The 71,578-nt window shown below is 37.3% G+C and overlaps 6 protein-coding genes and 1 long non-coding RNA gene across 10 annotated transcripts; 2 read left to right on the top strand and 5 right to left on the bottom strand.

Annotated features, from left to right (window-relative positions):
- The first annotated feature begins 755 nt into the window (after positions 1-755).
- LOC137734439 (LOB domain-containing protein 33-like) lies at positions 756-1,867 on the top strand. Its single transcript, XM_068473706.2, has 2 exons — positions 756-1,076; positions 1,171-1,867. Exons 1-2 carry the CDS (start codon positions 798-800, stop codon positions 1,552-1,554), a joined length of 663 nt encoding a protein of 220 aa, XP_068329807.1. The 5' UTR covers positions 756-797; the 3' UTR covers positions 1,555-1,867.
- A 14,437-nt stretch (positions 1,868-16,304) lies between these two features.
- On the bottom strand, positions 16,305-17,132 carry LOC148695943 (uncharacterized). The gene is made up of 2 exons (XR_015964090.1): positions 16,985-17,132; positions 16,305-16,891 (listed from the first exon to the last, which is right to left on the bottom strand). It is a non-coding gene; the product is annotated as an uncharacterized LOC148695943 (long non-coding RNA).
- A 5,618-nt stretch (positions 17,133-22,750) lies between these two features.
- LOC137735108 (AT-hook motif nuclear-localized protein 15) lies at positions 22,751-25,330 on the bottom strand. 2 transcript variants are annotated; one of them, XR_015964091.1, is made up of 2 exons: positions 22,969-24,957; positions 22,751-22,803 (listed from the first exon to the last, which is right to left on the bottom strand). XR_015964091.1 is itself a non-coding variant. In XM_068474485.2 (2 exons), the coding sequence occupies exon 2, from the start codon at positions 24,026-24,028 to the stop codon at positions 23,093-23,095; it is 936 nt and encodes a 311-aa protein (XP_068330586.1). In that variant the 5' UTR covers positions 24,029-24,940; positions 25,078-25,330; the 3' UTR covers positions 22,751-23,092. The 2 variants fall into 2 exon arrangements, 1 of the variants encoding a protein (XP_068330586.1); XM_068474485.2 differs by adding an exon at positions 25,078-25,330 and having other exon boundaries at positions 22,751-24,940.
- Positions 25,331-31,867: 6,537 nt separating this feature from the next.
- Positions 31,868-37,388, bottom strand: LOC137734920 (ARF guanine-nucleotide exchange factor GNOM-like). 3 transcript variants are annotated; one of them, XM_068474247.2, is made up of 3 exons: positions 37,186-37,356; positions 35,970-36,850; positions 31,868-35,817 (listed from the first exon to the last, which is right to left on the bottom strand). In XM_068474247.2, the coding sequence occupies exons 2-3, from the start codon at positions 36,702-36,704 to the stop codon at positions 32,140-32,142; spliced, it is 4,413 nt and encodes a 1,470-aa protein (XP_068330348.1). In that variant the 5' UTR covers positions 36,705-36,850; positions 37,186-37,356; the 3' UTR covers positions 31,868-32,139. The 3 variants fall into 3 exon arrangements, with proteins under 3 accessions (XP_068330348.1, XP_068330350.1, XP_068330349.1); XM_068474249.2 differs by having other exon boundaries at positions 35,970-36,940; XM_068474248.2 differs by having other exon boundaries at positions 35,970-37,388.
- Positions 37,389-38,273: 885 nt separating this feature from the next.
- LOC137733782 (ARF guanine-nucleotide exchange factor GNOM-like) lies at positions 38,274-44,354 on the bottom strand. The gene is made up of 4 exons (XM_068472965.2): positions 44,152-44,354; positions 43,908-44,030; positions 42,472-43,299; positions 38,274-42,326 (listed from the first exon to the last, which is right to left on the bottom strand). The coding sequence occupies exons 3-4, from the start codon at positions 43,204-43,206 to the stop codon at positions 38,652-38,654; spliced, it is 4,410 nt and encodes a 1,469-aa protein (XP_068329066.1). The 5' UTR covers positions 43,207-43,299; positions 43,908-44,030; positions 44,152-44,354; the 3' UTR covers positions 38,274-38,651.
- A 1,424-nt stretch (positions 44,355-45,778) lies between these two features.
- Positions 45,779-48,858, top strand: LOC137734039 (Tetratricopeptide repeat (TPR)-like superfamily protein). Its single transcript, XM_068473293.2, has 8 exons — positions 45,779-46,065; positions 46,186-46,314; positions 46,415-46,510; positions 46,601-46,673; positions 46,803-46,864; positions 47,859-47,940; positions 48,299-48,359; positions 48,443-48,858. The coding sequence occupies exons 1-8, from the start codon at positions 45,940-45,942 to the stop codon at positions 48,492-48,494; spliced, it is 681 nt and encodes a 226-aa protein (XP_068329394.1). The 5' UTR covers positions 45,779-45,939; the 3' UTR covers positions 48,495-48,858.
- Positions 48,859-49,420: 562 nt separating this feature from the next.
- LOC137735537 (uncharacterized) lies at positions 49,421-54,935 on the bottom strand. The gene is made up of 3 exons (XM_068474965.2): positions 53,696-54,935; positions 50,525-51,061; positions 49,421-49,999 (listed from the first exon to the last, which is right to left on the bottom strand). The coding sequence occupies exons 1-3, from the start codon at positions 54,527-54,529 to the stop codon at positions 49,880-49,882; spliced, it is 1,491 nt and encodes a 496-aa protein (XP_068331066.1). The 5' UTR covers positions 54,530-54,935; the 3' UTR covers positions 49,421-49,879.
- Between the last annotated feature and the right edge of the window lie 16,643 nt (positions 54,936-71,578).

Raw genomic sequence — 71,578 nt, forward strand, 5'->3', positions numbered from 1 at the left:
AGAATTCCATGGCCATCTACTACTAATGAACTTTTAGTAGAGTAAAATAGTTTAATTACATTAATGAAGGTTGTAGAAAAGTAGTTCAATTTGATATTTGCAACCCTGAAATTCTGACTAATAATGGCTTCTTTTATCTTTTACAATTCGATATTCTAAACTATTCTAATTTACATTGAAAAAGATTAACGCGACAGCAAGGAAGTGAAGATCCACTACTCTAGCCAACTGTTAGAACCCACATTTGCTACAGAAACAAGATTAACTAAGGTTATCTCTATGGATCGAACCCTTTTAAGTTTAAAAAGTTTCTTACCCTTTCTCATGCTTTACCTAATTAAGTTTATTTTGGGCAAGATATACTTTACATATACGGGAAAGAAATGTATGGCTATTGTACTTGTCTCTACTAGATATTCAAGAATAATGTACTCATTAGAGCTATATATGATTCTCATTTTCCAACTTATGATGATAACGATTAGGTCTTCCATCAAGTATATTGGACTCATTCTTGAAGATTCTTTAAGAATAAGGACCCTTAATTTAGAGGCATTAATTAATCAGGAAATGCATACCCAATTTGAGATTGATGATGTACCCCATAAAGGAGACCCAAAAGAACAATACCTTTCACTAAAGTGAGGATGTCCTCTTTAGAAAACAAAAGGAATACTTGACCCTTCCAAGTGATGGCTATAAAGACAATCTAAACTTTGGATAAGAACCAGTCAATTTATAGTACCACCTGAAAAAAACCCTTGTCATCACAGGTTTAGTACTAAAAGCTTAGGACTATGACAGGATTAGGTTTTTCATGTGGAGCATGCAAATTCCTACGGCGAAAATGCACAAGCGAATGCGTGTTCGCTCCTTACTTCTGCTATGACCAGGCTGCAGACCACTTTGCAGCAGTGCACAAAGTGTTTGGTGCAAGCAATGTGTCCAAGATGCTACTACACTTACCGGTACAAAATCGAAGTGATGCTGCCATCACCATGTCTTACGAAGCTCTAGCTCGAATGCACGATCCTGTGTATGGATGTGTCTCACAAATCTTTGCACTCCAGCAACAGGTTTCCATGCTGCTAATTTACTCCAAACTTCTCATTTACACCTGTCAATACATAATTTTGTGCGCGCCATTGATCCATCAACCTTTCCTTGCAGGTCGCATACTTACAAGAGGAGATCGAAACTCTTGGGAACCAAATGGTTAATTTTGCAACTTGCCATCCAAGTAATAGCAGCAACACATTCACTGATCAGTTGCAAGTACTTTCACAAAATGGTGCTGTTGATACACAACATATCCAGAACCAGTTACCAGAACTACCAATATTTCCACACATAGGAAATGCAGCTTCCAACCAAGGGTTTAATAGTGAGATGGATATAGAGATGCCTCCTGTACATGAATGGGAAGAAGTGAAGTTATTTAGTGATCACTCTACACCTGATCCTTTAAAAAGATTTCTTGAAGGCATGGAGCAAGACATGTTGGGAAACAATGCATGGTCAAATGAGCTGCTACAAGGGATTTATATTAATTAGCTCTCAGAAAAATGCAGGAGGTAGTTCAATACGAGCGTAGGTTGACAGGAGAAAAACTTATCTGCAACTAGAGATTTATTCCTTTGTCTCTATCTCTCACAATCACGTGAGTGTGAGATAAAAAGCAAGCGGATAAATCCTCGTGTTGGTGCTAGAATTCCGTATAGGAAAAGGCAAATGTTCTACTAGTTTGTTTCTTCTCCTTTGGTTTTTGTTAATCGATTCAGGTTCTGAGTCGTTGAACCTTCTTAGCTTGAATATGTAAAAATATCCTGGTATTGCATCAGTTATGCGTGGCTACCCTATTTTTACCTTTTCCAAGATCATATTCAGCATGAAACCTTTATTATGTTTTACAATACCCACGCCAAACTTTTGTAGTCAGTTGAGAGTGAGTATCATTCAGACTCTGATTACGGGAGTGTTGAAAGTTGATTTCAACTAACTAATTAAAGCACTTTTTATAGTGTTTGACAAAAATAAATCTAAGTGCTTTATGAAATTAGGTGTTTTGAGGCCCTTGAGGAAGTACTAAGATGTTAATGTTTATGAAATTAAGAGCACTTCCATCCGTTTTACTATTGTCCAGGTAGGTAATGGCAGTTCAATGATGTTACTGTTCATTGTAAAAAATATATAATTGTTTTTGTGCAATTCTATATGTTTGTCATTGCCATGGCGAAAAGTAATTGCCTTGGTGCACAATAAAGTTATTTAATAATTAGCGAACATGTTAGATTATTTTTTGTTTTGGAATGAGAAAGATGGTTGGGTATTTATAAAAAAAAAAAATATATATTATATATGATGTTGTCATATTTAAAATAAGAGTATGATTATGTAAATCCTAGTGTATCTAGGAATATCTTTAAATATTCCTTTTAGTAGTTAATATCCTATTAGAGTTGTTATCCTAAAAGGGTAAGGATTTAACCTATCCTACTACTATAAATAAGGCACAATGGGGTGATAATACAACACACATCACAATTAAATCTCTCTCTTTCTCTCTTATTGCAGTCGGCCTCCATCTCTCTATTCCCTAGAATAGTTCAGTCAAATAGGTCTACAACACGTTATCAGCACGTTTTTGCCAAAAGCTAAGGAACTGAAGGATCGTAGGAGGAGGCTCTCTTCTACAAAATTCAAAGCCTTTTATTTGCTTTCTGTCAATCAGGTACGCTTAAAATAAAGGAAGATATTTGAAACACGAAGCATGAAAACATTCCCCATGATGCATGAACCCCTCTATATTTATATTTTCCTTCCGATATATATATCGTATATGTTTCATATATTTGTCAATATATATATATATATGTATGTTTCATGCATTACGTAATTATATTACTATGTGGAATCTGAGAGTCAAAGCATATAAATAAATTAGAAGCAATTTAGGGTTTTCAAACCCTAGTTACGTCGGGAAAAAAAAAAACAATTATGGAAAACTCTACTGCACGGCCACCACACCACCACCGTGGCACCGCCGCTACCACTGCATTAGCCTGCAGCCTAGTCGCGTGGAGCACACCACCAGGACGATGTCGTTTTGACGTCTGACCCATGGTTGCAACCCGTTGGGCTTGCCGCGAGCAAAGACAACCTGACCTCCTTGGCCTGGGTTTGGTTCGGATTGGGTTTGCAGCACCAGCCCACCTACTAACACACCCCGTAGCCATTTGCTGGGCTCTACCCTCGCACCCATGACCCATTACCAGCAACCCGTGTGTTGCTGGGCCTGGTCCTGCATCTTTGGCCCACTTGCAGCAAGCTTGTTTCACTTGCTGGGCTTTGCCTATGCCTCGACCCACTTGCTAGTAACCTTATGCTACTAGGCTTGACTTACCCTAACCCAAAAACCAGAAACCCAGCTTCGGCTGGGCTTCCCCGCACCAACCTGCAAGCCAGCTTTGGGCTGGGCTTGATCCTTGCATGGTTTTTAGGCCCAAACGAGCAACTTTTGCTACTGGGCTCACCCAGATCCCTGGGCCTGAGGCCTGTAGTCCTCCCCGTGGCCCTATGGCCTGCAACCATGCTGCAGGGCCATCCCTATATCGCAACCAGCCCATTTTTGGTTGGGCCGCATTACCTTTTTTGACCCAACGCCAATTTTAGGGACATGTCAAACTTGAACAAACTCGATTTCACTGCTTTGGAAGTATCTAGAAGAAACTACCTGAAATAGGTATAAGATGTGAAGCTTTATCTTACTACAAAGGCTATTAGAGCCACCATCGAGGCACATACCGACGACAAATTTGTTAACGAAGCTCAGAAAGCTACTGCAATGATCTTCATTCGAAGACACATCCATGATGCACTGCAGACCGAGTACCTCCCTAAGGAAGACCCACGCATCCTCTGGCTTGCTCTAGCTGACCGTTTCGATCACTAGAAATACATTTACTTGCTTGAAGCAGGACACGATGGTAGCATCTAAGCTTCCAAGACTTTAAGTCCATGAATGAATACAACTCTGAAGTTTGTAGAATCCGATCACTGCTTAAGTTTTGTAAAGTGGACTTAATCGAATCAAATCTCCTGAAGAATACCTATTCGACCTTCGATGCCACCAATATTGTCCTGCAACAACAATATATGGCACATAAGTTCACCAATTTTTTGGATTTGATCTCTATTTTACTTCTCGTTGAAAAATAGAACCAGCTTTTGATGAAAAATCATCAAGCTCAACCCACTAGCTCTAACGCCGTGCCTAAATTGCATGCAACCAATTCTAGCAGCCACAAACGATGCAAAAATCGTTGTGGCCGTGCTAATGGGTGGCAAGCCCCACCACGGGCCCAAGGTCAACAGAGCCAAGGCCCACCCAAGGGAGGAAATTTGATCTAGAAACGCCAACACATTGCCCCTAAGGCCCCAAACTTTAAGAACAAGAGAAAAGTTACCGTTCAATCAGCTTCTACTAAAATGGATATGTGCTACCGTTGTGGATCAAATGATCATTTCACGAGTATGTAGAGATACCCCCTAGGCCATTGCCAAGTAATATTCCAATCATGAGTCTAACTTTGCGCATGTGGATCATCCCAAAGATGCTACTACAATCTTGGAGATATCAAATTTTCAGGAGGCATCAGCTCTTATGGACAAATAAGTTTTTATTCTTCTAGACATGCTTTTAGGGTGTTTTACCCCTAGTGGCCGAACCCACTAGGAGTGGCCCATAATTTCTTGGTTTATGATTTAATTTTTGGACAATTTTTCTAAGTATTTGGAATAATTTATTTGGTTTTGGTTTGTTTTGAATTATGGAATATTGTTTTATGGATATTATTTCTCGAATTGATTAATTGAATGAATGGAATTATATTTATGCATGTGAGCAATTCAATCAATTTATTTCTAGGTACGTCTAATGGGGAAGTTAATTGTCTGGCTAATAGTGCTACCACGCACACCATATTGTGTGAGCAACATTATTTTACTAACTTTGTACCTAAGAACACACATCTGACAACTCTCCCAGGCTTATCCAACCTAATTGAAGGATACAGAAAGGCTCGTATCATGTTGTCCAATGGTACCGTCTGAACCATTAAAGAAGCCCTCTATTCTCCACATTCCAGAAGAACGTTGCTGATTTTTAGAGATATTCGAGATGATCAATATCATGTTGAAACAACTGAAGACAATGGTTCTGAATTTCTTTGTATCACTTCTTATGAGTATGGCCAAAAGCGTATTCACGAGAAGTTGGAATATCTCCCGAGGAGGTTGTACATAACAACCATTCGAGGCATAAAAGCCCACCATGTGGCGGGCCCTGTGCCTGAGTTCCAGAGCACTTTACTATTTTGGCATGACCGTATGGGACATCACGAACATGACATGATGCGCCGTATCCTCAAATCATCACATGGACATCATTTACCTCCTTACGTTGGATTCCCACCATGCAAAACATGTTCTTTAGGGAAGTTGGATACTCAACCCTCAATTACAAAGATTATTCACAACCATCCTAAGTTTCTTCAGAGGTTTCAAGGGGATATTTGTGGACCTATCCAACCAACATGCGAACCATTTAGATACTTTATGGTGTTAGTTGATGCATCAACACGATGGTCACATGTTTGCTTGTTGTCCACACATAACGCTGCATTTGTGAAACTCCTAGCACAAATTAATTAGCTAAAGGTTCACCACCCTTATTATCTGATCAAGTCGATTCGACTGGATAACGCTGGAGAGTTTACGTCACAAACATTTGACGATTATTGCATGTTAGTAGGGATTGAAGCAGAACATCATGTACCCCATGTTCACACCCAAAGCAGCCTGGCAAAAACTTTCATAAAACATCTTCAATTGATAGCTCAGACTTTGGTTATGCAAACCAAACTGCCGATATTTGCTTGGGGCTATGAAATATTGTACGCAACTATGCTGGTCCGCCTAAGGCCCACAACTACCCAACCTCATTCACCGTTACAATTGGTTACTAGATACAAGCCTGATGTCTCGCATTTATGTGTGTTTGGTGCGCAGTCTATGTGCTAATAATGCAACTACGTACCAAAAGGGGTCCTTGGAGAAAAATGGGAATCCATGTCAGTTATGATTTGCCATCAATTATTCGTTATTTAGAGCCCTTGACAGGAGATCTCTTTACCACACGTTTTGCGGATTGTCACTTTGATGAAATAGTTTTCCCGTCGTTAGAGGGAGATAAGCATGCTAACGTTCCTGGAGAACGCCACGAATTGTCGTGGTATGCTCCTACTATATCTCATCTAGATCCTCACACTGCCCAGTCTTAAACTAAAGTGTGACGATTTATAGATCTTCAGATTGCTCAGAGTATGCCAGATGCTTTTACTGACCTAATTAAGGTGACAATATCACATATACCTGCTGCAAACGTACCTGCAAGGATAGACGTACCTTGTGTACGTCGTAACACTACCTGGGAAAGCCGAACCGTCCCTGAAGGTGGAAATGCTGCAACTTCCACGCGGCCTAGTACATTGGCGGCTAGCCAATCATTTGCTCCTACCCTTAAGCATGGCAGACCCCTTGGTTCAAAGGATTCACAACCCCAGAAGAGGAAATCAGCACCAATTAGTGACCCTAGTTTGAATCAGACCATCGCTCACCCATATGTTCCAATGCATGGGGTTATTCTAGATTACAATGATGCCTTAGATGAGACAACCCGACCTCCCGAGAATCGCGACCCACTACGCAGTATTGGATAAGGTTTGGAATCGGAATGAGATGATCGTCGATGATGCATTTACATACACAGTAGCTACTAACATCATGCTTAGCGATGACATTGAACCAAGTTCCGTTGATGAATGTCGATGTCAAATAGATTGGTTAAACTAAAAACAAGCAATCCAGGTTGAACTCGATTCACTTGCGGAACGTAAGGTGTTTGGACTTATAGCTCCTACTCCATCACATGTGAAGCATATGGGCTACAAATGGGTTTTCGTAAGGAAGTGTAATGAGAATAATGAAATAGTGTGATACAAAGCAGGCCTTGTAGCGCAAGGCTTCTCTCAGTGCCTTAGGATTAATTATGAGAATACGTATTCCCCTTAATGGACATCATAACGTTTCACTACCTAATCAGTTTGGTAGTTTCTGAAAAAACTGAATATGCAGCTTATGGACGTGGTAACCGCGTATCTCTATGGGTATCTAGATTCAGAAATCTACATGAAAGTTCCAGAATGACTTCCATTGACTGATTCAAATAGTTCTAGACCACGAAACACTCTCTATTAGATTGAGGAGATCACTTTACGGATTGAAACAATCCGGCCGGATGTGGTATAACCATCTGAGTGAATATAACAAGTCAGGGTTATGTGAACAACGAATTATGCCCATGCGTGTTCATAAAGAAGTCACATTCTGGATTTGCGATTGTTGCAGTTTATGTCAACGACATGAACCTCATCAAAATTCCTGCAGAGCCTAAGGAAATTACCGTTCACTTGAAATCAAAATTTAAGATAAAGGATCTTGAGAAAACTTAATATTGCCTCATCCTGGAGATCGAGCATTGTTCGAATGCAATCCTAATGCATCAATTGAACTACACCCAAAAGGTGTTGTGATGTTTTAATGAAGATAAAGCAAAGTCTTCGAGTACTCCTTTAGTCGTTTAAACTCTAGATGCTAAACGAGATCCCTTCCGTCCAAATGAGGATGAGGATGAGATTTTGGAACCCAAAGTTCCATACCTAAGTGCAATTGGGGCTTTATTGTACTTGGCTCAATGCACTAGACCCGACATCTCTTTCCCTGCTAATTTATTGGCTAGATACAACAATGCGCCCACACCCAGACACTAGAATGGTGTTAAAGACATTTTCCGCTACCTCAAGGGTACAATGGATTTGGGCTTGTTCTACACCCACAAATCCTCGAGAAGTGCCACCCTCTCAGTTCTTGGGTTGATTCTGATTACGCAGATGCTGGATATCTGTCTGACCCATATAGGGCAGTTCTCAAACATGTTATGTCTTTACCATTGGAGACACTGCTATATCTTGAAGGTCATATGTCTTTACCATTGGAGACACTGATATATCTTGAAGGTCTACCAAGAAAACGCTAGTTACGACTTCTTCGAACCATGCTGAGATTATTGCCCTGCATGAAGTATCGTGTGAATGTTTTTGGTTGAGAGCAATCATGGAACATATTCAAAACACTAGTGGTATTACTTCTGTCATTGACCTCCTACGACAATCTTTGAAGACAATGCAGCATGTATCAAGCAGTTAAAGAATGGATACATCAAGGGAGACAACAACAAGCACATATCGCCGAAGTTCTTTTATTTTCACCAGCAACAATAGCATTAGAACACTGAAGTCAAGCAAATCCGTTCGCAGGACAACCTAGCCGTTCTCTTCACCAAGTCATTGCCCAAGTCTACTTTTCAGAAGCTCGTCCAAGGAATCAATATGCGTAAATTATCTGAGTTGAATTGCTTATAGTTCTCTTATTTAGAAGTTATATCTAACTCAGGAGGAATATCCATAAGCATACTCATTTGATCTTAATGTACTATTTTTCCTACGATTATGAGCATTTTTCCCATTGGGTTTTTGCTACCTAACGAGGTCTTGATGAGGCACCCATCATGAGATGATCATACTCCGTTGAGTTCATTACTTTCGTCCTCTTTGACGTTTTTTTTAGACATTATGCATACTTCTCACTTTTCTCCTTAGTCTATGGGTTTTCACCTACCTTGAGTTTTACCATAGCAAGAATTTGTGAGTTTTACTACCAATGCATACTTTATTTAGATTTGAGACTCGCATTTGCCCGTTGTACCGCCGACTTCATCAACTATTCTACCTTATCTACTGAAGATCTGATGCGATGTTTTGTTTAAGTATTTACACACTCAAGGAGGAGTGTTGCAATCATATTTAAAATAGGAATATGATTGTATAAATCCTAGTGTATCTAGGGATATCTTTGAATATTCCCTTTAGTAGTTAATATCCTATTAGAGTTGTAATCCTAAAAGTGTAAAGATTTAACCTATCCTACTACTATAAATAAATGCACAATGGGGTGATACAACACACACCTCACAATTAAATCTATGTTTCTCTCTTATTGCCGCCGACCTCCCTCTCTCTATTCTCTAGAATAGTTCAATCAAATAGGCCTACAACAATATAATATTTTTGTATTGTTATAAATAGTGTTCTCATTAACTTTTCAAATTGTTTACAATTTTTTTTTTAATTTTATAAATTGCATATTATAGAATCGTTCGATCTCCTGACCGTTGAAGATTAAACAACAGAGGACAAGTCACATGGAAAAGCTTTTGCTGCTTTGTTGTATTAAAGCCATGCGGGCCCCACGATAACAAAAGTTATTGGCTTCACTTTCTCTTCAGTGCTAAACAAAAATAAAAATAAAAATAATAAATAAATAAAAAGCCAACAAGATCCTCTTCGGATCATTTTGGTGAAATTCCTGAGGATCCGGGAATCATGTATGTTCATCGTACATCGTGCGGTCAGTTTTTGTCAAGTACTATTTGTGTTTAATTTTAAATAAAAATATTTAAAATAATTTCTGATCACACGATGTACGATAAACGGACAGGATTGACAGATCCCCGGGATCCTCACAAAGAGAATCCAACAAGGATCCGGATTAAAAATAACTAAATAAATAAAAAACATGGTTGACATCACAACGATGTTAGCATCGCCAATTGATACAACCACAAACAACCATCAATTGGGTAAGCAGTCGAGATCTATGAGTCCCACGAATTACCCCCCATTTTTGCAATTGGTAGAACATTTTTTGTCCGACAATATTTGTGCGTGCATCGCTGGAAGTGCTTTAATTAGTGATTTCATAATAGTAATTCCACCTGTTGGAGGAGGGTAAGGGCAATGATATGTAATTGTCAATATGAAAAGTAATTACATTTGTGCAACTCCACCTGTTAGGCAAAAGTAAAGGTAATTACTATTTACAAATATATATTTTTTGCTTTTTTATGCCTTTTAGTGTGTTTAAGTATGAACTATGTAAGTTTGTTATTTGAAAATAAAACTTCATGTTTAACTCCAATAATTTAATTTCAAATACAAAACAAAACATAGCATTATAACAAGCATAATTAATTAAAAATAAAAGGCGAATCCTAGCGTACTAATATAACCAAATACAATATTAAAACAATATTATTCTCAATAGCCTACAACCTAGGGCATCCAACGTTAGATATTGTGCTTTGAATTTACTCGAAGAATTGTGCGTGAATCTTCTTCCACATTTGTCGCATACTCACCTCATTTCTCGTGATTAGGTTATGAGCAACACGCACCCAAGCCTCAAGCAAAGAAACGTCTTCCCTGATAGTGAAAATATTATTTTTTTTCTTTCTATTTTTCCCATTTTCTACTGTTAGATTGATCCTAACCGTTGATTTCCTTACTCATTTGAAAATTAGACGCACCAGGTCGTGCCACGTGACATACCGATCATATTTTCAATTTCTTTTACCGTTGAAAACCCAACGGTCCAGACCATTAGGCCTTTGAAAAATCAACGGTTGTGGCCAAACCTTGCAAAGAGCCATTGGGCTCTGATTTAAAGAAAAGGTTTGAGACCTGCTTTTTGGTAGCTAACGCCATGCTGACATTACCCTAAGCCAGCAGACGCAAAGCCTGGCAAAGAAGGACGGGCATTCAAAACGGCTTGATGGAGCCTAACACTTGTGAAAAGAGGTACTAGGTGGAATATCCTGCAAATAAAAATTTAACTTTACACAGTAAACTAGTCAAATGAGCTAGTCAACTAGCTACAAGTTAGTTAGTGATATAAAGTGCAGTTGCAAGAACAAAACTTAATTGACCAATACGTTCAACTAATCATAGTTTGTCCAGATTAGTTTCACAACAATAATTCATACGCTTGAACACATTTACAAATCAATTCATTATGCAAACATCAATGACAAAGCAATTATGAATTAAAGTATGTCAGATTGACTAGTCAAGCTCACTAGTCAACTAAGTACAGATTCATCAGTTAATCAACGCAATTCTACAAATCAAGCTTAGTTCACTACAAGTTATCCTAGTCAACAACAATTCAGTTCATTGCTTATAATATGCAATGTAAACTTAGTTTGACACTATCAAATAACAATTCATAGGATGCATGAAACATATGCAAGAAAATAAGATATGTGGACAAGCTTAAAAGACAACAAACACAATAAATTTTTGGCCAGAAAAACTCACATCTGGGTTTAAAAAACTGGGGACTCTCCACTGAGTCCAATCCACTAGTATAACCAAGGTTCATACAAAGACCATACAAACTCAATTCCTAGATCCATATCTACGGAGCAGTTTTACCTTTGTGCCACATTGCCTTACATGAGATGGATTTCTTCAGTCTTCACGAAGTGGCAGCTCCTTTTGAGCTCTTCACCTTGTGGCACCAAAATAGTGTTGTCTCCAATCTTCACAAGATGACAGCTCTTCTTGAACTCTTCACCTCGTGGCACGGAGAACAACACACAAACTATGGGTTAAAAAATTGGGGACTTTCCACTGAGTCCAATCTACTAGTATAATCAAGGTTCATACAAAGACCACACAAGCTCAATTTCTAGATCCCTATCTACGAAGCAGTTTTATCTTTGTGCAACATTGCCTTACACGAGGTGGATTCCTTCGGTCTTCACTAAATGGCAACTCCTCCTGAGCTCTTCAATTTGTGGCACCGAAATAGTGTTGTCTCTAGTCTTTACAAGGTGGCAGCTCATCCTGAACTTTTTACCTTGTGGCACTGAGACCAACACACAAACTATGCATGTGATGATATGGAAATGATATGCAGATCTAAGTTCGAATGTCTAGTCAGTTTCACCAGTCAAACACTTGAAAGATGAAATTGACACGAATCCAAAAAAGATGTCAATTTGAATATTTGAAACTTGAAATTTTGACCTAAAAACAAAGATCAAAATCACAATTACAATCTACCCTGATATGCAATGATGTAGGTATTTAGTGCATGAATGTGATTTTGTGGCTAAGGTTTTCAAGTAAGAATAAAGAGGCAACTCCAAGCTAAAAATAACTCTTTCATGAAAATTTAAAACTCCTAGCCAAAACAAATGAGCATATAAAACGAATTTAAGAAAGCAATTTTAAGGTTTTTTAATCAAAATGGTCCTTGAGATTTTCATAACACATAACTTTAGTCCGTAAGATTTAAAATCAATAGAAGTTGTCTCTGAGATTGTCCATCATCCATTATTTTGGTCATTCCATTAAAAAACTCCGTTAAGTGGTCCCTGAGCTTTTTAATGGAATGACTAAAATGATGGTTGGTGAACAATCTCAGGGATCAAAGTTATGTGTTATGCAAATCTCAAGGATCAAAATTATATGTTATGCAAATCTCAGGGACCAAAGTTATGTGTTATACCCTCAACTTAACAGAGTTTTTTAACAGAATGACCAAAATAATGGATGGTGAACAATCTCAAAGACCATTTCTATTGATTTTAAATCTCAACGACCAAAGTTATGTATTATGCAAATCTTAGGGACCATTTTAACTAAAAACCCCAATTTTAAAGATAGATTTATAAATATTCGATGAAGAACATTACCTATAAAATATGTTTGATGCTCCTAGGAGATCTAGGATGAAGATGAAAAGAAGGCTCTAAAAAACTTTTCCAATCTCAAACCCCAAAAACCAAATGAACCCTAGCATGATCGTTATAAAGAGAGGCATGGATATTTCAAATAAAGGGAGCAAGCCAAGTCCATAAACAATCAGGAAAGATCTAAGGTTAAAAATCACTCTCGGGAAAAAGTGTCAGTTGACTTATGTGGGTTGTCTTAAAGTATGTGTCCAGCAAACTGGAAAGCAGCGAGATATTTTGACAAGACAAAACCATTAGACAAAATGAACTGGAAATATTAGCATGAAATGCACATGTATGAACAAACCTTTAATGTGAGAAGTTAAGCTCTTGAGATGAATATTTCTAGCAGTATGATCCCAAAAGAAGCATTTTAACCCTAAAACTATGTAGAACATGTGTGGTACAATTTAGAAGAATTAAAAAGGAAAGCCAAACAATAATTATAAGAACAAGTGAAATTTATCATGGATAAAAAGCTTGCAAGATATGAACACAACTAAAATTTTTCTCTCCCATTTTGTCATGGTAAGACAAAGTTAAGGCAGAATATCACAATTCGCCCTCCATTATTTGGACCGTTGTAGGAATTTTGGTGGGTTTGGCGCATTAGAATTGCCCTTGCTTTTGCCTTTCTTGGACCGCTGAAATGCTCTAAAACGCAAACGCACGTGAATATGTGGAAAGCCCTTAAATTTTTATTGAATGTTTTTTGTTTTTCATTTCTATCAAAAATGTCATTGTCTGGATAAGACAATAAACATAAAATTTAGACAACAATTAGAAGGAATTCCTAAGTACTTTTACAAGGGAATTACTGATAATTTCGGAAGCAACTTTTATCCCATATTTTTTTTAGTAAATTGTATCAATAGTCCTTCAACTTTAATTAAATTAGGGCAATGGTCTCTCAACTAAAAATTCATTACAATTGGTCTATTAACTCAGCAAAACGTGTAATTATAGTCATTTTCGTCAACTCCATCAGAATTTTGTCAAAATGAGTTATGTTGGAAGGATCATTGCTACAATTGGCTTAAAGTTGAGGGACCATTGCTCCAATTGTGCTAAATTTTAGGTACAATTTCTCCAGTTGGATTAAAGTTAAGAGATCATTGATACAAATTTTCTTATTTGATTTTTCATATTTGCCCCTTGATTTAGCCTCACATGTATGACACGTGGCTTATTTTGACAGAGTTGACAAAAAGACCATAGTTGCACATTTTGATGAGTTGATGGATCAATGGTAATAGATTTTTAGTTAAGAGAGCATTGTTTCAATTGAAGCATAGTGGATGGACCCATATTACAATTTACTCTACCCTATTTTTTTTATACAAATAATATGATAAGTTACATTAAAATCATCTAAACTGCAAGAATGAGAGAGTTTAAATTCAAAACACGACGCAATGAATTTAAGAGGAAAATCTTACCCATCAAAGCAATCCACTATTTGCTACCTTTTAAATGTGTTGATAATTACATCTAATACAAAAGTTAGATGATGCTTTAATTTTATAGTAAGTCCTTTTTGAGTCCCCATTAGTACGATCTCATCAAATGAAACAGAACTCTTTGGGTAAAAAAGACACATTCCTTTTTTTTTTTTGGAAAGTAAACTTGGAGGAGAAGACATCACTATAGGTTGTTTGTCGTTTATTCTGTCTCTGGGCGAGGATAGGGTTTGCCCATTTACAAGTTAATGATCTCTTCTTGGAAGAATCCGTGTTTATAAATTGAATAATGCTTGTGTTCCCTTACGGAAGAACTTACTTGTTCCCTCACCTATGATTATAATTTGAATCATTCATTCTCTTTATCATCATCTAAAAATTAGATATGCAAAAAATTATTCAATTTAGAGATCGTTTAGCCATCTATTTGTGTCACCAATCAATGATTTTTATAACAGGTAGCCAGCATTGTCATAATGAATTGTTCATTTGTTTGATGCACATGAATAACTAAACGATCTCCAAATTGAAGGAATTTTCTCATATATGATCTTTAGATAATAATAAAGAGAATGAATAGTTTGGATTATTATGTTCGTCCGGTGAAGATACGTTAATCATATATGGGGAACTAGGAACACGAGCATTATTCATTCTAATTCTCCTTTATTCAAACTGCAATTCATCATTGAGAAAATAACAAATTTATATACAAAATGCCTCAATCATACCAACACGTAATACCTAGGAGTGTGCTAAACTATTAGCAAAGGTGGAAACTACAACATTGATTTTCCCATCTACAATTTCCACCAATAGGAATATTCTTCTTCAGTTGTAAATTATAAGCGAGATATTTTAGATTTAAATCTTGTGAATAGTAAATAAGTGAATAAGCGTCTTTGTTTACATTCCTTCTGACTTACTTGGCTTGTAAATCAACCTCAAAACCAAGGTTTCCCTTAGTACTCATGATTGTATTGGATTTTCATTAGGAGATTGAATGAGATGGGATAGCACTAGATTGGATAGGACAATTTTAATAAGGAAAATTTTATTTGAACCCATGTAACCTCTTTCTACACCCAATTTATTATCTACACCCATATTAATTTTTATTAAAGAATTAATATGTCTTTAAACCCAGAGTTATTACCTAAACTATCATCCCAAACCCAGTTCAAAATGTAAAATGATCTTTACACCCATTTATAGCATTTCCCATGGCTACAAATGCAACCTCCTTCATGTTTCCATGGTCGCCATCCTCGACACATACGCATACGCATACACATGCTCTCTCTCTCTCTCTCTCTCTCTCTCTCTCTCTCTCTCTCTCTCTCTCTCTCTCTCATCACCAACACCAAGTAGTCATAGTAGTTGTGCATCAAATTCAAGTTGTTAAGTGTTTGATGCTTCAGGGATGTTCAGTCTATAGACGGAGTTTTCAAGAAATGGGTTGTGTAATGGCGTGAAGAACGAGCATGTAAGACCGAGATGGTGGCCAAGAGGTCCAACAGTACCAATGGTTGTTGGAAGCAGTAATGATGAAGCCCAAGTGGGTGTTTCAAATTTTTTTTTTTCAAGGAAGGGGGGGGGGAGGGGGTGTGTGGAGCGGCTTTATCTCGAAATGGACTTGGGTACCTTCGGAACAAGGTTTGCGTTGATCGACATACAAAGGACTATTCATGCTGAATGAAAGAGAGAGTGCCCTTTGTTTTTTTTGCTTTGAAAAGTTCCACAAACACCAAGTTTTCAATTATGTGTTATACGATGCTCGAAGAAATCTCACCTCTGCAGCCTCAAAGTGCACTGAAAGCTTGCAGTTGGAAACTAACATTTTTCTTTCACCTTGTCTGGTTGCAACTCCTTATCAACAGCTAATGTTGCACAACCGATAGAAGCACTTTCCTCGGACTGAAAAAAACTTGTTTTTCTCTATAAAAATTATAGGATTTTAGCCGAAATGAACATAAGATAAACAAGAAATCATGGTGGAGTTTAATTATAATGTGTGGGATTATTGATAAATTTTGGTTTTATTATTAATTTCATATTATACTTGATGGTAATTATAGAATGGGATTAAAAAAAACAATTAACATCTATAATTTAAGTTGAGGGTAGAAAGAGATTACATGAGTTTAAATAAAATTTTCCTTCTAATAACCATACAATGTTAATATTTTGCATAACATAAGATTAAAGAGGTGTCTTCATTGAACAATATCATTTGAAGTTGCGTTTTGATACCCTCGGTCCGGTCTTCAAGTGCTAGGTCCTAGGTCGGTGTCCAGCTTAGTTAGGAGGTCTTGGGTCCGAAATTTGAGTCCAGAGTAATAAGATTGAGCCGTAAGTGCTAAACATAAGATTACATTAAAGATAATCCAATACTGCTGCTTATGGCCACCAAATGGTTTCCGACTTACATAAATGAGTGCAACACCATCGTAACGTTCTGATAGCGGTACCTAAATGCTGGTTTGGTATGGGATACTAAACCAAAAATCGCATATCAAATTCCGATCCGAAAAGTTTCAGGACGAAAATCTCATGACCGATCCCGAAACGAAATTTCGGGATTCCCGAAATATTTTCGGTATTTCGGAATTTCCCGAAACCGAACCCGCATCAGAATCCAAATCATCTATATTGAAATTGAAATCATCCGAACCTGCATTAAAAATCCAAATTGAAATTAGAGACAAAGTGACAGTGAATCAGTGAAGATTGATGGTCGAGAGAGAGACAAAGTGAAGAGATAGACCCGAGCCCCCAATTCGAAACCCTAAGTTTAATTCGAAATCCCACACACAGAGAATCACTGGAGAGAACCGGAGGTGGGGATGAAGCCGTGAGGTGTGGTGGTGGCCGGAGTGGAGAGAGTTCATCGGAGTGAGATTATCATACGGTGGAAGATGAGAAGGGCAAAATGAGATGAGAGAGAGTGAGTAGGGATGTTTCTGGGTTAGGCGGTGTTGGATTGAGTGGAAGGTGCCGGTTTCTAGGTTGTAGAGAGAGAGAGAGAGTGAGAGATAGACAGAAAATAAAAGAGAGATAAAGCGTTAGGTGGTTTATGGGTTGTAATTGTAGAGAGAGATGAGACAGAAAATAAAAGAGAGATAAAGGGTTAGGTGGTTTATGGGTTGTAATTGTAGAGAGAGAGAGAGAGTTCTTCTGTCTTTAGAAAGCAAAAGCACCCGTGACCCATCCCATTCCCATGTGTTTGATAAGACTTTTGTCAGCACGCCACAAACTTAAATCATTTTAATAATATAATAATAGCCAATTGCACATTCCAACATATATATATATATATATATCTCCTAATTAATAAAATTTTATTTCTCAACTAAAACATGATAACAGGACAAATTAGTCTTCTATCACATAAAATGTAGTTTTATATATCCAAATTTTGCTGTTTTTTATTAAAGCATCACTTATAGAAGATGTTAAAATACATCCAATATTAAAAAAAAAAACCTCTCACTCCCCCACGTTCTTACTCTCTTTCTCTCTCCTTCTTATTTTCTAAAAAAATATGTTTATACAGACAAAGTATGTAAGCAAATGATATATATAAAATATTTAGTAAAATTTGATTCGAGACTAGAATACGGATTATTTCAAAGTGTGAGACCAAATCCCATACCAAACAATTCAGGTTCGATTCCAATACCAAAATTTTCGAGATTTTTTGTTCTGTATTTTTTCGGTTCAGTTTTAATATGATTTGAAATTTTCGGTATTTTTTTCCAACTTTCATTTCATGAAAATCCTTCACCAAAAGGACTAATTTAATGATGTGACTTTGTATGTATACGATTGAGACCGGCGTAATCTATACGGACCAAGTCTACCTTGATAATGCGACCGAGAGAAAAAGGTTGGGCTGAATAATAACTTTATTGTTCCAGTCAAGCCTGAACTAGATCCAACCTACCCCTGGATAAAAAGAGGAGAACAGACTTGTTGGGCAGCCCAAAAATGTATCCAATCAACATCTTTAAAGGAGATGTCAAAATGTACACATCAGTTATAATATTAAAAAAAAAATCACACTAATATTCTCCAACTGAAATGTCAAATCTTATGTGGCGATAACATGGATTGCAGCAAAAGAGGTAGCTGTTAAATTTGACAACATCTTCAAATATTTTTTTATTAATTATTAAACGTATTTTATTAATTTTTAATTAGTTTAATCATTTATTACAATTAATGTTGAGTTAACCAATGCAATTATCTTACTTTTTTTTCTTCTTTTCAATTAAGGAAGGTAAACAAATTACTGATTAAATTATAAATATCCTTTATTAAATTTTAATTAGTTTAATAATTTATTTTATAAATTAATAATTTAATTTTACATATCAGTTAGTTAGAGAACAAGATTTTAAAAAATATCAAAATACCACGTAAATGGTCAAAATTTAAATTATATGTTCAAAATTTACCATTCTTTTTAAAAATGGTCGTACTTGCATCAACTTCTCGAAGCTGGTGGGACGCACACTTTCTTGGGATACTCAACCAACGACTAAGTGCACTTTGTGTTGAGGTAGGCAAGAATCTGTGCCAACTTTCTCGCGGTTTGTGTATATGAATTTCATTCGCGAATTATGTAACACTGTAATGGTGTTATGGTGGGACTCTCAAAGGCTCACTGCTCACAGTTGGTGGTGATTTTTTTTTTTTTAAATTCTTTATAACATGATAATTTAACGTTAATTTATGTACCAATATTATAAATGATTGTGAAAAAACATAAGGTGTTATAGAGTTCATATAGAGTCCCACTTTTTAAATGGTCTCTCCAACATTTCTCTTGTTAATATAATGGTATGAACTTGATTTGTAATAATGGTATAACATTGTTATAGTAATGATTTTAACTTTTTATATAATTGGCCAATTAGTACTACGGTCTAGTGGTATTCCTCTTTACTTGTAAGTGAGATACCTTAGATACGATTCTCGCTAAAGATGAATTTGAACCATATTATCGCTAGCCTATTGTGAGGCTTAACCCACTTCCCTACCTAGCAGGTTTAACCCATTCCCCCACCTCCTTCATATACAATCGATGCATTACAGTAAAGAATGAATGCGTTTTTATTCAACTCAAAGTTTCATGCTTAGTATACCAAGTTTCATCTATTTTCAAATATCAAACTCATAATGACAAATTCTAATGAGACTCTTTTAAAGTGAAACTTTTTATGGACTCTTTATCACCTTACTGTTTAACATCAATTTTCGTGCCAATCTTATAAAACATTGTGGCAAAAACATGATATGACAGAAAATCCATAGAAAATCCAACTTTTGAGAGAGTCTCCTAAACATTTTTCACTCAAAATTTCCAAATCATGGAAGGCCTTATAAGCTCAACTAAAAAGACTGGCAATACCCAAACGCACAAACGAAAACATACAATGCTAGCAACCTTCTCATTTTAATTTCTCATCTCTGTAAGTGTTATATGATATCCAAATCTTCTATTTTCCAAATTACTTTTTAAAAGTATTTTCTACAAAAAGAAGTAACTAAATTCAAATTCAATTAATCATCTCCCTATTATTATATAATAACTAGACCCATCTCAATATTTTAGTTTCTCACTCACAATATAATCTCATCTTTCACAAAAAATTAAAAAATTTAAGTGCTATTTTTCCATCCACTATTATTCCTAAAATAACCTCTAATATATATCTAAATTATTTTGTTAGAATAATAAATATTAGAGTGCTGATAAGCCTACCGTTAAGGCCTTCCTTCCCGATTTTTATTTCAGTTAATATTTCAAATTTTGGTCAGTTCCTATATCTCTAACTGATTGCAACTCTTCTTTCCCTCTCCACCACCAACGCAACCCCCTTCCAAATCCCACGACTAAGCCTCATACCGAATCCCAAAATCTCATCCTCATGTCCCATTTCCAAATTCGCAATAATCCGATTCCACTCGTCCAAACCCAATTTCTTCTTCTGGTCTCTCATTTCATTTTTCAAAGATTTAGATAATTATTTTATTAGTAAAATGTTGTGAATAACTCTTATATGTGATTAAACTAGAAAAGTAGAAAATGAAGAAAATGTTTTTTTTCTTTTTGGAAACAATGAAGAAAATGTTTATTTAAAAGAATTGAGACAGTTGCAGTGAAATGGTGAATAGACAAAAGATTTTTTTTTCTTTCTTTTTTTGCTTTAGTCCTTAAATATTATTTTACACGAGGTAAATTGATATTAATTTATTTATTAAAATGTGGGTAAAAAGAATAGACAAGGGTGAGTTTATGAGCATTTTATAATAAATAGGCCATTACTTCCTTTCTTTTTCAGCATTATAACTAAATAATAATTAAACACTAAAAAGCGTTAACTTTGTTAATCGGAACATTTTAACAATTTCTAACATAGTAGATGATGCTTTAAAAAATGGTCATACTTTTGCACTCTGGTGCAGATTCTGTCTCATTGTTCCCCTTCTTTCTTAACAACTAACAATTTGACTCACTAATAATATCGTTTGTAAAAAACATAAAATTTCTAGCATGGTTAATTTGTTGTAGTTAATCATTAACAAAGATGTAAGAATAAACGGTTCTGATCATAAACTAAAATCGTAAAAAGAAAAAAAAAAAAAAAACGTCATTAAAAATAGTCCAAATCAAGGATTGCTAACATCCACATTCATAGCTGACTTTCGTACCCCTTTTGGACTCGCACACCCCTCTTTAAAAGTTCTTAGAGGGATACGTGGAATGTGTTTATCCTTTTCCTTCGACGTATTTCGAGTCCTAACACGACTCAGTCATCGGTCATGTTCCTGCAGCGTACATTTATTTCCAGCATGTTCAGTCAATTCATGCTGATCCAGAAAAAGAAGAAAAACACCATGACGCTGCATTGTTTTTCAGAAAGTACACATGCAGAAGTCAATTGAATCCTTGGAGATGTTAACTGCTCCTTATCCTGTCCTTAATTTTCAATTTGATTTACCAACTTGGCGACTACCATACTCTTGTTTAACCACCCTTGACCCGGACCAACATTTTTTTCCTCCTTTGGAGGGGGAGAGTTGGTGAAGAACCAAAAGAGGAAAGTACCCCAAAATTATAGCGGAATATGCCACTGTGATCGTATTTTATAAGAAAGTTAAAACACATAGCAATGTATATATGAGTAGTTTAGAATACCGTTACAATAACATCCCCATTGTACATATTTGGGAGATGATAATCTCACAACAGTTTTTCTCCTACACCTCTCTTTACTTCTAAGCACCTGATTTGATAAAAACATGATTAAACAGAAATGCGTAGAAAGACATCGGGCGTATAGCCATCATTTCCCTATGAGCTAACAAAATTCCGTGTCAAATTTCCAAATAATGCAAATTGACTATCATGCACTGACATTAGTGAAGTTTTCCCACCATTTTTTTTCTTGACGTCACCTAAATAAATATTATAAATTAAACAACAAAATAAATCCTAACAACTCACTTCTTCTAACAAATGGCAATATACTCCAAATAACTTGATGAGCTAAAGCAGTCAAGTCAGGCGACCAACACCACCAATTATTTCTTTCACCACTTGTTTAAAGAAACTAGTGTCAGGAAAAAAGGAGAATGACAAAAAACAAAAAGATCTAATTCTAAACCAAACACCATCTCAAATTCATCTAAAAAATTCTCACATCCAATTGTACCAATGATCCAAAGTTTCTTGTTACTCAAACATTACTTGATCAATACCGCAAACATGAAAGGAAAGCACATACAATCATCTGAGTAAACTCTATTAAACAAAAGGCACGTAAGTAATTCACAGACCCTGACGTAGCCAAGTTGACTAAAGTTCTCTCTACTCAAATTCGAATCCTCCTCCCGTAGTTTAATTAGAATACCACTCGACATGCAATCAATTTGGATGATTGGGAACTGTCATCTGTGAACTCCCTATTGTCTCCATAATCCTAAAGTGTCTCTAAACAACTTAACTAAGAACTATGGCACTATATTATTCTTCATATATGAGCATATCCTTGTATAAACAAGATGTTTCTCGTGGATTAAAGAAGAATCAATTATGTAAACAGTTCTCTTAGACCAAACAGGAAGTCTCTACACACTGTCAAATCTGTCGATCGTCCCATCAAATCATACAGCCCTAAACCCTAAAACCTGGCAAGCATAAAGGCCACGATACCAACCTGCTATCAAGTTATCTCCCATCCAAATAAACCTCAATGATATTCCTGTCGGAGCATGCACTTAACTGGAAACTCGACTTTCAATAATTATCCATGAAACGACATTTTTGGGAAGATGCAGATGACAATATGCAGAAGATCAACGGTTGGCATACATTACTGAATTTAACGGTGCATACACGCTTATGAATTCATAATCCATGGGACGTTATTGAGTGAACCGGAGACACTAAAGCAATGCATAGAAAGACTCTTGGAAAGCTTACCAATAACGAAGAATTTTCACAAACGATTTGCAATGGAAATTTCAATAGCTCCAAACCCCTCCATCTTCTTGACTATTTCTTCTTCTTTCCCCCTACAGATAATTAAACGAAAGATCGAACGAACAAAATACATTCATATGATCCACCGGTTTCGAAACAAAGCTCTACTGATAAACAAAAAGTAAATAAAACCTAACAACAAAACTACAGACTTGAGATTTAACAAGCAAAAGATATAAACAAAATAGACCTCCTACCTTTGCTTGCTGTGCCTATAAAAGCTGCCAAAACATATTTTTGCACAAAACCAAAAAACAAGTCAGTGATCACACCAAATCTCTCTTTTTCTTTCTCACTCTCTCACTCTAAATCTTTGTTGTCTCAGTAAGATGGAGGTCTCGTAGGGGGAGGACCCCAGAAAACATCATGAGGGATCTGACCGCCATTCGCAAGTAAATTCGGAGGCAGATTGTAAACAGCCATTGCACTAGCATTCTCACCAACACCTCGAGATCCCGAATTCACACCTGATTGCTGCTGTTCCTGCGGTATCTGCATTCCTCCTTCTCCGCCTTGCTCTTCCTCGAGTGGCAGCCTCTCATATGTTGCATTTGTGAACGTAGCTGCAATAACAATCACCGGACCAGAAGCCACCAATGCTCCCATCACGGTGCCTCCCACCACCTGCCCCTGGCCGCCCGCCAAGTACACGGTCAGTCCTGTCGCGCCAGGCGGTGATGGGGCAGGTAGGAACGCCCCTGACAACGATAGAATCTCAAACCTTCCGTGCAATGTAATCACTCCAGTTGGCGCTGCTGGTTGCCGAAGAGTTACATTAGCGACAATGCCGCTGCCGCTCAGGACAGAGACGCCTCTATGCCGTCTTTGAGAAAAGGTGGCAATGCTGTCTACAATGTCGCTGCCGCTGCTGATTTCCAAGACGTGGCTTCGGAGAGCGTTGGGGCTCTCTTTAGTGATGACAACGGGCGGTTTGGGCTTGTTTTTGGAACCAGGGGGGCGGCCACGCGGCCTCCGGTTGCTACTTCCTGGCTCGAGGCTGTCATGGCTGCCGCTACCGGTGTTAGGGCCTTGATCATCGCCTTCCAGGTCATTATTGTCCCGACCATCTTCGTGGTGCTTGTTGTTCTGCTTGTGAGGGCTGGTGCTGCTGTTGGTGGGAGTAGTGGTGGTGTTGTCTTGCTCGTCGAGTTGTTCCTCGGTGTTTCTGAGGTGGAGAGACGGCGGAGTCGAGGAGATTGAATCCACATGACCTCCTCCGCCCATGGAAACATTTCCAGCCCACCATCGATTCGCCATGGCCTTATAATTAAATCTTGGGAAAATATATAATAAAAAAACCTAGAAAACAAAATCCAAATCCGAGCAAGAAAGGAAACAAATCCAAATCCAAGCTCTTGCTTTTACACTCTTTCTGTTTTTGGATGCATAACGACAACCACGGTTGAACCACCTATCTAGCTAATTAAGGAAGGTAAAGATAAAATCTTTATCTTCTCTCTTTAATATTGCACCTCTCTCTCTCTCTCTCTCTCTTCTTCTTCTTTGTTTGCTTGCTTGCAGGAGCAGATTGAAAGATCTCTCTCCAATAAGCAATATAAAAACAATCTCCAAATCCAACAGATAGAATCCAAAAACCTTATCCCTTTTCACAAAACCCACCTAAACCCAATCTCCTTTTTATTACTTGAAAACCCTAAAAGCTAAAAACCCAGAAATATTAGATCCAACAAACCCCATTTAGAATCCAACAACCCTAACCCTACTTGTTCAAAAACCAAATCCAACCTCAACAATCTTCATAACCCACCACCCAAAATACCCAACGATTCACATATTTGAGCTCACAACAGTAAAATATATATATATATGTATATTTTTGGGTACCCACAAAGTGCATCCCTTGTGTTCTTCTCTGATAAGCTTTTTGAGTTTGAGCAGCTTCTAGCTTTTCTTCTTTCTTCCTTGGAGCTTGGTTTGCTTTGCCCTCTCTCAAGTCTAATCAATGGGAAATCTTGGGTTGGCCAGTACGAGCAAACTAACCCAAAGATTTTGTTTCTGTGGTTGGGGCCTCTTCTCCTCTGTATTTTCAGTTTTATCTCTCCTCTTTTCTTTCTCGTTCTCTCTCTCTCTCTATTTCTACTGCAAGACTGCACCTTTTTACCACTTTGGGGGCTGCGGGGGGGTGTACGTTAAGGGTCCCAACGCTCCCTGGCGTACGATAACATATCTTTAAACTTGTAAAAACAAAAACAAAACAAAAACAAAATAAAAACAAAACAAAAACAAAATAAAAACAAAACAAAAAAATTATGAGGGAAAAAGAAAAAGGCGGTTTTGCAGAGTACCTGGTTTTTTCTTGTCCCTCCGGTTTTGCCTTTACAAGTTCCGAGCTTCCAAGTTGAGTGAGATTTTAATCCTCTACAGTCATCACCAACTGGACTCTCCAACCGCAGCCAACCACCAGGAAGAAAAAACGCACCTTTGTATATCGAAATTACCGTTGTGCCCTCATGAGGTGACGTGCGGGAATTTGATTTGACGTTGAGAAAGCAGGGATGGTGGAAAGGTGCAGGGCAAGTGTGCAAGCCAAGGTTAAGAATTGGAGTTTATCTCTCCTTTTTTGAGTTTATACAGACGGAGAAGAGAGAGAGAGAGAGAGAGAAGGAGTGTGGGGGTAACGTGCGCTTGGAGTAGTGGGAAGTCGTCATTGTCTGCGAGTCGCGACACGGTATCGAATGCCAATGTCTGAAAACATCACCGCCAGAAACCGCGACCGATGACCCATACTTAATGCCGTCTCCAGTCATGTAGGAAGCTTAGAGAATACGGAAAAGAGGATCCTCGCCGGATCCTTATCTTACGGATTCTAAGAGTTTCATGATCTCATCCGTTGATTGTATATTGTACGATCTATTTTTGTTAAATATTATTTATATTTAATTTTAAATTTTAAATTTTAAAATAATTTATGATCGCACGATATATGATGAACGGATGAGACCACGAAATCCTTAGAAAAAGATCCGGTGAGGATCCTTTCCCAAAGAATACCGAACACCAGTTTTATCCACCTCCAATCATACCAGCCTAAATTTTTCCAATCTCACGTAAAATGAAGATGTTGAAGCTCGTCGATACCTAATAAGAAATGTCAAATGATGACAGTTCGGTTAATGTAACAATTTAATGTTTTATGTCAAATTTTATGTTTTTTTAATTAAATTGTTAAATATTATTTTATTATTAATGTAAATCTTAATGGTTGTTTTTACTTAAAAAATTGTTGAAAGGTTAATAGAATAAAGGACTTACTATTAATTAGTGAAAAATAAATTTCACGTTGATGTTAAAGACAATCAACAGTCGATAGGCTTAAGGGCTTTATGCATTTAGCCTTAAACTAAATTTAGCTCTGGTTTTTTAAGGCCATCTCTAAGTTAAATCGAGAAAGGGATCATCTTCAGATTCATTTCATATAATCCTTCTTAGTAAATAATTTGGACTTTTGAAATTTGATACAACGGTTACAAACAAGGATCCACTTTAAAAGTTATAATAACTTTAGTTGTTTAATCAAATTTTAAGGACCCGGATTGTTTGATGAGGAGGATTAGGTGGAATGGATCTGGAGATGATCCCTTTCCGTTATATCGAGCCTTTAGCTATTTTTTAGTTTTTTTTTTTAATTAATATTTTAAATAATATTGTAGAATTAAATTTGTTTATCTCCCGCCATGTAGAGTCAAATTTTGTTATTTGGCTTGTGATACACATGTTGGGGCTGTTGAGGAGCTTGGAAACCTGGTATACATGGTCTGTACTTGAATAACCTTTTATTTATTTATTTATTTAACAAACGATATTATTTATAGTAGAGTAAGAGAGTGAGTTAATCATTACAATGGATTAGCCATAATAATATGATTCAAATTCTCCTTTAGCGAGAAACAAACATAAAACCTCACTTACAAGTGAAGAATACTACTAGAAAAATAGTACTAAGTGGCTATTCTTGACTAAACTTAGCCCTAATTCTTTTTAACAAATTCATGTTGGCACTGCTGCAGGGACAAAGCCAGAGATTTGTATGAGCGGGGGTATCCTCAAATAACAAAGTCACAATTAAAAATCTCAAGAATTTATTGAACAAAACATTAATATATTAATCCATAAAGTTTTTCATACAATATATTACAATATTCCTCGAATTGTTTTCATGTTTTGAAAGCGTTGTATAACAAATCATTACCATACCATTAAATATCTCTTTATATAAAAATAATTATGTTATCATTCATCCATTGATCTCTAAATTAGAATGCTAAATTCTAAATTGAAATGCCAAAAACAAATTAATGAAGTAAAGTCGTATAGAATACCTTGTGGAGTAAAATTCTTGTGTTGAATTTTAATAATTGATTACTTGAACACCAACTATCTATAACAGTCCAAATTCAATTGAGTTTAGGTTGAATGAAAGGGGAGGAAAAATCTGAAGAGGTTGATGACTGGAATTGTTTTGTTGTACGTGGTGTAATGAGTTTTGTGTGGATTAACGACCTAGGGTTAGAAAAACGGGGAGGCACAATTAAATTAATTGTTAATTAAATTGTCATCAGGCAGGGCATTTGAAATCCAAAAACGGTAGACTAGTTTAGCTGCCTACCAATTTTTTTAATTATAATTTAATTAGAGCTGGTTATTGAGAATTGAAACCCAACTGTACATTTTTTTTAAATGAGTGGGGGCTGCTGGAGACAAATTTTGCAAATTAGGGCTAAAAGTGACCTATAATCTTTGGTTTGAGATGGTCTTCGTATATATGTGTTGGCCTTTGGTTGAAACTAAAAATGGCGTGTAATTTATTTACTGGAAAGGCCTACATTGTCAGACGAGTCATATGACTTGTTCGTCTTTTAACACAAAAATTTAAAAATTTAAGATCCGTTATCCAAATATATTAATGAATTCAACGATTTGTAACATGATCTGAAAAAAGTCAAAACCCTTATATTACATTGCAAATTGTAAGAAGAAAAACCTCGAGTTGGGCGGCTAATCAAATCAAATAATGTTGAATTGTCATTGTCAGTTACTTGCCCCTATAGTTTCACCATTAATATTGTCAAAAGTGATATCAGTAGTTTTGTATCCAAACAATGTCAAAATGTGAGTGCGAACCTAGAAATAGGCCGAATTTATTTTAAAAAATTTTAACAAAAAATTTATAGTACTATTTATTTTAATGAAAAATTACATTTTTACATTAAAAAATTAATATTAGTACTATTTATTTTACTCTTTATTATATCCTTATCGTTAAAACTTAAAGTTTTTAAATTTTTTTTCATTAATTTTTCTTTTATATTACTCTTCAATTCGAATTAGCAAAAAAAAAAAAAAAAGTAATTTGATGGTTGAGTAGCACAACTTTAATATATGCCATTATACCAAATGATCAGGATTATTAACCAATTGGTCCAACTGTCTTACAGCAAATTTTAGATGCTTCGGGTTTAGTTTTTACTTTAAAAAGGCGAATTCCATTTTTTCAAGCTTCAAAATTCAAGAACATTTTAATCACTTACTATTCAATTTTAATTTTGAAGAAATAAATATGTATCATAAAATTTATGGAGGTTTTAACTAAAAATCTACAGTATTGTTTATTTTAATAAAAAATTATATTTTTACATTAAAAAGTCAACTCTAAAACTATTTATTTTATTTTTTATTTTATTATTATCGTTAAAACTTAAAAATTTTCAAATCTTTTTCGCTGCTTTTTCTAAATTTTATTTGGGGTTCGTATGTCGAGTATTTCGTTTTGTTGGCTTTACCAATGTTAAGCCTAATGTGACAGTCCTAAGCCTAGGCCTAGGTAGTAGCTACTGCGGACACTCCATTGGAAAGTTGATGTGGGCTTATGAACAAACTTTGGCCACCTGATATGTGACAGGTTTTTACCATTTTTAAGGACGCAACTTACCTTCTATTGTTCTACGTACTATGTAGTATGTCATGAGTGGTCGATAATGAATTTTACATTAATAGAAGGATAAATTTTGCGTAAGTATATAATAATTTGAGCTACTTTATATATTATCAATTAGTTTTTATAGTGAAATCTAAACTTTCTTTATAATATCATAGTAGGTTGGTTCACGTGTGAAAGTCAACGTGCATGTGCTCCAATGTTATCCATGTGTTAGACTTGAAAATTTGTCACACGTGTGGAAGGTGTGTTGAAAATGGATCTCACATAGATGGAAAGAGAGACTTTGCATGAGTTTATAAGTAACTCGGGCTACTTTCTATATTACAAATTGATTTATAGTTAAATCTCAACTTTCTTCATGAGAAAGTAGGAATTGAATAATAAAATTATATTGATTATGCCACGTGAAAAAAAAAAACCACCGTTTTTTAACAAAGGTAACAATCTAATTTACAAATTAAAAAAGGAATTATTATTAACACTTCAAAAATCTTATTTGGCACTCTAAACTTTCTATAATTAGAAAGAAAAATACACTTATAAGCAGTGTAGAATAAAATTTTTGAAGTGCTAATAACATTTTCCATTAAAAAGTAGCGATTGATCTAGTATATTTATAACGCTACTTACTATTTCTTTAAGTTAGCAATTTGGTTTCGACAATATATTTCATTTTGAGATTTTAAGATAAATATAAGATATAAAAATATCAAAATAACAATTAGAATACGGTGAGTTAATTGAAGAATGAGTTGACAAATAGATGAACGAAGGACAATTTATAAGAAATTTTCTCTAACTTCTTTGGAGGAGATAGTAATTAGCAACTGGCATATGACAATGTGTGTATGAATATTTTTTATTTTTGTTTTTAAAAGATAAAAAAAAGGAGAGAGAAAGAGGGATTGGAAAGGGAGGTTTTTGGTTTTTGTTTTTATTTTTTATTTTGTATTTTTTAATATTAGATATATGCTAAAATCAGATGTATGTGAGTTTCAATAAAAAACAGTAAAATTTGGTTTTGTGAAGTTATATTGTTGCTCATCAATAATTTTTTTCTGTAATAGAAGACTAATAATCTTTTCATCGTTCTTTAGTTGACAAAGAGAATTTTAATAGGCAGTGTAGATTAGTATACCCACATTTCAAGTATTAACCCATTTTTACATTTTTACCCCTTATGTTTTGTTCAGGATAGTTTCTAAAACTAAGTCATGAAAGGTTTTATCCTCACACGAGATTTTGAAATTGCATCAGTTGATATTTTATCTATGTTCGGTGCATGTCAAATGTTAGACTCCTTTATAGACTACGGAGATGGAAAAATCATATTTGCATATCACGTTGTGCATCTAATTGTCGTTTTGGAATACAAGAAGTCAATTTGAAGAATAGCTAAAAGTAAAACTTCATGATTATTGTTGACTATTGTTGGTTAACATAGTGTAAATGTGACTTCTAAATCAACACAAAAATTACATAAAACAATAAAAGAAAACTAAAATTTTGTAAGAGCATCTTCAATCGTGCTCTTATTTCTTGATTAAGTTTTAACTAAAAAGGCTATAATGTAACTTAGCCCCCTAAAAAAAAATTTGGTTATACTCTCTAGTTTAAGCAGTCGTAATAATTGTGGACAAATAAGAATATAATTCTTGTTGAAAAATTAGTAATAAACACTGGGTGCTTCTTTTTCGTTCTCTAGATTTAAGAGCTCTTAGGTGAATCTTTAGAGTGTCAAATATGATTTGTCAGAGTTTTATTTGAAGATTGATGTGACAATATTAAGTTGATGTCAAAATTTCTTTCATTCGAATGCAGAACGTATCCGCTTTGATCCCAAAGCAGAATATATCCGTTTACATGTTTGCGATATCCTTTTTATCTTTCTCTTTTCTGCAGTTGCGCATACTTAATTATGTTTATCCCTATTTATTGTTTTATTTATTTATTCAATTCGATAATCAAAATTACAGAAAACGAGAAAAAAAAAAGTATGATTATCATTTTTCTTTATCAGTGGAGAATATTCAAATCAGTATCAATAGGTTGATGCACTGGTAAGCACGTCACTACTTATGTTCACTTTCGTAGCAACATCACTAGTCTCCTCATGAGTCATTTGGTATAATTTTGAAAGTTAGAAAAGCGATTGGCAACGAAAGAAAATAATTTTGACGCTAAAATCAAACTACCTTACAAGTTTAGAGTCCGTCTGATAACCATTTCAGTTTTTAGCCAGTTTCTTGCATTGACTTGATCAACAAATTGCGATTCATCAACCTGAAAATATCAATGTCAAACACGAGCACAAAAAAAAGTTCGACGCCGGGTAAAAGTACTAGTTAGAACTAGCAATCTCAAGTTCTGTACATTGTAAACAAATCAAACAAAAATATTTCACCACTCTGGCAAGAAATGAATCCTTCCCTTCCAGATTTTCTCGACGTAACAAAAAATTGGGGTGTGGGGAGTTAAAAGAGGGGCCTAAGTACCCTACTACGAAACACGACATATATGATATCTTCAGACAACAAAGTTATAAGGACGGCGTAGAGAAGAAGATAGTATATGAAGGAAGTTGAAGATGATTACTATGATAAAGTTTGATCCGTTTGGGTTTTCCCCGACCACCGGGTATAGCAGTTCCATGTGTGCTAAATCCCGAGTCTTGCAACTCTATGGCCAAAATTAAGAGGTAGCATGCCAGAACATGACCGCCTCCCTCAGTACTACTAAATGGTGACGACCATGTGTGCTTACTAATCTATCTATTCTATTAAGAGAAGAGGGTTTGTCAACTTTTTACCCTCTTTTCTTTTAATTTTGTCCTCACTTTTAAATACACAAGGTTGACATGAGGAGGGTAAAATAGTAATTTTGTATATTTTGAACTTTTTCCCCCTTTTTTCTATTTTTCCCTCACATTTGATACACAATATTTACATAAAAATGGCAAAATAGTAATTTTATATCGAAATATTTACATAAGATTAAAAAAATTGCCCCCTTTCTTCCAATTTTACCCTCACTTTGAATACACAATGTTAACATGAGAAGGGGCAAAGTAGTAATTTTGTATCTTTTGAACTTTTTCCCTTTTTTTCCTATTTTTTCCACACTTTAGATACACAATATTTACATAAGAAGGGCAAAATAGTAATTCTATATCGACATATTTACATAAGATAAAAAAAAATTCAGTTATTAAGAGAAATTATCTCACTATCATTTTTTCATACACGTAAGTGAAATCATGATGTTTTTTGGATAGTTTGAATGAAGTGAAGCGGTTGCGCTTGAGGAAAACGTGAGAGGAGGTGGACGGTTGTACACACACACAACGTGTGCTCATCTGCTAGTATGCCTTAAAGAAAACAGATCCGGTTCCAATGACTATACAACATTTTTAACCACCACCGCTAGAACCTTCAGCAGGAACGGTTTCAGTTGGAAGCATGGTGCCCGTTGCATCAGAGACTCGCCCTGATTCACCCTGCTTAGTCTCTGACTGCTCTAAAATCGGATCACGGGAAACTTCAGACTGCAAGGATGGAGCAATTTTATTTACATGCAGCCATGTCAACTCCCACAAGCTATCATCTCCTACGTCACTTTTCTCCACAAGAACTCCCCTTAAAATCATTACGATTAAGGTGTTCTTAAGTAGCTCCGGCACTTGGTCCCGTAGCTTCTCACATTTTCTCCCTCCAACTTTCACCTTCATATAATTTTCCATTCGATTGAGAACACCCAGCCATAGTTTGCTGAAGGTTGTTAACTGCGATAGCTCGGGTAGTAACTCCAGAAAAACTTTGGACAAGAGCTTCAAGGCTAGGATAAGCGTGCCTTCCATGTAGCGGTATTCCTTTGGGGAGTGTCCCTGTGCAATTTCAAGCAAGTCATCAAGCATTGTGAAGATCACCGTGTCAAAGCACTGTAACCACAGGCCATGTGGAAGAGGAATCCCATCCACTCCAGTCAAGCACTTCCGTAACATGGACAAAGCATGGTTCCTAACCTCTTCTCTCTGGTCCAAACAAACTTTTCTCAACCCCTGAACAAGCCGCAACCACATTCGCCCAATATCCTGAGACATTTTCACAGCTTCTTCCTCATTCATAGATTGGTTAGCGTCAGAGGCCCACCTTGATAAACAATCAACAGAACCTGCCATAAGATCCAGTGCGCACACAGATCGCTCCACCTCTCCAACACGAGACTCAGCAAACTGCCTTGATGCGTCAACACAGAAAACATAATTGGCAGGAAACAAATGAGCTCCTTCAGACATAATGAAGAACAGTGCATCGAACCCAGCCTCTGAAGCTTCTGGGTGCGGAGCAGTAATGGAGAGTAGTGATGTAGTTATGCGCCACCCCAATTGTGATCTTATGTGAGAGGCATTTGCTTTCACAAGGCGACCAACTTCCTGCGTAATTTGCTCACAGTATGCATCCGCAACCCGAGCATCAAGCTTCAAAACAAGTTGCAATGATCGCAAAAGATCATCAGCAAGGTCCTCCTTATAGGGAAGCAGCCGCTGGCAAATCCGAAGAAGTCCAAAAACAGCCTTCTCTACCAGGGCACAAGGCATCACGGTAGACTGAACAATGTTCGATATGTGCTCGTACACAATCTGCCAAAGAAGCATAATCCTATCCCTGTTATTTAGGGTAACAGCTATCAGCAACTCCAAACAGAAAACTGCAGTATCTTCATCCTCAGGTGAGCTGCTCCCTTTCTGGGGTCGTCCTCCAGCCCAGATGAGTGCCCGTGCAAGCTGTAACAGGGATTTAGCCTGCAGAAACTTGCTCTCCGAAAATATGCTATCAATGTGGCACTTTTGAATTGTTTGAAGGGTGCGCTGATGAACCACAAGTTCTTCTTCAGTAGGCTGTGATCTCGGCTCCTCAGTGTCAAGAGATAATAGCTGAGTAAACCGGCCCATCAATCCAGAGGATTTCCTAGGAGTACTCAGAGGGGGCATAGGAACGGATGACAGAGAATTGGTTATGGCCTTGCCATGACCTGTGTCAGCAGAAAACTCAGAATCACCAGCTGCTTCACTGGCCACAAAAGCCGACAGAAGACCAAGTTTGTGTAATCTTAAGATACAGTCAAGAACACCTCTCCAGCCTGTGCGAATGTGATCACCATATGTATTGGCAATCGTGAAAACTGTCACTGTTGACATTCTAGCTTTTGGGTCATCACCAAAGGCTAAAACAGGTTCCTCATAAGATGACGAGTTTAAAAGGGTTGTAAACTTACAAAGAGACACAACCAGATCGTCGAGCACATCTTCAAAATGATAGCATGCTGCAATCTTTGCAACAGATAAAAATCCATCAATGCATTTTTGGTAAATCTCTTCATGTTCTGCATGATCAAATACCACAGAAATGGCAGCAATTGTGGGGCCTGACATTATAGCAAACATATCCTGGTCAAGGTAGGCTCTGGTATCGGATTCAATGAATGGAGCATTCTTCTTAGATTTGTGTATTAAATCAATCCAACGGCTTGGGTTCATTTCAGGATAACCAGCACCTTGTTCTGGAGTTGTGCGGATCTCATTCTTGCATATTGAGTGGTAAAGCTCTGAAAGGAATTCTCGAGGTAAATCATCACCTCCATTGATGTGTCGATTATTCCGAATGAAATCCTCCTCTGTCATCTTCTTCTTCACCTGAACATTGTGCTGGTCCGTGTTGAGCAATATAATTGAATATGATAACACGAGAGCAGAATCCTTGTTAGCCAGAATTTGTGGTGATTGCTCATAATATCTCTCTGAGAATGCTTCAAGCACCCTTTGTATTTTTTGTGATTCTCCAGGCAATCGAAATGTCTCCAGAAACAGTCGCAGTGCAGTATCCAAATGCATGTCTTGGAAATCAAAGGTACCAGCAAATTTATTAAGAACCTGAATACAAAACTCATCATGGTTTCCCAGGAAATCCCCAACAAGATTCTTGTCCAACCCAGCAGTGTACCTGAAAAAACAGGCCACACTTTCAGGATCAAGTTTGTCAGGCAAGAGATGGGTTCCTTGGAGGAACTCCAGCCCTTTCTTTGGGTCATGGTTAAAATGATCAGCTCCAATCATTAGTCCTCTCTTTATGTGCTTCCTTCGGCGAACAAATGGAACCCAATGAGTCGGATCACTGTAGTTGTCACATTTCATCAACCAGAATGGAGTATACTCATCAAGATTCATAGGGGGAGCTTGAACAGCACTAACTGAGCCATTCCCTGCCCTCTCTGCCATTCCCTGAATAATAGCAATAAGACCATCCAAAGCAAGAATGTGAATTGAAGACAAAAGCAAATTAACAGGGAATGCACTCTTTGACAACATTTTAGCAAGCTCTTCAAAGACATTATTGCAAGTTATGTCACAATCTAAGTTCGCGTACATCTCCACCATGAAAGTTTTCTGTCGGCAGAAGTCCACAACAGACTCCATGGCAACCTCCTGCTGCTGATAAGAAGCCCCATACCTGCTTTGCACAAGCCTCAATATCACACATGAAAAGAAAGCCTCAAGCTGTAGCTTAAGTTCAGTGCGGAGATGGTGATACAGATTGAGGACAATGCTGCATACCATTGAAAGAATAAGTGGACTTGTTGATAGGCCAAACTGCATCAAATTTTGAAACAATTCATCCTGAACCAAACTTAATAACTTGGTGTGATGCCGAATGGAGGACCCGCCTAACTCTATAGCGCAATTAACCAAACCCAGTGCAAAAAGGGGGACATCTTCGTCAAAAGCTATGGTATTATACCTGGGACCCGTTCCTATATGCTCAACCACATTTAACAATGAACACAGGAAGTCAAATATTTCCACCATGCAGGGAATCCCAAATGGCTCAGCCATGAGTTGCACGTCATATTGATCAGCCTCCTTCCTGCTAGAACCACCAGCTGTCTTTTCATCAATCCCAGATTCTACAAGACCTGAGGAAGCATGCAAAGCAGGATTTGTAGATAATAGATGACTATCAAACTGAGAAATCATGTTATCATTCTCCAATTGTCTACTCCCAGAAGCATGCTCATTATTTTGCCCTGCAATCTGCACAAGAAAAACACCATAAATTCGTGAATAAGAAAAGTATTTAAGACTGGACATCTGCAGGTCTAACTTCTTGTTTCACTCTCGAGAATTAACAGATCACCTCTATGCTAAGACCCAATAATACTTGTCAATTTTGATATTAGAAGTACCTCTCCATTGATGGTATTGCTTCCATTTGGCAATGCATGTTCAGCATGGTGAACATCTGGAAGGTGTGAGAAAATACATCTAATAATTTCATGAATTGTGTGGCGAGCTATCCGCTGCAACAACTCACCTTTTGTTCCCGCTTGATGGACAATACGGAAACATGTGTTCACTATAATGCAAACATGCTGATTGGTCAAAATAACAGATGCTTTACTCTTCATGCAAGCTAGAAGAACCTGCAGTATCTTCATCAATACCACTTCTTCTGATGCAGGATCAGTCACCTCAAATCGGCAGCCAGTGACTGCATCAACTAATAAGTGCATGGCATCTTCAACATTTAAGGAATTTTGATTGATTACATCAAGTGTTAAGATATTGTAAACAGAAGACAAAGCCACACCAGTAATTGGTGCACCAGTTTCATCCGATCTAATCACATCCAAAAATGGCCGGAGATACGCAGAAGGATTGATGGAATGCATATGGTGCTTCCATGAAAAGATTTGCCTGCGTAACGCCTTTAAAGATTGGATTAGAGGGTGTTCCAGTTGATCATCACCAGACACATAGCGTCCTCCCCATCTTACATTCCTCCTCATAACCGCTAATACAGTGCCTATTTCTGAATTAATGATGCATGCTAAAGTAGCATGATTAGAATGCGTTGCATCACATTCCCCATGTTCTTCCTCAATTTCCTGGATTCTACTTTGCAGCTTCAGACGCCCCATCGTTCAACAGAACCCAGATTCTACCAGTATTTCCCAACTTCTACGACCGAAGCAAAGTAGCATATGGGGTATCGCATACTTTCAAGATCTACCAAGCTTAACATACCCAGTAGAAATCCAACATATCAGCTAACCGGGCAATGAAACTACACAAAAGTTCATAACTATTAGCACCAAATTCGAACAATCACGACCGCCATGGAATCATTCAATGACATTATAAATCTTCATAAAACCTTAAAGTATTCGACAATTTCGATTCTAATAATAATATAATCCATATTCCAAAGACTCAAGATTTGATTCTAATTAGAAAATTTGAAACTAAACAAATGCTAATCAGCAGCTCCCAAAGAAATGGGAGTGAAAAGGAAAGTGGGGATTCGTAGTGATCTTTAACATTTCGAATCCCACAGTTTGGGTGCCTCAGATTTGGGTGAGAAAAGGAAATTCAAATTCCGAATTTCATATGGGCACTAACCCGGAAGATTCCCGCCCTTCGACGGCAACGGCGATCTCATGCCGGAAGCCTCTGAGTCCGGTTTCGCGGTGGTTGCCGGCTCTAATCGTCAAGTTCGGGTTCGACCCGTTCACCAACCACCTTGGTACCAGATGTCTTGGTGAACTGTATAACAATGGTTTCCGCTGTTTTGTGCGGGCCATAAAATGGGATCTTCCAATATATTCTCATCAAATGTGGACCGTCTGATTTCTTTCATTTTTCATGATGCCCATAAAAAAATATCTTTTTTTGTTTAATACAAAGAAAAATTATTGCCCTTCAAGATCAAAAGATATGTAGTAAAATCATAGAGAATTCGAACGTACAACAAATATTATGGGTCAAATTTGAGACTTCAAAGATATAAAAACGAAAAGTATTACTAAACTGTATATTAATTAGTATAAGAATTGTTATTGGCATTTCAAAAATCTTATTTGTCACTCCAAACTTTTTATACTTTGAAAGAAAAATATACAATAGTGTATAATGAGATTTTTGAAGTACGTTAATTTTGATTTATTCATAATTATAAACTTGTTATGATACGGCTAAAATTCAACATATCATGTTATTTTGTAAATCAACTTGAGGGCTCAGAACGAAAAAGCCAAGCTCAGGTTTGCCTCGTAAAATTTGATTTACGTTAACGGAAAAGAAAGAGAGTTTAAACTCAAAATGCAGTGAGTTAAAAAGGTGACGTAACCTTGTAGTTTGCTTAGAATGATGGTTTTTACAATAATTATGTCGAAGCAATTTCATCGAATAAATTTCATTCCATATGACTTTTCGGTCTTTTCCCACATTGTTGAACCCCTCTGGTTGTGAAAGCGTCAAAAGTTGAATTCAAATGCTGGGGGAAGAGCTGTATTGCCCGTAATCTAATTCCTTCTCTACCCACACAAGACTCAATACCGCATCATCAAATACCAACTTTCGCAACCAAACATCTTTCAGACAACCGCATCAGTAGAAGTCAGAACGAACCAACAATTTGCGATGCACGAAATTGGAATCATCGATGTCAAACATGGCACGATAGATGCCGAGTAAAAATACGAGTCACGTGTGGCAATCGTTGAATTCTGTACATTGATGAACAAGGCAGTACAGAAACATAGATGGATTCACTAGCTACCTTTAGGCAAAGAGTAACACTGCAACAGAATTATCCGGAGGCAAATGAAGGAAGACGAAGATGAGTACAAAGAAACGACCAATCCGCCAGGTTTTTCAAACACTAGTATGTATATCAGTTCCCTCTGTAATAATCCACATCTAGCAGCTCTACAAAAAAAACAATCAAAGATGTCGTCTGCAAGTTTCTGTAACATAAAAGTTTCGTAACAGGATGCCTCCTACAATAACTAAGTATTCGGGATCACGCGTGCTTATTAACGTGCACGAACAGGACCAGTTCTAGTTGCAAGCAACTATACAACAGGCTAATTTGCAGTGCCAGAAACTTCTGGCGACGCCATTTCAGTTGGAAGTACATTACCCTTTTCATCCGAAACTAGACCTCCGTTTTCACCCAGCTTAGTCTCGGGCTGCTCTGAACCTTGATTGGGGAAAACCTCAGATTGCAAGGATGGAGCAATGTTATTGACATGTAGCCATGTCAACTCCCACAAGCTGTCACCTCCTAGAGCGCTCCTTTGCACGAGCACTCCCTTTAAATTCATCACAAGCAAGGTGTTCTTAAGTAGTTTGGGTACTTGGTCCTGAAGCTTCTCACTTTTTTTCCCTCTAACTTTCACCTTCATATACTTTTCCATTCGACCGAGAACACCCAGCCATAGTTTGCAGAAGGTTGTTAACTGTGATAGATCAGGAAGCAGCTGTAAGAACACCTTGGACAAGAGCTCCATTGCAAGGATAAGAGTGCCTTCCATGTTGCGGTAGTCCTTTTGGGAGTGTCCCTGTGCAATTTCAAGCAAGTCGTCAAGCATTGTGAAGATCACCGCATCAAAGCACTGTAGCCAGAGACCGTGTAGAAGAGGGATCCCATCCACTCCCGTCAAGCACTTCTGCAACAACAACAAAGCATGGTTCCTGACATCTTCTCTCTGGTCCAAACAAACTTTTCTTAGTGCCTGAACAAGTCGGAACCACATTTCCCCAATATCCTCAGACATTTTCACCGCTTCCTCCTCGTTCACAGCTTGCTTAGCCTCACAGGCCCACCTTGCTAAACAATCAACAGAACCTGCCATAAGATCAAGTGCGCGCACAGATCGTTCTGCCTGCCCAACGCGAGATTCTGCAAACTGCCTTGAAGCATCAACACACAGAACATAGTTGGCCGGCAACAAGTGGGTTCCTTCTGACATAATGAAGAACAGTGCGTTAAACCCAGCCTCAAAAGCATCAGGGTGCCGGGCTGTGATAGAGAGTAAGGATGTAATTGTGCGCCACCCACCATGGGATCTGATGTGAGAGGCATTTGCTTTCACAAGGCGACTGACTTCCTGTGTAATTTGCTCACAGTAAGCATCAGCAACCCGAGCATCAAGCTTCAAGACAAGCTGCAGGGATTTCAAGAGATCATCAGCAAGGTTCTCTTTATAGGGAAGCAGCCGCTGGCAAATCCGAAGAAGTCCAAAAACAGCCTTCTCTACCAGAGCACAAGGCATCACAGTTGACTGAACAATGTTCGATATGTGCTCATACACTCCCTGCCAAAGAAGATCAATCCTATCCCTATTATTTAGGGTAATAGCAATCAGCAACTCCAAACAGAAAACTGCAGTATCCTCGTCCTCAGGAGAGCTGTTCCCTTTCTGGGGTCGTCCTGCAGCCCAAATCAGTGCACGTGCAAGCTGTAGGAGGGATTCAGCCTGCAGAAACTTGCTCTCAGTAAATATGCTGTCAATATGACACTTTTGAATTGTCTGAACGGTGCGTTGATGAGCAGCAAGTTGTTGTTCAGTAGGCTGCGATCTCGGCTCCTCTGTCTCAAGAGATAAGAGCTGACTAAACCGACCCATCAATCCAGAGGATCTCCTAGGAGTGCCTATGGAAGGTACATGAACAGATGAAAGAGAATTTGATACAGGCTTCCCAGGCCCTGTGTCAGCAGAAAACTCCGACTCATCGGCTGCATCACTGGCCACACGAGCTGGAAGAAGACCAAGCTTGTGTAATCTTAAGATGCAGTCCAGAATATTTCTCCAACCTGTGCGGATGTAATCACCATACCTATTGGCAATTGTGAATAGAGTCACAGTTGCCATTCTTGCTTTTGTGTCATCACCAAAGGCTAACACAGGCTCCTCAACAGATGATGGGTGTAAAAGGGTGGTAAACTTACAGAGTGATACAACCAGATCATCCAGAACATCTTCAAGATGATGGCATGCCGAAATCTTTGCAACGGCTAAAAATCCATCGATGCAAGTTTGGTAAATCTCTTCATGTTCTGCGTGATCAAATACCACAGAGATAGCAGCAATGGTAGGGCCAGACATTATAGCAAACATATCGTGGTCTAGGTAGGCTCTGGAATCAGACATGATAAATGGAGCACTCTTCTTAGATTTGTGCATTAAATCAATCCACCGGCTTGGGGTCATTTCAGGATAACCAGCACCTTGTTCTGGAGTTGTTCGGATCTCATTCTTGCATATTGAGTGGTAAAGCTCTGTCAGGAATTCTCGAGGAAGATCACTGCCTCCATTGATGTGCCGATTATTCCGAATGAAATCCTCCTCCGTCATTTTCTTCTTTACCTGAACATTGTGTTGATCTGTATTGAGCATTATGAGTGAATATGACAGCAAAAGCGCAGCATCCTTGTTAGCTAGAATTAGTGGTGATTGCTCATAATATCTCTCTGAGAATGCTTCAAGCACCCTCTGTATCTTTTGTGATTCTCCAGGCAATCGAAATGTCTCCAAAAACAGTCGGAGTGCAGTATCCAAGTTCATATCTGCGAAATCAAAGGTACCTGCAAATTTATGAAGAACCTGAACGCAAAACTCGTCATGATTTCCCAAGAAATCCCCAACTAGATTCTTGTCCAACCCCGCAGTATACCTGAAAAAGCAGGCCACGCTTTGTGGATCAAGTTTGTCGGGCAACAGATATGTTCCTTGGAGGAACTCCAGTCCTTTCTTTGGGTCACGGTTAAAATGATCAGCTCCAATCATTAACCTTCTCTTTATGTACTTCCTCCGGCGAACAAATGGAACCCAATTACTAGGATCACTGTAGTTGTCACACTTCACCATCCAGAACGGAGTATACTCTTCCAGATTCACTGGTGTATGTGCAGAAACAGATCCATTCCCCACTCTCTCGGCCATTCCTTGAATAACAGCAATAAGGCCATCCAAAGCAAGAATGTGAATTGAAGACAAGGGGCAATTGACAGGGAATGCACTCTTTGACAACAGATTAGCAAGTTCTTCAAAGACATTGCTGCATGTTATGTCACAATCTAAGTTAGCATACATCTCCACCATGAAATTTTTCTGCCTGCAGAAGTCAACAAGAGCCTCCATAGCAACCTCCTGCTGCTGATAAGAAGCTCCATATCTACTTTGTGCAAGCCTCAATATCACACAAGAAAAGAAAGCCTCAAGCTGTAGTTTAAGTTCAGCTCGCAAATGGTGGTACAAATTAAGAACAATGCTGCACACCATTGAAAGAATAAGTGGACTCGTTGACAAACCAAACTGCATAAGATTTCGAAACAATTCATCCTGAACTAAACTCAATAACTTGGGATGATTCTGAATGTGGGATCCACCCAACTCTAAAGCTGAATTAATCAAAACCAAGGCAAAAAGAGGCACATCTTCATCAAATGCTATGGTATTAGATCTAGGTCCCATTCCCATATGCTCAGAAACATTTAACAAAGAGCACAGAAAGTGCAATATTTCCACCATGCAGGGTACCCCATATGGCTCAGTCATGAGATGCAAATCATATTGAACAGCCTCCTTCCCAGTAGAAACCGCGAGTGCATTTTCATCAATCCCAGGTGCTACCAGGCCAGAAGGAGCGTTTGATGCAGGACTTGTGGATAATGGCTGACTATCATACCCAGAACTCACATTGCCATTCTCCAATTGTCTACTCCCAAAAGCATACTCGTTATTTAGGCCGGCAATCTGCACAAGAAAAAACAACCACAGATTCACAAAGAAGTTCTAAACATTGGACACCTGCGCATCAATTAATAAGTTTACACTGTATAATCAACAGAACACATCTAGGCTAAGACCTAATGCGTGCAAACTTTTTTAGTCGCAGTACCTCTTGTTTTCTAGTAGTGCTTCCATTTGACAGTGCATGTTCAGTGTCGTGAACATCAGGAAGGTGTGAGAAAATACATCTAACAAGTTCATGCATTGTGTGGCGAGCTATCCGTTGCAACAACTCGCCTTTTGTTCCTGCTTGATGAACTATACGGAAACATGTATTCACTATAGTGCAAACGTGCTGGTTACTCAACATAACAGATGCTTTACTCTTCATGCAAGCCAGAAGAACCTGTAATATCTTCATCAATACCACTTCCTCTGATGCAGGATCGGTGACCTCAAATCGGCAACTAGTGATGGCATCAACTAACAAGTTCATGGCATCTTCAACATTTAAGGAATTTTGATCAATCACATCAAGTGTTAAGATATTATAAACAGATGACAAAGCGACACCAGTGATTGGTGCACCAGTTTCATCCGATCTAATCACATCCAAAAATGGTTGGAGATACACTACAGGATTAATGGTATGCCACTGATGCTGCCATGAAAAAATTTGCTTGCGCAATGCCTTTAAAGACTGTACTAAAGAGTGTTCCAGCTGATCATCACCGGATATATAGCGCCCACCCCATCTTACATTCCTCCTCATAACCGCTAATACAGAACCTATTTCTGAATTGATGATGCATGCCAATGTAGCTTTATTTGAATTCATTGCCTCAAAGTCCTCGGATTCTTCTTCAATTGCCTTGATGCCAGTTTGCAGCTTTAGACGCCCCATCTCTGAACAATATTCTTTTGAATAGAACCAAAGTTCTAGCTGTATTTACCACCTTCTATATAGAGAAGGCAAAGAAGCATAGGCAACACATACCTAGTTGAAATTCAACATATCAAGTAAGCTAACTTAAGTACAACAATTAATCAACAAGCGTAAATCAAAATGATCGTAATCATATCATATGCAGACATTTAAACTTCCATAACCACTACCACTGATTTTCAACAGCCATGACTGGCCGGCACCCACCCTCACTGCCACTGTAACCAATATCACAACCATAACTTCCGGTCTCGGTCTATAATTTAAATGTCTCGCTCTATAATTCATATGTCTTTAAATGTACACATACCATTTAAACACACTATAAACAACATTTAAAACCTACACTGCCTTCACTAATAAAAACATAGTCAGGTGGTATGCATCATACTTAAACTCCAACTATCAGTTGAATAAAACTAAAATTTCAAGCAACGGAAAATTACTCGTAAATTTCCATTAGAAAAAGTAAAGATTTGAATCTAAACAGATAACTTAAAACCTAAAACAAACACTAAGCAGCTCCTCCCCCCCCCCCCCCCTTCCGACATTGGCCCTTCCAATGCTGAATCCCAAATTCGGACGCCAAATGTGCTCCAAAACATCAGATTTAGCAGAGACTGAAAATTCAAATTCCAAATTTTCGTTTGGCTACTTACCAAACAGTCCTGCTTTCCACCTCGCCGGCGATCCCGAGCTTGACGCCTCCCAAATCCGGTTCCTTCCTCTCCCCCACCGGTTCGGGCACAACTGCAAGCTTCGGGTTCGACCGCTCCGCTTCTCTGGTAACAGATCCGGCGCGATCCATTAAAATCAGGAAAATAAAAAACGCAAAAAAAATAAAAATTCGGAATGCGAAGGAGACTTCATGCGAGTGAAGTTGCGTGAGAGAGAAGAATTTACCTTGGTTGGAAAAATGGAAAAGCGAGGTCGAATCCCTAGAGTCCGGCCAAGGATCTAGAGGACGAAGAAAAGAAAAGTAAACGAGGAAAAGAAGAAGAATTCCACCGTGTTTTATTAGTTTGGCTTTTTTTTGGGTCTGAAAAGATAAATGTATTAATCCGATATTATGGTACAGGCTAACTCAAGGGAAGGCAAAATTATTCAAGTACGTTTGGGTGAAAAAAAGATATATAAAAGTTCAGCTCAATTAAATAAATTAATACGGGAACCTAAATCTCTAATTTTTGACCACAGAATGCAGTGTCTGTCACTGTTACAGCCATACCGAAATGGTAACACTAGAGAAAACGATCGAGGGATGAAAATGAACAATACATCGTAGCACAAAAGTAGCAAACCCACAACAAGAAGCACACCACATCCATCCAGATTTCTTCATCAAAGATGCAAAACCAAAAGATAGGCATTAGATCCAAATCCCATTCACAAATCCCAGCAAATATATATGAACATAGTAACACATTGATAGAAGGTTAGGCTAAAGGGTAAGTAAAATACCCTTACTTTGGCCGAAACCACAATACACTTGGCCTTGATGGAAATCCGGTAAGTCGTTGGGGGGGGGCATATTTGACCCAAAGTCTGCAAATCAAAGCAAAGGATGGGATGAGGATGGTTGGGGAAGGGATGCAGAGGGGAAAAGTGAGGGGATATGGAGTTTTGGAAAAGAATGGCCAGAGGAGAGGGAGGGGTAGAGAGGAGGGACATGAAGTCCAAAAGTGAGACAAACTCACGGAAAAGTTTGAGACAAAACTCAAGGAAACTGAGAAAAATCTTAGGGGAAAATTGAAAAAGAGAGAAGATAATCAGGAGAAAAAAGGAAAGAGGAGAACAAGTAATTTGGACAAGGATAGCCACCGGCACCCAAGCCAAAGGCTAGGGCCGACGGCAAAGGAGCTTGCAAGGTTGAGAAACCAGAGAGAGTCTCACACGTTTTCTCCGTTTTACTTTTTAGCCAAAATGGTTATTTTAGATTGGCATAACTCATCACTTTAATCGTAAGGTTTAAAACCAATAAAAGTGATCCCATTGTCAATCATTTTAGTTCTTTTATTAAAAATTTCCATCAAATTGAAGAAACCACCCGCTCAAGTTGAGGAGTTGATTTGGCAAAAATACTCTCAATAAATCTCAAGAACCAAAGCGAAGAGTTATACCAATCTCAATGACTGTTTTGGCTAGAACACCTATTATTTAATTTGTGTTTGGGAGATTGTGAGAGAAAACAACTTTTTTTCCGATTGGATACTTAAGTGTTGATTACTGTGCTTGTTTTCTATTTGTGATATATCACAAAATTTGCTTATTCTACGATATTAAAAAACTACCACTTAGTACTACGCTAGTGATATTTCTCTTCACTTGTAAGTGAAAGATCTTAGGTTTAATTCTCGTCAAATGCAATGGTAAACCACAAACTTCACCCACTCCCTTACCTCTTGAGAATAAAATAATATCGTTTAAATACTTACAAACAAAGCTACATTGTGATGAGTCTCTTTAACAAATATGCTAATAAAGTTTGTTATTACGATGATATATTTCTCTCTAGTTATAAGTACACGATGTCTTAAATTCCACGTATAAATTCAAATTGCAGGATTTGGGGCTCTCACTCATAGGTGCGAGCAAGCGGACAGAACCCCGGCCCCATTTATCCATATTCAGATCTCGCTCGTTATCCGCTGACACAAAAACAGAGAAAAAAATCCGACTGGAAATTCGCAAATGGCGCTTCTCAACGTCTCCATCTGCTCTTCCAAACTCCCCCCAAAACCCTCCCTCTCTCTCCCCCATAAACCTCACCCTTCCCGCCAACACCTCCCTCTCTCCGCCGGCTATCCTCCGCCCCAGGTACACTGCGCTACCTCGCCTCCTTCTCTCCTCCATTTCCGCTTATCTCGCACTGCGCACACCCGCGTACGTTAGCCAATTCGCTCTGATGAATTCTCACTTTTCAAATTTCCTGCACAGCTTGTAAAGAATCGCCTGGAAACTTCTGGAAGTTCTGTGTTGTCGCTGGGAGAGTCCGTATGTAAGGCGAGCCTTATCGCTCTGCTCTCGGCCTCTCTGTTCGTAGCCAATCCTGCATTCGCCTTTAAGGTAAGTGTTTAATCCTGAATTCCAATAATCTGTTTGGTTCCGGAGAAAGTGAAGGAAAATTACTCAATGTACTAAGATTTCGTCTCGTTGTTGGTGAAAGGGTGGGGGTCCGTACGGTGCGGAGGTGACTAGGGGCCAGGACCTCACCGGCAAGGACTTTAGCGGCAAGACTTTGATCAAGCAAGACTTCAAAACGGTCCAAAATCGATCGAATTTGTTATATGCAAAGCGTTTGATGCTTTTACATTCGAAAATTTTGAATCTTTGTGTGTTGATTTTGTTGCAGTCGATATTGAGGCAAGCGAATTTCAAAGGCGCCAAGTTATTAGGTGCTAGCTTCTTTGATGCTGATTTAACAGGTACATTTGTTTTCAATTATTTATCATCACGAATGCTGTAACCTTCGAGTGGCGTTGGTACGTGTTGCAAATGTTTAGGAAGAACATGGTTAATGGGTTGTTTTGTTTACTGTGATATTCTCTTTCCAGGGGCTGATCTTTCTGATGCAGATCTAAGAGCTGTGGACTTTTCTTTGGCCAATGTGACAAAGGTGAACTTTGATGGAACATTCAATTTTACATTTGATTAATAAGAAACCCTAATTTAGATGTTCTGGCGTTCCACCATCAGTTTTGTGGTAAATGGTGAAAAATGTAGATAAGGGGATAATAGTGGGACTGAAAATGTTCCCAGTAACTTACGAATGTTCAGTCGATGAGTCTGAAGTTCCGATTTCCAGGAGTTATGGGGTTACAATGTGGAATAATAAGCAGAAGGATGAGAGAATCCTGGCTGTAATCCGTTGTTTGAGTCCTCTTAAGTTGGCAACATAGGGGGGCCACTTTTCTGGAGAATTTTACTTCTTTTCTCTACTATTTAATTTGGCTCAGTTTTGTTTCTTAGTAAGATTTGCAGCTCGAATTGTTAATCATGAATACCTCCACACCTTTAGAAAATTATCAGTCGGAAGCTCTCTTCGTGTTGTCATTTTTCGAGGATATTAGAGGGAAAAAGAGATTTGAGGTAGGTTAGAGTGATGGAGTTTCATGCTTTATCAGGTTTGTTTTGATCGGGGTCTGGTTAACTTGTGATGCAAGTGCCCTTCAAGCAAGTTCGCAATAGCATTCTTAATGGAGTTTCATTTGTTTTCTGTTTTTGAGATTGCAACGAGAATGAAATTGGTAGAGCTTTCCAATCAAGTTCATTAGAGAATTTTGAGGAATTTACCCTAAAATAGCATCATATTTAGTAGAAAACAGTTAAACCAGTCATTCAATCAGACAGCTAGCCTTCAGTAGTGGAAAATGCTTTCATCAACTAGTTTGGCTGAACCTTATAAATTTTCCACTTTCCCAGTTTTACAGTTCTGTTAGTTTCCACCCGAATGCAGTTACGTTCCCATCCCTTGGTCAATGCCTCAGGTGTTGGTAGTAACAGTTGGGTTCCACTGGTCCCAAAGTTCGAATGTCCAAGCATAAAAAATGAAGTAGGAAAGGTTTCCATAATGTTCTAACTTCTCACTCGCACATGTTCCACTTCTGCAGGCGAATCTGAGCAACGCTAACTTAGAAGGTGCAGTAGCCACAGGCAACACATCTTTCAAAGGGTCAAATATTACGGGTGCAGGTATGTCAAGATTTTGCTCAATGCTAATATTTCCTAATGCTTTGACTTAACCCTTACCATTCGGGACTTCATCTCAAGGTTTACTCTAATCCATTCGAGCTACGTTTAATACTACAAAGAAAATGGAAAATTAAACAACAAAAAAAAAGATAAGCTTTTCATCTCGTTGCTGTATCTAGTTTTCTTTCCAGTCTACACAGCAGCTTCAGTTTTCTTTGGCTAGTTTCCATGGAAAATAGATAATGGAATGTTTCCATTTCCTTGGGGCAAACCAAGCATATCTTAATTTTCTAGGCTGCGTAAATTCAAATCGAGTGTACATAATCAATTTTGGACGATTTTCTATGTATGTTGCCAGACTTCACAGATGTGCCTCTGAGAGAAGATCAACGGGAATATCTCTGCAAAGTTGCCGATGGGTAAGAATACGATACTTTATATCTACACATTCATCTTCACAAATCTGCTCCATTTTACAATGAAGCCACTGTTCTGTTAACAGGGTGAATCCGACAACTGGAAACCCAACACGTGAAACCTTGCTTTGCAATTAATAGATCATTGATCAAAATATAGGACGACATTGTAAGGAGGGAGTTGGTTAATATTGGATACACAGGAAGCTGCAATTTTCACGAATGGAGCGTGTTACTTAATCTGATGTAACTATTGTATGGTATGTAAGTAATTGTTCGTTCCATTTATTCAAACGCATACATGAACACACGTAAACTATGGCCAACCAGGTACGGTTTGATATACTTTTATCAGTTAACTTTCTGTACCATTCACCGTGTCACCATGTTTCATGTAAGTAACCATTGTCGGAGGCTGAGGTGGGCAGTCAGCTGAACTCTTGTCTGTTCATTGTTTCTCCTCCATTGACAAGGAAACCATTATTGGCATCGTCTTTCACCAGGTATTGCGTCTTACATTTATCGCAAATTTTCTTCGGTGACAGTAGTAATCTGCTTTTAGCTTTCACTTACCAATGGAACAAAGAGAGTTTAGCTCCACCTAGATTAGCAAATAGCAAACAACAGTAAACCTGTTAATGCTATGCGTTATCGTGTGTATTCTTCATTTGCTAGTAGTAGTGCGGCTGCTTTCAGGCCATTTGGTGTGTTTAGCTCCAACTGGTCAAGTTGCAAGTGCAATTTTAACTTTTGTTGTTGATATGAGCCTAAGGCCACTCCCATTCGAACTTTGAAAAATTGACACACACACATACAAGGACATCGAAAAATGACACGCTATTATTGTGTGCTATAAGAATACGATCACGTGATATAATTAGTTTGTGTGGTATAATTTGGGGTTTGTATGAGCCTGTTTAGATACATTAGCTTTGCCGTTCGTTCGTATTAACACAAGTAGACTAGTTATATCATGTGATCGTATTCCTACCAAATGCTTCTTGAGGATTACTTTCTTTAGCAGAAATAAAGAAGAGAGATTGAGATACAGAGGAAGAGAGAAATTACAAGGGGTAGTTGCTTAAGTGTGGACTAATCTAAGCCTTCGATTATTGCTTGAATTAGTTACATAAGTGGAACGGTTGAATAGGCTAATCTAGGATTTTTAGTCAAAATGGTCTTTGAAATTGTTATAACTCCTCACTTTGGTCCCTGAGATTTAAAATCGATAAAAGTGGTTCCGGAGATTGTCCACTATCAAACATTTTGGATATTCTGTGAAAAATATCCATGGAATTGAAAAAACCACTAGTTCAAGTGCAGGAGTTGATTTGATAAGAATATCATCAATTTAACGGATATTTCTCACGAAATGACAAAAATAATTTATGGTAGACAATTTCATAAACTATTTCTATCGATTTCAAATTTCAGTAACTAGTTTGGCGCTAATCTATAAGTAGTATGCTAAGCCCCCACAAAAGGCCTCTAAATTACGTAGTCCCGCAGCATTGCCAAATATCCTAAACAGACATAGTGATTGATTCTGTGGGTTTGCATGTCCTAATCCTAATCTCCAGATCTCCATTCGTTATGACTCCGCGGTTCTTAATCTCACAGCATTGCCTACGTGGAGCCGCCTCCTACAAAATCACACCCATTAGATTATACCACTAATCACAAATTAATCTGAAAACATATCCACTAATCTACTGTGCAACGTGGGAACAAACTCCCCTACAACGGGGATGATTGGGGAAGTACGTTAAGTTAGTTACTCCTGTCGTGTGAGTAACATATGATAATGCATGATTAATTTGAATTACTGTCGCAATAGCATTCCTAATGCATATAAGTTTAGGGCTCGTTTGGAAGTATTTTGAAATGATCGAAAGCGCTTTTGGTGAGAATATTTTTAGAATCAATCCTTTATAAAAACGTAAGTAAATCCTGCAAAAGCACTTGAATTACTTATTAGAAGAATGACACAACTCTAGGAATCACTTCAAGTTCTTTTACAACCCCAAAACATTTTCTCTGAAACCGCTTTCAGTCATTTTAAAAGTACTTCCAAACGAGTCCATCCAGCAAAAAAAACTCAAAACATATATAGGACCCATGTACAAAACAAGAGGAGTATTATCATTTATGAAAAGAGCTAGGGTTACCTTTGTCCAATAGCGAGGGTCCATCTTCTTTGAGGAGACTACAATCCTCTGCGTTGCATGGGCATATTCTGCTCTGTCGCATTGCTTTCCTTCACTAGCCACAAACCTCCTGTAAATAGTCACAGACCCGCCCCTAACAAATATGACCTGGTCCAAGAAATAAATGATGGGCTGCTGACACAGGTCGGAACTCACGGGTCGGGTATTGAATGTGAATGGTCCGTCACTCCAGGTCCCCCACGTCTTGAACGTCTGCAACGGCATCTGAAGATCCATAGCACCGATCAACGACGGGTAAAGCTGAATGGTGTAGCCCCATGAAACGGACATCGACCATTTACGCCGGTGGTCGTAGCAAAAACTTTGTTGTAGGATCCGCCCCGGGTCGAGCCGGTATGCACGAAGGAGGGACTTGAGTGAGTCTAAATGGGTCTGGTTCGGGAACATGGGTTTCATGGAGTCCAGGTGGTGAAGTGACACAAGTGGTGTCAATGGGTGCGCAGCTAAGATACCGTACGGGTCACCTCTGATATCAAACTGAAAAATTACAATATACCAAACAAAAAATACGATAAGCGTTTTGATTTATAAAATCATAAAATATTAACGTAATGGCGTGATACTACTGTCTTACTAAGTTTTACTAAGATTGAATACTGCTAGACTAAATAATCGTGTTTAGCAATTGAATTATAGGATATTTTTTTTTATAATTTTAACATTCTTAATAAGATGAGAGAAAATTGATTAATATGGTTTGAACATGTAAAACGAAGACCTACAGACACTCTGGTTAGAATATACAATTACAAGACAGAGGCTTAAGACCAAAAGGGTAGAAGAAGATCTGAGAAGACTTGGACAAAGACTCCAAGAAAATATTTGGATTACTTGATCTAACGGAATATTTGGCACAAAATCAAGCACAATAACTTTTTAAAATTTATACAACCAACTTCACTTAATAAGATAAAACTTTGTTGTTGTATCATTAATTTCGACCATACAATTATGCCGGTGAAAGCTAGTGCCTTAGCAAAATTCACCCACCAACCATCTTGCGTAAATGGTTGGAAAATTTGAAATGCGACGAAGCATGGAGGAAGATAGCACACAAAGACAAAGCAGAGCCGTTATTTTCACCGGGGCCACCCGAGAAACCTCCGACAAATTTTGAAACAACCAGTATCACACGTACGAGCGACGAAATTACCGTTCATAGTTGATCAACAGTGATCGCGAAATAGCTCAACCTTACGAGAGATATCACAAGTATTATACATTTCTATCTCAAGCCATGATGCACAAAAATTTTAATTTTCTCTCATGTCAGTGAAATTGTGCGAGACCAGTTTAAAATAGGGATATGATATCCACACATATTATTTTACTTTTCACACACCTCTGATTAATTTTTATTACTTTATTTTTTTCATTTCATTTGATTCGAGGATCTAAAATTAAGAAAATATATGAGAAATATAAAAGGGTGTGCACACCCTTTAAAATATGGTTATTGTAGCGTTTCAGTTGCATGGAACGGAACTGGATCTCCTCCTGAGCATAGGGTGGGGATCCTCCTAACCGGGTCATCTGGGTTTTGAAATTTGATCAATCTTACAGTTAAAGTGTGGACTGGAATGCTTTACGACTGACGTGTGGAAGCAAGCATTAGCTACCAACTTTTTTCAATTGCATGGCTCCATAAACGCCACAAAAACTGGTACAGTAAGTGGGTACATATTCCAAAAAATAATTTTTGATTACTAAAAAATGAGTAAGAACTCTTACTCTAAAAATTCTAGTTGGACAATCTAGTGTAGAAATGCATAGGTTGTTCGTAATACTTTTACCAATTATGTTCATCTGTTTTTCTACAATTCGATGATTAGATGATCTTAGTTTTAATTGAAATTTTGCAAAGACAATATTTGAACAGTGATTCATAGTGTGAACGATTCCAATCATAAACACAAAGTTTCATAAATTGAAAACGAACAATTTTAGATAAAAATCTTACGTATTGTTTGGGTAACCAAATATTATTCTATTCCAAAGTTTTTCTAAGTAAAGTGGTTAAAGACAAAGGAGATCGATTTCATGGTCATTATGTTTTGGGCCACTAAACACGCTAATATCTGTCGTAATAAAGTAATACAGAATATTCACGAAGAAAGTAATCCTATGAAGAAAAAAAATGCAACTTCAAGGACACGTATCCAACCTTTTTGCTATAAGACACGACAAGCCAAACACATGCATGCAGCTTTTAAATTCCTCAAATATTTAAAAAAAACAGAGCAACTATAATACTACCAATTATAATATGGTTCGGGAGCTTAAAATATTCACTTACCTTTTTAATAATAATAATAATTTAAAACAAGTTCATTTATATTTTCGAGTCAATGTTTTTTTAACAAGGGCAAAACTAAAATTTTTGTACAGTGAGCTATTATTATTTACGCAAAGATCAAAGTAAACTTGAAATTGGGCGTGACGCTCTAAGTAGCATTAAATTTCTTTCTTCCAAATTTTACATTAGAATTAGAACGTATTCTAATTCTAGTTTTATGTCGCTGTTTGTGAAAGGTTGTCAACTTCTTATGTAGGATTTACTCATTTGAAATCCAAAGAAAAATACTGCTACACCAATAATTCAACGGTGTTTAGCTCTAATAATTATTGTTGTCTGAGTTCAAATTTTGATTTAAGCTTTCTAAACGTGGGTTATCAAGGTTTTCCAACATAATTGACACTCGGGTCAATTAATTAAAACTATCTGTTATGATGATTGATGAGGTGAGGTGGCGGCTCACCATTGGGTCATCTAACCGAAATTCAATGACCCGCCCACTCTTGCCGTTAAAAATGCGTCACAAAACATTAATATTTTCTCGTATTTTGGACTTTTTTTTTTTAAATCTTTCCACGAATAAAATCAGTAAGGAATGTGTTATTCATATATTTTTTTGTTATTCTTAACATGTTGCTTATTAATTTATGTTTTTGATTTTTTTTGAATTCATAAAATAAAAAAAGTGTGGGAAGTAAAAAAAGGGTGGCGGATAGCATAGACTTTGTATTCCACCACCTTGTCCCCTAGCAGCTAAGTAAAACCACCGAGCACCGCCGCGTGCAACCAAAAAAGGCAAGAAAAGTATAACGTACCTGGTGGAACCCACCGAGTTTAGTGAGCGGCACACCCATCTCGCTGACGCAGGCCGATACCCGCTCATCGGAGCCGTAGAAATTAGAGTACCTCTCCAGACAGCCGTCCATCAGCTCGACCAGCTGTGCCGCGAGTGGGTAGCTGATCGCGAACCCGCCGCCGCCAAACGCCATGTCGTACGCGTGCATCACGTCCTGCTCCACGCTCTCCGAATTCCCGCCAATGTAGTACATCCGGCCGTGGTCGTACCTCGCCAGCACCGAAACCAGGTTGTCGGTGAAAAACACCGTGTCGTCGTCGCCCATCACGAACCACCGCACGTTGGGCAACCCGAGTTTAAAGCTTTCGTACACAATCCGGGCGATACGAACCGCCGATTGGGAACTCGAGTACCTGAACCGGGTCCAGTCCTCCGACACCCGATACGGAATGGAACCGGAGAAGTCCGTTTCGTTTTTGGGTTTCGCGTCGAGCCATACGAACCCGCGGGTCGTGTTCGGGTCCCACCAGAGTTCCGCTGACAGGCTGCGGTCACGCCACGTGGTGAGGGAGGCGCCGATGCCGAAGAGAATGTGGGTTATGTTAGTGGGTTCCGGTTCGGGTCCGGGTCCCGGTGCTACAGAGTCGGCTTGGGTCCGGACTAGGTCCGGCATGGGGAACCAGTGTGACTTGGTGGAGAAGGCGGAGAAGAGCGCGAGTGAAATCGACGTGACGAGGCAAAGGAGGAGGCCCAAGCGCAGGCAGAGGACCAAGTAGTCGCCCGTTTTTTCCTGGAATGCGAACAAGTTGGAAGCTTTGAGCTGTTCCTGCCGAGTCGGACTCGTTTTCTGCATTTTTTTTCTCACTTTTGCCCCAAAAACCCCTGCACAAGTTTTAATTTGAAACCGGTAAGTTCCCGGGGAATCGGGTATTTATGAAATTGCCCCGGACTGCAGAAAAATCTCTCATGTACGCCCAGACCCAGAAATTCTCGTATCAGAGCTTCTGGTTGAGAGACGATGAAAGGGTCAGGGTAGGAGGAGGAGTAGGAAGAATCCGTACGATGATAAAGAGTAAGAACAAATGGGTTTTAGAGAGAGAACGTATGTGAATTGTGTTGTGGGAGGAAGAAAAGAAGAAAATATATGAAGGAGGAGTGAGAAAGCTGGCTTTTACTGGTTACAGAGATGGGAAAATTGGGTGTGGTTTGTGCTGGCAGAGGTAACTATACGTACGCAATTTTTGGGGCGTCGTTCGTTTTGATTTTTTATAGGTGTAAATATTGTAAATATGGAAAAAATATGAGATGGGGAGGGTTACATATTTTATTTGATTTTTAGAGCAACTCCACTGTGGGAGTTTGCTCGGGGTACAGGCCAGGAAAAAGGGCCCGAGAGCATGGCATGATAGCTCCAGCGTGGGGAGCCCGATGGACAGTGGAGGCCCGAGCACCAAGACTGTGAGGAATTGTCAGCCCGCGAGCCCGAACTGGATCTGACGCAGGGTTGACATCTGCCCAATTTTTTTTGTCAGGCACGTGCACCTCATCCGCGCGTGGGGGCACGTCACCCGACACGGTTTCAGCGCCTGGGGCCCACGGCACAGTTTCAAAAAATTACCATTGGGAAGCCACGTGGCTTCCCATGGTTCGTTGGATCTCAACGGCTATATAATGTGGACCGTCCGATTTGCAATGGTAAAAAAAAAAGAAAAAAAATCTTATTTAATATCAACCGTTGGATCTGAGATCAAAGGTTGATATTATTCTCCTTTATAAATTAAAAAAAGTTTTAAAATTCAGAAATGTTACCGTTGTGCCACGTGGCACAATCTGGAGTGTTGGAATTCAATTTTTTTTTTTAAATTCAACAGCAGAGATTAATTAGTTGAATAAAAATATTTAAAAAATTGTAAAAAAATGAATAAAAATCCGAAAAAAAAATTGAAAGTTTTTTAAAAAAATTGTTTTTACTTTTCTATAAATACCTTCTCATTATCATCTACCTTACACCACAATTTCATATTTTCTCAACTACTTTCTACCAAATTCCTATCTTTCTCTCAAAGTTTCAATCCTTTTTTTTTTTCAACCAAATGACTACTGATGCAGGTACGAATTGGATGCCTCTTGAAGATATTGCATTGTGTACTAACTGGGTTGAAGTTACTCATAGTTCCCTTACAAGTAATGAGATGCAGTTGCGAGAAATGTGGAGTCTTATTCATACCAATTATCTTGAGAAAATGGTTAGGAAAAGAACCAAAGAATCGATGTACAGTGGTTGGAAATTACTTAGCTAATCGTTTAGTACGTGGAGAGACGCCTTGGCACAAGCCAGTACTAATATTCGAAGTGGGGAAAATTTCGCGGATCGGGTAACAATATATTATTTATTTGTTTGTACTATACCCAAATTTACATTATAAATATTTGTTTGTATTATTTATTTGTTACCTACCTTCATTATAATTGTGACAGCCCGTCCCTAAAAGTATGATTTTTATAATTTTTATTACGTGAAATTCTGGGAAAATCCTAGGGGCAAAGCATGATTTTCGAAGACGTATGTGATTCTCATATATTTTGTCATATTTCTTGACATATTTGGATAGAGCTCGACCTCACGGACGCGTAGGCATAGGTAGAAGTGAATTTGGAGTTACGGTTGAAGTTTTATTGAGTTATTGATTCAGCCGTACAAGTCACATGAGGTGACTCCGGCTAGCATGTTGATGAGCTGTTAGGTAGCATGTTGATGAGTTATTAATTCAGCCGTACATGCCACAATAGGTGGATTCGGCTGACATACCATTTCATAATGATTTATTTCACCTAGGTTACTTATTCTTGTTGAGATATTTGACACAACATAGCTGTGAGACTGTTATTTTGGTTATGATTTTGAGTTATAGTCATGCCTGTTATTTTCTGGGAAATTATACAAGTGTTAAGGCGAGGGGTTATTACTTTTGATAAGTGAATGGTTTTTGAAAAGCTTTGTTTTCACCCACTCACATTTTCTATCTTTGCAACCCTCCAGGTTCTAGTAGTAAAGTTTCCGTATCGACGATGATTCGTGGCACTTCCCAGTACAGGTGGCTTCTTATGATGGTATAATCGTTATCTTACCTTACTGTACTCTACTTATGCTCTGTATCACGTGTGTATGGGTCGTGTATTTAGGCACTTTTAGGTTTAAATTTATTTATAGTTTATACATTATCACACTTTATGGCTTTGTCACCTTCCAGGTGTTGGCCAGCATAGCTTGATTCGGAGTCCTAGTGGACATTCTGAGTCGGGGTGTGTCAAATCTCGAGCTCACCTCTCACAAACCCCTTTCGAACCTACACGAATCTTTGAATCTTCATCAATGGCATCCTTCATCTCAAAGCTCTCCGACGAGTGCAACAAATGTAAGGATTTCATCGACCGGAGCGCTATCAAAACGCTACACTTGGAGAGTGACCTAAACACGACTCATCAAATTCTAGGGCCACTTTTCAAAGACGCAGTGCCATCGTGCATCACCAACCTCCTCAAGGAACAGTGCCTGACACCCTTGCTGTTTATTTGTTACCTACTTTCATTATAATTATTTGTTTGTATTATTTGTTACCTACTTTCATTATAATTATTTCCTATCTCGCATTGTGTAGCAACTTCAAGCACAAGCTTGGTATGGTGCCAAAACCAAAACAAAAAATAAATCATTCAACCAGTGGGAATGTTGGAATATTGTCAAAGATTATCCTAAATTCAAAGTTGTACATGTCGGTCCAGAAGTTTTCATGAACATCACGCCTCTACACTCTACACCTTATCGTAGCTCGCATGTTCACGAAGATAAAGCAGAAGAAGTGCCTCAAACGCCCCCCTGAACAAGCGTCGGGATCGACCCGTTATCCAATTAGGCCTCAAGGTAAGAAGGCTTCAAAGAGAAAAATGAGTGCTTCGAAGAATGATTATGCAAAGTATATGAAACAACTTGCTCGCCAAGGTGAATTGACTTTGGTGAGGGAAATGGTGAAATTTGAGGCTGATAAAGCTAGAGAGGAGGCAACATCCTTTTGATTGGTTAAACAATTCTTCCTCTTGCTGATTGATTTCCCACAACATCCTTGAAGAAGAAGAAGAAGACATTGTAAAAATGAAGCAGAAACTATGAATAATGATAGAGATTTTGGTGAAGAATGAAGCAAAAACTATGAATAATGATAGAGATCTTGAGAAAACTGGTGTGAGATTTGTGAGGATGGATGGTGGATTACATGGAGGATTCATAAAGGATTAGGTTGTAGATAATGCCACGTGGCATGCCGTCATTCTTTAAAAATCTGATGGAAATCTATCCTCAAAGATTGTAAACAGATTATGACACGTAGCGCGACATGATTGGTTAATAATCTTATCGGAAATCCATAACCAATAATTGTACTTTTAGATAATGACACGTAGTGCAACGAGTACGATTAGAAATCTTATTGGAAATCCATCACCAATAATTGTCTTTTCGGATTTTATGACAAGTGGTGCAACGAGAACGATTAAAAATCTTATCCGAAATTACAAATAAAATTATTTTGTATTATTTTATAACTTTTCGGATAATGACACGTGGCGCAACGATAACGATTAAAAATCTTATCCGAAATTACAAATAAAATTATTTTCTACTATTTTATAACTTTTCGAATAATGACACGTGACTCAACGACAAATAAAATTATTTTGTATTATTTTATAATAAAAAAAAATATTAATATTTTATTGCTTATTGCCAAGGCTATCGAAGTGCAACGGTGGAGATGCAAAAGGCGATTACTGTTCATTAAGGGCAGTTATTGTTCACTAGGTGGATAGTATAGTGTATTGCCTGGGAGGGGTTCCCACGCTGAAACTGCTCTTAGGGTCTGTAATTAGTAAATAAGAAAAATGTTAAGCAGATCATTATTTGACGTGACAAGCAATGTGTACTATTTAAATGAATGTTGTATGTATTACGTTATTTATAAATAATTATGTACTATAGCAATTTCGTTAAGGAGATTGTGGTTCTTGTTTCAAAGAAACCGTCATGCGTTATTTCATGTAAATTATTGAGAAAAAGCAAAACCTATGTAAAACATACAAAAATATAACTAGAAATTTTCAATGCAAGATGTCCGGACAAGTCCTCTTTCAATTGGGAATGGGGACGTTCGCTAGACTAGTTATTCGTATAGTTGTGCATTGAGTTTTCAAGCTTTTTTATGTTGGTTTTGATCTATTATCGAGTTACAGTTGTATACAGCCTAGAACTTGAGAATTAAAAATTCAAATTTAACATATTAACATGTGTAAGATGATCGGTGAAAACAAAAAATGCGCAAATAGATGGCGGGCGGCATTTGTGGAGGTGGATGTCGTTTTAAGAGAAAAACATAACGTATGAGGTTAAATTTGATTTTCATATGTATTGAATGTCATTTTCTATCGTTTTCAGAGAAAAACATAACGTAAGACGTTAAAATTTGATTTTCATATTATAGGATGTCATTTTCTTGGTATAAACATTATTTGTACCATTGGAATCAAATCATCCATTAGTTAGTGACTAAGCCTCAATACTTGTCAAATTACTCATGGAAGTTATTCATGTTCGCATGTTCATAAACGACTCAAAAAACTTTGATTCTGAAAATGAATCATGGTGGAGGAGTGAATGCCGAATCACTTGAGTTACAAGTTCGATATCTAGCAAATTAACTAAATATTTTGAAAATTAAATCAACGCCAATCAAATCTTCGCATGTGAACTACCCTCATTAAGCATCCAATAGAATCAATGGATAATTTAGAAATGCTTATAAAATGGTTGAAAACGTTTTTAGATAAAATGTTTTTACGTTTCAAAAGCACTTGAAGTGCTTTCCAATGTTCACTTACATTTTTGTCAATGATTGATACCAAAAACATTTTCACCATAAATTCTTTCAATAATTTTAAAAACACTTTCAAACCAGATCCTCTTTAATTATTACTAAAATGAGAGATTCGATGAACAGAGAAAATGCCACCTCCTTGTTCTTCTTTTTCCCTGCACAAAACCAAACCTTTACTTTTTTAGGTGTTTGGGACGATGAACCCAACTAAATGGAATCATGAGGGAAGGTGATTCCTCTGCATGATTAAAAAATCGGGTAGAAAACACAATATTTTGACAAAGATAGTGATGGAACGTACACGTGTCCCCGCATACATGGTCGAATTAATTGTTTCTCTGATTTGAATATAATTGTTTATTTTGTCCCTAATTTAACAAGAAAAAAATGTTAGAGAGAACATATTTTGTAAATTCTTTCTCTAATAAAAGTGAGACATAGAAAGGCGGAATCTATATAATGTCAAACAAGGAGGTATAACTGACGACTTCTACGGCGGCAAACTCAACGGAGTCATGTATTGTGGAATTTATCTTTATTACATAGATGGTTTAGATGTGGTTTACAAAATGTGGTCTCACTGACATCATTATGGGTGTGCACCTCCAGTTAAGAGGATTCTAGAGAGATCATATTTTGTAAACCACATTTAAATCATCTTGCTAATAAATGTAGAGTTCACAATCAAGTAGATCACACTACTATTAAAGAGATGTTTTAGACGTGGTCTACAAGATATGGTCTCTAACATTTTTCCAGGGAAGATATTTTTTAGTGTACCCCAAAAGTAGAGAATGATTTACATGGTACTAGTACACTGCCAAGATATCGTTACGTGTTAACGAAATAAAAATATGTGAAAGTTTTTTTATCCACTTGTCTTTGTTTCTGGGCGTGGGATTGTTAACTACATTGTAAAAGATAAAGAATTGGTACATAGGAAGAGGAAGATGATAGAGAGAAACAAAAGAGATTCTAGAGAGAGAGTTTAGAGAGAAAATAGGATTCGTATTAACTAACTAAATGAAGATTACACACACTATTATTATAAGAGAAATCATAACAACCTTACTAACTATATTAATAACTGTATTTCTAACTGTATTGCACTTGTACCCGTAATACTCCCCCTCAATCTCAACTGGGGAAACCCAGATTGAGATTGGAAGAACATCTGCAATCACTACTAGGAAACCCAAAAAAAACAGAACAGCTTGAACCAACTGCAACCTTGATTCTGTAAATATGGAAATTCTCTCGAACCTTTTCTGAATAAAGAGTTTGTTATAGTTGCAGAGCAAAGGCACGAGTGTTATATCGACAAGAACCTTTTATGACATATACAAGCTGCAGAACAGCAGTGAACATCAATCCGCCCCAAATACATTCACTGACTCACTGCAACAAACTCAGTCTGCCCCAAACTCAATCAGCAAGCTCAGTAGGAAGCACATCCAAAAGTCTAATATTCCTCTGCCTTGTGCAGGAGCTTCAATCAAAGAACAACCTCTTGTAAAGTTGTAACACACCCTCATACTGGTTATAACAATTTCTTGCGGGTTTACCCTTCGTGGGATTTACCATCAACAATCTCATTCAACTTGGCTTCGGCCTTTAATATTTACAAAAACAAAAAATTAACAAACTATAGGGTGGCATCGGACTTAACTATAACACCACGGGATCACCCTTCATGGATTTTACCAAAAAACAACTTCTTTGAACAATGGCATTGGCCCTCACAATTTCAACAACTGAAAATCAACATTTATGTAGGATTACCCTTCATAGGATTTACCTACTCAAAACACGGGATTACCCTTTGTGGGATTTACCTATTCACATCACGGAATTACCCTTCGTGGGATTTACCGTTTACAACTTCTTCAAACTTCATTGTATAACCAAACTTACTATAGATTTATGCTAACAATTGAATTGGTTAGACTCTGAAATTATAGGCTGAGATAAGAAACATACAGCACAAGCAATGCCTGAACAACAACAACAAGAACATGGACTAGGTTGGTCTTATGGAAATTATGTTCCTCCTGATCACCTATCACCAGTCCTGAGCCTTAGAGACTCCACTCAGTTTCAAGAACCTGTTGCTGCTCTATATGCCCAAGAAGCCATTGCAGCACGACAAGGCATGCCCCAACAGACACCAGAACAAGGCATAGGTTCATACTATAGAATTCGCAACTCTGTCACTTGTAATATCCCAAATATCACAAACACTGATCTTGAAATGAAGAATCTTGAAAGCAAATATCACAACCAACTGGAAGAACCTAGAAAATGAATGACTCTATATCAACTGAATGACTGCACATATCAACAATTTTCATAGGCAAGAAACATATATGGCTTTGTGCCTCAACAATTTTCCAAACAATTCAACACTTTTCAACAACTACAGAGACTAGAAATGGCTTTGTGCCTAAATTTTAACCTCAAGAACTGATCAATTTTACTGTGAATCGAAAAGAAATGACTTAATTTCACGTTTGTCTGCAGCTTCCAAAAGCATAGCCATTGCTTCAAGAAAGAACATCTTAAGGGAAAGAAAGGAGACATCTGAACCAGATTTTTCAAAGACCCATCTTGAAAAAATAATCGCAGAGCCCCAATTTGCAGAACCCTAAGAAACCTGCGAAGAAGAAAGAATCTCCAGCACCGACAAAAACCACCATCTCGAACAACTCCGATTTGAAACAAACTTTGCAACGATCTTCACAAGAAAATTTTGAGCTAGGCAATTCGTCAAACACTTGGGATGCACATAGGTCTAAACGTTCTTCCATACCAGAGAACAGAGCACATATCAAAATCGTAGAAAATAGAATTTAGAAATCCAAGATCTCAATCAACAGTGCAAAGAATTAGTCCTGCATCGACTTATTTCCCATAAATCCAAACAACCCATCTCTCCAAGAAGCCAGAGGATTCCCCCGTTAATCACAACATGAAAAGCTAAAAGAAGCTTACTTGTCGCCGCCGCTGCCATATTCAGAAGAAAAAAAGAAAAAAAAAATCTCGATGGCCCTAGTTCGTCAAACCCGGAAGCGGACCTGAATCCCAAGCTTCCCGACCGAAATTCAGCAATCTGAGACTTGAGTTTTGCTTGCATTCGCCATTGAAGATGACCCATCTTGACAACAGTCCGCCAACGGCGGGAAAGTTCAAGATGGAAAAGTCGCCGTACATTCACCACCTCCGCTGGCATGGCTCGCTCGCTAAGCTCACGTTCTGGTCCTTCGTCTTCCTCGGCATGATCTTGATCTTCTTCTTTTGCTCGCCATCCTCCAATTCTCTGTTGTTTTGTATTCCTTATGCTTAAACACCGACAACGACTGCCCAGTACCCATTGGACTCCGCTGCGTACGAACCATGTCCAACGTTGGTCCAGGAACCAATGGATCTTAGTTCTTTGACGGCAAGTCTGTCGTCAACAAGGCCGCACGTGACTTCCCCAAGAACGATCAACCTAACAAGAAAAATCAACCAGAAAACACCGAAAAATCAACCCACAAACAATCGCAGAAGCGCCAAAAATCTAATGGAAATTGAAGAGAAACTAAACTAAGAAAAAAAAAGAAGTAAACTACTACTAAAAGAAACCACCAGAATCCATGGCGTGAGACTGATGGCTCTGATACCATGTTAACTACATTGTAAAAGATAAAGAATTGGTACAGAGGAAGAGGAAGATGATAAAGAGAAACAAAAGAGATTATAGAGAGAGTTTAGAGAGAGAAATATGATTTGTATTAACTGACTAAATGAAGATTATACACACTGTTTTTATAAGAGAAATCCTAACAACCTTACTAACTATATTAATAAATGTATTTCTAACTGTATTATACTTGTACCCTTAATAGGGACGCCACATAACAGTATGTCTATGTAATATAAGTTGTTATGCTAAAAGTGAGACATATAAACCTTGTGGTCTAACTAAGCAAATATTAAATCACATAATATAAATTTTATCCCCGTTCCTCGTACATGATTTTATGTGTGGATGTAATGAGTTGTTTATGTCGAAAATTGAAGAAATTTTGTAAGAATTTATAAGAACTTTTGGGCACCGTATTTGTCAATTACTTTTAGGATTGGAACCTCAACTTATTATAATAATGCTTTTATTCACGTGTGAAACCTAGTACTCGTAGGTGCTCTATGTTGATTAGGTACATGCTCTTAATTTGAACCTTAATTTTTCGTAAAGATATCATGCATGTTCACTCATGTGAGAATTGTGAAACTTAACAAGCATACATACTTTACATTAACCAAATAATAGTAAAATAAAATGAGCAACGTGTGCAATATATAGTATAATAATTGTATCGTTGTCAAATTAAAAAAAAAAGAAACTTTTTTATTTAAAAGAAAAAAATGATGACAAAAATAAAGAAGAAAAGTTTTAAATTATATTAGAAAAAAGGCCGGCATCGGTTTGTTAAGGATTATTGGGCCACTGGCCGAAATGTTAAAAAGCCCAAATTAAATGGTATTAGTCCACAGCATGACCAATAAGCCCAAATTAACTGGTATTATTGATGGGAATATGGGATGATAAGCATCTAAGAGCATTTTCATCTTTTAGACCATCTCCAATTTTTACGTTAAAATTGAAAAAATTTAACCTAAAATTTTAACCTAAGAGTTGGAGATGGTCTTAGAACGATATAATTGCCTAGGCTATTGGGTAATTAGCAATTATTGCCTTGTTGAACAATAGTTGCCCAAGAATATCTACACCCTGTAAATAAATTTCCTGAACAATTGGCATAAAAAAATTATTTAGAAAAAATAATATCATGTTCAATTTTCAAAGAAGATTTTCAACTAATCCCGTCATGCCACATGCTATTATTGAAATTACAATTCCATCCCATTCATTCCACGGTTCATATTCTCTTAAATTTTATTTGTTTGTAATTATTTATAAGTTTTAAACATTTATTAATAATAGAACTAATATGGACGGTTGGATGACATTTTTATTTCAATCCAAGAGTCTAGGTGGTGCCACATGGACAACAAAGTCTTTTATAGATTTTTTTTTGAGTTTTTTTTTTAAATCAGGATTAAATAGACTGTCGGATTTAGAAAATGCAATTGTCTAGATTCTCGGATGACTTGCGCCCATGCACTTGACACAAAAAAACTTTATAACGTGGGTGGCGTCAGCCTGACGTCATATTGTCTCAAGCAGGGCCTCATGCCAATCTCGCCTCAGCTGCTTGCTTCGTAGGAGATGGGCCCACCCAAGAGGTGAGGCAAATGGCATGGGCTGGAGCAGATTTTGGAGGAGTTGGGGGATTCCATCACTCAATAGGTGGGGCAATTTGTAGGAGTGAGGTTGCTCTAATGAATTGGTTAGTGTCAATTTTAACATTTATTTTAATTATATTGTTAAATGCATCTTAAGGTGAGTTGATCATTCACGTGCGGACACCCAATACAAGTTAGGAGTATTTGCCCTTTGCATTGGCCTTATTGGATATTGCATGTGTTTGTTTTTTAGGGTAACAACATCTTAACTTATTTCCAATTTTTTTTTTTTAAATGTAGAATTCTGAAAAAATGAAAGAGACATCCCCTAAAACTTTTATTAGCATGATCGTATTAGATTCTAAAACAACCACTAAACTTCTCATGTTACGTTAACAAGGGAAGACAGCTAAAATCTGAGGCTTCAATTCAAGTAAATGTATTTTAATTTTTTTTTTTTAAAATATAACAAAATTTGGATTTGACTATAACAAGTACCTGTATTTATTAAAATCACTATCTCCACGGTTAAATAGTGATTGTATTATATACATATATTTATAAAAATTATATATGACCGTCAAATACTGATTGTATTAAATACATGTTAATATTATAGCCTAGCCCCACAAAGTTTAAAGGTAAAAACTACAAAAGAAAATTACAGCCTCATGATATTTGTGCCCTTAATTTTTTTTTTTTTTTTTTTTAGGGGTTTCCAAAAGTTTAGGGGGAGGGGAGGCTACCCCATCCCAGGGTGAGGGTACACCACTAGCCTGTTTGAGGATTTATGAATACTGTCTTAGCCTCTTTTTTTTGTTTTTACAAATCTTCCTTCAAGAGGGATTGCCGGCAGCGGAACTTGAACTTAACTAGACCTTGATCTAGTAAAAAGGACAATCTTTATCAACTCAACCAACCATTGTTAGCCCTCAATTAGTTATTATGAAAGACAACATTGAACGATCTTAAAATTGTGACATACTAATTTTTTTCTTCCCAACAACCGAGATCGGATGAGAGAGAATCAAACATGATAATACTCTCCATTGGTTTTGCTCTTGATTTCTTTTATCAAGTTGGTTTTACTCTTGAATATGGTCCATGCATGATTATTACTTGTTTTAGTCGATTACTTTAACCTAATTATACTTGATCAACAATACTATACTTATACAACTTGAATTAGTCACAATATTCAAACCTTACTTAGTTGAACTAGTGCTTTAATTTTCTTTCTTTTTAGTCACCAAGTGTCACGTCATATATACGAGTCCATGACTGGACTCTTTCTCTCAGTCGGCACATGGAATATTAAAATTACAGATCCCTAAATAAATGGTTATTCTTAATTAATAAGGTTTATTTTCAGTTCTTTCCTTCTTGTTTTTGTAATCAAAGTTATAAATATCAAACATTATCGAGTTCCCTTTCAAATTTTCTTGTTCCACAAGTTGAGAATGAAGACATTTTAGATAGAACCCTACAAGTAGAAGACAATCCTAATAGTGTTTTTTTTTGTTTTTTTTATCAAATTAAATCAAGAAGGCATTCATATATATTCTTTAGTAGTCAATGTTGTGATCAATTAAATGGAGCGTTCTATGTTGTGTACCTTTTGTATTTTGTTTTTATTATATATTATTGAAGGAGAACAAGCAAACCAATACAAAGAGAACAACTAGAAGTAAAAATCAATGGAAGTCGGTGAAGGATTAGGTCAGTCGAATTACACATAAAATTTTGATTGTCGAACTTCTATCATAGCCTACTTTCTTCCCGCTCATAGCAATTTTTTAATAACCAAGCCTCTGGATTTTCCCTCCAACACACCATAATCAGAGCAAGTAACTGAAATCACTTAAAAATATAATTCTGTACTGTAGCCTTACTCTCTAATTTGTTTAGGGTTTTTGATTTACACAAAGCTTGGCCAAACCCAATTAACAGAAAACATTTGAATTATGAAACATCTGGCCACTACTAAATGAAAGGGAATCAAATCCAGCAAATTATCTCGCTCTAAGCTCCTAGCTTGAGTATGTATAACGTCCCTACCATGAAAGCATTTTTTGTTCTATCAAATAGGATATTTGACCATTCAACAACCTATTATTTTAATTTTGACTTAAATGTCAAAATGGTTCTCGTGTTATAGTCATATGACCAATTTAGTCCATATGTTTTTGATTTGGCTAATTTAGTCATTGTGTTTGTCTATGTTAGCCAATTAAGGATATTTCATTTAATATTTTTTAAAAATTCATAAGAAAAATTATATGAGATATATTTACCCTTTCTCTTTACAGAAAAATGAAAATCAATGAGAAATAACACATATAAGAGATAAAACTTCCAATCTGAAAAATGATTACGGTTGTGACATAGAAAAGAGAGAGGGTAGTGTAGGGAGGAGGTCGGGGAGTTGGAAGGAGAATAATTTTTCTTTTAATTTTTAATTTTATTTTATTTTTAAATATTTTAAATCAAATAAATAATTTTATAAATAAGTTTATAATAATTTATAATTTTTTTTTACAGAAATTAAGTGGAAATGTCATTAATTGGCTAATAGAGATAAACACAAGGACTAAATTGGTCCAAATGAAAACACATAGACTAAATTGACTTGATGACTAATCTAATCTTAGGTTTATATACGTGTTAATTGAGACACTTAGTACTATAATTAAGTTATATTTTTTTACATTTGTAACGTTGAGTTCTTAAGATTGAATATCATGAATATCGAGTTCAATTGCACCTCTTAATATAAGTATACCCAAAGCCTAGTAAAAAGCGAGCAAGAATTTGGAACTTCCAACTCGAGTTCGAACTCCCACATGTATTCCACCAACTACCTAAACTACATGAAAAGGTAATTAATTTGTTATTAATTTGTTATTAATATGTGATGAGATACTTCTTATACTCATATGTATACATAATTAATACAATGATTACTTAACTGAATACGTTAATTCATTTGGTCCTTGGGTTGGCAGGTGGCTCGTGCACTGGCTTGTCAAAAAGTTTAGCATATAGTGAGATGATAAGGTCAACAAATAGCTCGAGTTCCAATTTGTCATTTTGTTTCATGCCTATTGTATTCCTTAGACCATCTTTAAAGGAGATGTCAAATTTTGAACACAAAATTTAAATTTGAATGTTTATGTGGCATATTGTTATTTTTATAAATTTTGTTCTCTAACTGATATGTCAAATTTAAACTATTATTTATTACATTATTTACTTTTTACAGTTGTGATTAGTATTTTAAAACAAAAGATAGCTATTAAAATTATAAAAAGTATTTATTAATTACTAAAAATAGATTTGAAGCTGCTGTCAAATTTGACAGCAACTTGCTCTGCTGCCTTTCCATGTCATGCCACATAGAAATTGACATTTCGGTTGGAAAACACTAATGATGTCTTTTATTACCGTTATTACTGATGTGGACTTTTTGACATCTCCTTTGGAGATGCTCTTATAATTTTTTTTTTTTTTTGTTTTGTCAACCATCATTTTTCTAATTTAGTGTCATTCATGTGAAATCTCGTTCCAAATTATGTGTATGTTCATTTTAACGGAATTATGAAATGATTATTTTACCCATTTATCCCCTCACCCTACACGGATCTTCCCTTTCCCTTTTGGCATATTTTCCTTATCTTTGTCTGCCACGTGGCACACCCACCTCATTTCCCCCCTTCTTTCTTTCTTCTTCCCCCCCTCCCCCCCCCCAAGTACACTCTCTCTTAGCTCACTTTCTCCTTCTCTCTCTAACACATACAACAACCATAGTGACCTCACCATCTGGACTTCCCTCATTTCCCTTACTTTTCTTCGATCTCACCCTCTCCCTCCTTCTTGACACTGTGCAGTCACTGTGCTTGTGACTCCGATGAGATTCCAAGTTTCTTCGATCAAGGTAAGCATCCTAGAACCCTTTAGATTATGTTCTAGTTTAGATTAGGTTAGTTTTGAGAACTTTGGTGACATTTGAACGTAGAAACACCTCGAGAGGAACACTTTTCAGTTTTTCAGCGAAAGACCGTAAGTTGCAGGCCATTTTCCAGCCAATCTCGACCTTGACTCTACTCCATCTTGGTACGACTTGAATCCTTACTCTCTTATCTTCATTTTTGGCTTTTGAATGGTGAATTTTGGTTAAGATTTGACCCCAAAACGAAGTCGTGGGGATTTCTCGGCCAAAACTCCGGCCTTCTCCCTCGCAAAATCAGGTCAAAAGCCAAACCCAAGCCTTGGGCCGGGCTAGCAGGCCCAAACCTCTTTAACCTAAAACCCAGCGCCTTCGGCCCACTAAGCCAACCCAAATCAAATCCCTTGGGCTGGGTTACAAGCCCAAAACAATTAAGCCCAACCCATTTCCCTAAGCCTAAAAACCAAAAGGAACTCAGGCATTTGGGCTGTGTAAGCTTGGGCCTTCGGCCCAAGGAACCCAAGCCCAGAAACCCTTTAGGCTTAAGCCCAAACCCAAGATTACCCCAACCCTGAACCTAAGAGCGCAGTAAAGGGCTGTCGGTGCTTGCGCGTGAAGCACACTCGCGGCCGTCGACCTTTCAGGCGAACTTTCCGGCAACCCATCTCGGCACGTGGCGGTCGGAGCTGCCACAAGGGGGTACTCGAGGTCCCCCCTTATGTTTTTCGACATCTTGAATTCGTTTATGACGTCCATTTCCCGAAATTCAATCGTTATGGTAGAGTTTTATTAATTAGACCCTTTATGTGCTTAGGTGTGATTATTAGTGGCGTTTCCATCCTTCCTATTTCGCACGGCTCTTCAACGATGGAGTATCTGTGAGTGGACCCCTTCTAAAATGCATATTTTACTATTAGAAATGCATATATGAAAAGCATGATTTAATGGTTACGTTTTATGATTAAAGTAGATTTTACTTATTATGAGATATCATGCTTTACTGAGAATATTTTAGAATACCATAATTTATCGATTTTCATGTTCTTTGTAGTATATATGATGGATGACTATATACTATGAAGATGTTTTGAGATATATGTACTTATGTTGGAAATATTATATTCAATGTTTTGTGCTTATCTAGTGGTCACTGTTCTACTACAAGCGATGATATTTATATTGGCTTCGGTCGGGTGATGTAGTGGCCTACGGGTCGGAAGATATTTATTTTGGCCTACAGGTCGGGTGATGTAGTGGCCTACAAGTCGGAAGATATTCATATATTTGGCCTACAGGTCGGGTAATGTAATGGCTTCAGTCGATTATGGTACCACTATTTAGCACATTATATATAATATATGTTATATGAAAGGTTTAATGGCATGCTAGGGTTTTCGGACAACCTATTACATGTTATACTATTGGGTTTTCATAAACCTTAGGTGTTAGTATGTTGATGAATAACTGTTTTAGTATTATATATATCAACTTGGTCTACTCATGTTTGTTTTGCGCCCCCTCAGGATATAGGAATGAGGCCTACGATCCGAACTACGAGGCATTCCCCTACCAGTGATATTGTGCCATCTTCTCTGCTTTTGACATCACTTGTAATAGCACTTTCTGTCACACCTTTCGCTTGTATTCTGAATTAGATGTATACCCTGAACATGTCATGCATTATCACTATCATTTTTATTTTACGGCTGAATATTTTTATATTATATTGAGTAGTTCACAATGAAATTTGTATGCATGTTTCACATGTTCTTGGCATATGCATTCACTAAATGGCTTGCGTCACCCTCGGGTGTCAGCCAGCATGTGGCCATCCCGCTAATTTATGTGGAACAAATTGATTTTTTGTTTACAATTATTATATTTGAGTCTTATATATAGATAATGTGGATGAGTTTGATACCAAATACATAGGTAATGTGGATGGGTTTGATACCGAATGTGTAGATAATGTGGATATACAAGTTTTGATACCTATCACGGAGGCTTTATGACCGACGAGTCTTGCTTTCCTAAGGTCGTCATTTTGATGACCTGAGAGGACCAAATGCATATTAGCCACAAGATTATATTAGTTTTGATCTAGAAGCTTAAAATGTTTGACAACTTAATAGATCAAAACCAACTTAAAATCCATGAACCATTAGAAAAATCAATTTCTTGTTCTTCGTTACTAATATAAACTAATATAAACCTTAGAAAATATAAATTAATATTTTAAATTGTCAAATATTTTAAGCCTTTGAATATAAACTAATATAATTCTATGGACACTAATATGTATTTGGTCCTCACAAATTCTCAAAATGAAGACCTTAGAAGAGTAGGACTCTATGACTAACAAGTTGTTTTTTATGAATTCAAGTTTTTAAGGGAGCAATTGCAAGTTTTAAAAAATTTAAATTCATATTTGATCAAATAATGCATTTAATCAAGATTTTAAAATTTGTTTTTTTATTTATCTAAAAGGGAAAATTCGTCACTAAAAAATCAATCCTAACATTTGATAGAAATTAATTACCAAAATATTTAATTTGGATTTTCTCTAAAATATGGGGTGTAAAAAATTACTTGTAGGGAGGATATACATACGATTTAAGTGTACATGTAGCAAGGTTATTTTATTTTATTTTATTTTTTTTGAGTTGAAACGATAGTGGTTTATTAAGATAGAAATAATGTCAAACAGAATCGAAGAGGGCCTCCACAAGGTAATATTTATTAA

Source organism: Pyrus communis, chromosome 7, assembly GCF_041283825.1.
Source record: "Pyrus communis isolate YQ-2024b chromosome 7, ASM4128382v1, whole genome shotgun sequence".
Lineage (NCBI taxonomy): Eukaryota > Viridiplantae > Streptophyta > Magnoliopsida > Rosales > Rosaceae > Pyrus > Pyrus communis.

Bases quoted from the DNA above. Each gene is read 5' to 3' on its own strand.
- LOC137735108 (XM_068474485.2), bottom strand. From the start codon at position 24,028: ATGGCGAATCGATGGTGGGCTGGAAATGTTTCCATGGGCGGAGGAGGT.
- LOC137734439 (XM_068473706.2), top strand. From the start codon at position 798: ATGACAGGATTAGGTTTTTCATGTGGAGCATGCAAATTCCTACGGCGA. The intron at 1,077-1,170 runs GTTTCCATGCTG...CTTTCCTTGCAG, and splicing joins TCTTTGCACTCCAGCAACAG to GTCGCATACTTACAAGAGGA.
- LOC137735537 (XM_068474965.2), bottom strand. From the start codon at position 54,529: ATGCAGAAAACGAGTCCGACTCGGCAGGAACAGCTCAAAGCTTCCAAC. The intron at 51,062-53,695 runs GTACGTTATACT...GTAATTTTTCAG, and splicing joins AACTCGGTGGGTTCCACCAG to TTTGATATCAGAGGTGACCC. The intron at 50,000-50,524 runs GTAACCCTAGCT...GTGATTTTGTAG, and splicing joins ACCCTCGCTATTGGACAAAG to GAGGCGGCTCCACGTAGGCA.
- LOC137734039 (XM_068473293.2), top strand. From the start codon at position 45,940: ATGGCGCTTCTCAACGTCTCCATCTGCTCTTCCAAACTCCCCCCAAAA. The intron at 46,511-46,600 runs GTCCAAAATCGA...ATTTTGTTGCAG, and splicing joins TCAAGCAAGACTTCAAAACG to TCGATATTGAGGCAAGCGAA. The intron at 46,674-46,802 runs GTACATTTGTTT...TTCTCTTTCCAG, and splicing joins CTTTGATGCTGATTTAACAG to GGGCTGATCTTTCTGATGCA.
- LOC137734920 (XM_068474248.2), bottom strand. From the start codon at position 36,704: ATGGGGCGTCTGAAGCTGCAAAGTAGAATCCAGGAAATTGAGGAAGAA. The intron at 35,818-35,969 runs GTACTTCTAATA...TTTCTTGTGCAG, and splicing joins GCAATACCATCAATGGAGAG to ATTGCAGGGCAAAATAATGA.
- LOC137733782 (XM_068472965.2), bottom strand. From the start codon at position 43,206: ATGGGGCGTCTAAAGCTGCAAACTGGCATCAAGGCAATTGAAGAAGAA. The intron at 42,327-42,471 runs GTACTGCGACTA...TTTCTTGTGCAG, and splicing joins GCACTACTAGAAAACAAGAG to ATTGCCGGCCTAAATAACGA.